A 72089-nucleotide genomic window follows, 5' to 3' on the forward strand; every position below is an offset into this window, starting at 1 on the left:
CTTTGAGTTCTTATTAGGTATGACTATTTGGTATAACATATTATTTGTTGTTAACTCTGTTAGTAAAAACTTACAATCAAAAAACATACACATTGATGTTGCTATAGATCAATTAAAAGGTTACATTTATTATTTTAAAGGATATAGAGAAAATGGATTTACATCCGCAATGAATTCATCTAAAAAAATTGCATTGGAAATGGAAATAGAACCTGTATTTTGTAAGAAACGTATAATTCATAGAAAGAAGCAATTTGATGAAAATGTTCACAATGAGACAACACGTTCTGCTAAAGAATCTTTTAGAATTGATTATTTCTTATATATAGTAGATAAAGCAATTAGTTCAATTGAGAATAGATTTGAACAATTTCAAATATATGAAGATATTTTTGGTTTTCTATTTAACTTCACAAAATTGAAGTCGCTAGATGATGATAGTATACAAAAATACTATCTTAAACTTGAAGATTTTCTCAAACATGATGTTTATTATGATATTGATGGTTTAGATTTATTTTCAAAGTTAAACATTTTAAAAGAAATTTTACAAATAAAAGATTATACTCCAATTGACATACTAAATTATATAAAAATATTAGATTCATTTCCAAATACATGCATTGCTTATAGGATTTTACTAACAATACCTATTACAGTAGCTTCTGTAGAAAGAAGTTTTTCAAAATTAAAATTAATAAAAACATATCTAAGATCGACAATGTACCAAAAAAGATTAAGTGGATTAGCTATATTATCAATTGAAAAAAAGATGTTAGAAGAACTTGAATACAAAAATTTAATTAGTCAATTTGTATCTCAAAAGGCAAGAAAAATAGATTTTAAATGAATTATATTATAATATAAAAACATTAAATAAATATTAATTTAATTAATATATAAGTATAAAAAATGTCACATTTTTAATTCTCACTTTAATCCCCAAAATGTCTAGAGCTGGGCTTGATTATACACATTTAGGCAACCTTACCTAGCCTTGCCTTGCCCACACGTAGGCTACCCATTACTCAATAACTAGTCCACGGTATAGCTCATGTAAGATTGCCATGTCTGATGTCTCACCTTACTGCACTTATTGACTATAGCACATACATGGCTTGCAGCCTGCCAAGCCATGGCACAAACCTATACCTTTTTAAAGCCACTATCACGTAGCTTTTAAGCTGTTTCGCGTAGGCATGCACCACAATATGTCTATGCTGGTTCAAATTCAGCTCGTTCCAGTAATTCACCAATCCACCATGACATGATATAACTCATTTGTTGTTCCACCAAAAGGCCTAATCGGGATATGAAAACTAAAGAAAAGTGAGATTTTCTTTTAGTAATAAAAGAACGAAATTTAATTTAAATTATATGATAAATGCTTGTCAATCATATTAAGGCTTTTTTTTTTTAATAAAAAAAAAAAAAAAGTATTATAATTTCTAATGGAATGATTTTAATTTTAATTTTTTAAATTAATTTTTAGTCCTAAAGTATGTGAATTTCCACTAGTTTTAGTTAATAGTAATTAGATATGGGAGTGAATTGAAAATATTTTAAAAAAAATTTGGTTATTTTAATTAAACTTTTTAAAATACTTTTGATTCACTATAATTATAGTTATAAAAGAATTACATAATTTACCAAAACTTTTAATAAAGGCAAGCCACTGGGCATAAGAAAAAAATTTGTTCATATAGCACAATTATGAGGCCTATTTGGTTGTGATGTTTACAACATATACTTTCATAACATTTTTTCATCCACACGTATTTCCACAATACTAAACAACGTTACTAGAACAACATTACCAAATAGGTCCATGGTTTTTATTACTTAATTTTTTATTTATTTAGTATATAACTTTATCAATTTAAAAAAAAAAAAAAATTAGAGTGCACAGTTGTGATATAATTATTTTGAATCAAATTTCTAATCATGATTTACAACTTTTCATTTCTCAAAATCCATGGAGTATTGCTAGTGCGGACTTCTTCCTTTTTGGAAAGCATGGATGGATGTGTGGCTAATGTCAACTTCTAGATGATACATGTCAATCATCTACAAATTGACATTAGCCAAACATCCATATGGTGAAAGAAAAAAAAAATAAAAATGATAGGCATGTGCCACAATACATAGGTGGTGATAGTGACACAGCTAACATCCTTAACCCCCTAGCTTCACAGATTGTGTAATGCAAATCTAGAGCTGCAATCATATAAATATATATATATATATATATATATGTATATAGAACAACGGTTAGGATTTTAGTGTTGCATGATTGTGATTTTTTAGAAAACTGCATGGCACATGACCTTCTTGAGATTTTGTCTACAAACAATTTTACTATTTTATTAGTTTTGATAAATTATGATACAATTAATTATTTAATCATGAATTAAAAAGAATAATGATGTAGCCTGAAACTCAAAGGTAGTATAAAGTAAAATAATAGACTGTCGATGGGGAAGCTCTCAATTTGGTGACAAAAGGGGAAAAAATAAAAAAACAAAGAGTTAGGTGGTGAGGTGAGGTGGGATGAGAGTAAAAAGTAAAGTGATATATATATCCTTCCTACTTCCTACTTCCTACTTCCTGGTCCTGCACAACTCCACGGGCCAACCTTCTAGAACACATCCACCTTCATGCCTCGTAGCGTAGGGATGCCATCCTTTTCTTTTTTTTGTGTGTGTATCAATATCAATCATGTCATCATTCATTAATATATATATAAATTAATTTGTGTGGGTTAGAAAATTATTTTAATTCATTAAAATAATAATAAATAAAAAAAAGAATAGAAAAGACAGAGAGAGAGACAGAGAGACAGAGAGAGAGCAGAGAACCAGGAATTTATGAGAAGAGACAGAGGGGTAGTTGTCTTTGCATACATCACCTCATCTACCAACCCAAACCGCTAATCATGTTATTTCCAACCCACACACACAATCATATATATATCCTTTCCCTTTTTTCTTTTTTTAAATATTCTTTTCTTTTATTTTACTATATTTAGTGTCTTGGTTAGGTTCAGATCCAACTTGGTTAACACTAGTCCAACCAGAAGAGGCTGGCCACAAGTTTCTTGATTCACAAATCTACACGTGAAATTTTCATCATCAATGTTACTCACACATCCAATTTTATATTTACTTTTTCTTTTTTTCTTTTTTTATTCAGTTGATAGATTATGACGAATATAACATTGGTTTACCAAAAAAAACTAATGTAACATTATTTTTATTAGGACTATTAATCTCTCATTAATATTATTTTTATTGTCTAATTACAATATGTCATGATCATGTTTTGAAATTTGTTTTTCATTAGATTGATAGAATTTTCACTGCCTCCCAATTTTTTTTCTTTAATGAGAAAAATATTCTCTTACATTCTTTTATATTTACTATTTTATATTAATATTCACAATTGATACAAAAATATCCACATTTTTGTACATGAAAGGATATGCAACAAAAACACAAAAGTATAGGAGTATTATTGCTCTTTTGGAATACCTCTCAATTTCAGTTAGCTTCCCTTTACTTGTTCTTTTAATAAATGGATAAATAAATAAATAAACTGATAGTCGCCTTTATTTCACTAAAACATAGAGTTACATAATAAATAAACTAATGAGATAAATTTTATATAAAAAATTTATTTATTATATTTAGGTTTGACTTAAATCATATTTATTGTTTTGTTGGTTTATAATTTTTTTTTTTTTGGTAATAAAATTGATAATAAAATCAATCCAACTAGTAGTGACTTAGGGTTGAGGCATACCCTATAAGTTATTCTAATTTATACTCCTATTAATAAACATTATTCCTCTTCCTAAATAATAGTCTGTTTGGATTGAGGGAGAGGGAGGAGGAGTAGAGTAGAGTAAATTTGACTCAAAATTAGTCTATTTTCAGCCAACTCTACTCTACTCTCCTCCACTCTCCCTCCTTCTCTTCCATCTAAACGGACCCTAAAAGTTAGTTCAAATAGTCTTGTAGCCTAATATATGAAATTAATTTTACATATGAGACAATGCTATTATGTGAAAAGTACTGTAGATATATGCCAAACAACAAAGCACTAGATGATCCAATAATTTTTTTTATTTATTTTTTTTTATTTTTTTTATTTCTAGAAGCTAGATGACGGCTCATTACAAAAAATGTAAATCAATAAATAAATTGTTCCCTTTCTTCACTTCCCTTAATACTTCGCATCCTCTGATAATTCTGGAAATTTATAATCCATATTTTTCTAGGTTCTTGAGGTGGGTTCCAATTGGAGGTTGATACGTTAAAGTTCATTTAAATTGAAGTCACAAGTGTTAAAAAACCATACCGGGCTCTTCCTTTGCCTTTTCTTTTTCTTTTTCCATTTTTTCTAAATGTATATTGAAAATTATATTAACATAATTAACCCTGTAAATCTTCACATAGAGCAGATTAAATTCTAAACATCAATCTTTGAAAAGAAAAGTAGCTCTAAGCACCTAATATTATAATAAAGATAAATAAAAGGCACCTAACTGCTAAATTATTTATGCATCATATAAATAATCTTAGGTTGCATCTCTCATCTTCATCCCAACGAACTGCCTTAATTAACAAATTATTATTTTTAAGGAAAATAGCAATTATTGTAACTATCATTAATTAGATAAGGTAATAGTATTTCTCAGAATATTCATAATTTGTATTATGTTGTTGAAAATTTATTTTAAATGACCTGATATTAGTCATATTACATAAGTTCTTAAAAATTAAATCTTAACTACAAACTGAGTTTTTTCTATTTCTTAAATTTCAAATGAGGTGTAACTCGAGTTTTCTCCATTTCAAATATAAAAGAGAATAATTATTTTCCAACTATATAGTATATAATGGGGTAGGCTCTCCCATCTACATCCTTAGTATGAGTATAATTTAATTAAACTAAATTTTGAATGTTTCTTCAACTCATTTTATGACAGCTCAAAACTCAAAAGTCTATATTTACATGTACTTGTAGTCACATTATCTATGAAATAGTCACCTCATACATTTAAATGATTTATAATTAATTAATGTGACTTAATATACATGAATGATCTTCTAAACCACCATGTAATGGATTGAACAAAATTCCTCCAATTTGGTTCAGAGAACTTTTTTATCTAATTCTATTTTATGATGTAATACAATTTTATAACTTACAATAATACTAAGAAATTTTACCAATTAAACTACATGATCCCTCAAATAAAGAATTTGGATACATGCATCATAATTTAACTTGTAGGGCGTAAATGATTTATGGGCCAAGCCGAGGAGGATTATGGCCCGAGGAGGATTATGGCCCAAGTTCAACAAAATAGCCTTTGGGTACTGCCGAGGGTAGTTCAGTCCTCGGCAGACCCAAAGTTCCCCCTCGTAAAGAAGGGTAAAAATGGTATAAAACTGAAACTCGGAAAAAAAGATCTAAAATATCCGGGGAAAGCTGCTGTTATTATCATTTAATGTTCTGAACCCGACAGGGCCGCATTCTTTGGCTTCTACAACCACCCCCAACGACTTTGGGGGATAGACTGATGGGACAAGTATCAGCCTTGGAAAGATCGACCCTACACGTGGATGAAGGATAAATGGATACAGGCGAGTATAAAAGGAAAACTAAGTAATCTGGGGAAGGGGCTGGGAAAAATGGCCAAGAAACGAGAGCCTCCCAGCCCACCTCCATGAGAAGTACTCTAGGGGTGACGATCATTTAACCTTGTATGAACCCCCTGAAAAACCCACCGCCTATCGATCAAGGCCTAGCCTTTCAAACCCACGCTCTACAAATGATATTGTTAGGGCCGTTTTACGTGCGAACCCGACACTGTTACGGTCCGCCACGAATCGTGACCCTACATAACTAATGTGATATAATATAATTTTTGATTACATAAAATGAACAAAAAAAAAAAAAAGAGAGTTTGAGATCGATTATTGATTAATTTATTAAAAATTTACAACATAGCCAATATTTTTGGAATTAAGGTGTTGTTATCGTTGTTGATAATTTAACTAAATTTAGAGAGAATACAAAATTTTCATAATAGCAATACATGATACTGGTGGCAAACTAACTCAGAGGGCTGTAAAGGAGTTGAATAATGTTGAATAGTGAATGTTCAAGTTTGGCTTGACAACAAAAGTAAAATGTTCAAGCTCTGAGCTTAAATGAAACCTACAAATAATGAATCAAGTCGAGATCGAGCTTAACATCAAGTTTTTGAGGATGATATCTAATGCAAGTATATTATCAAGCTTATTACTAAGCCTATAATTGAGTTTATGCTCAACCTATTTTGTATCAAGTCTTAATGTTTATGAACTTGTTTATGAACAATTTTGTTTTACTTGAGCTTGCGTACAAACTAAAGCTCAAATTTAGCTTGTTTATAAATAGGCAAATAACAAAGTTTTTTTAATGAAGCCAAACGTAAATTATTTATGATCATCTCAGTAAGAGCATCCACAATAGCGGTGCTAAAAAGCTATTTTTAGCACCACTATATATAAAAAAGAGTGTTGCAGCAATGAAGGTATAGGTAAATTTTTTACCTACCTTGCTATAGTGCACAACTATATATGGCTATGCACTGTAGTTTGTAGCTGAGATCTAAAAAAAAATTACTTTTTTATTCTCTATCCGTTTAAAATATTATTTGTTTTGTTTTTTTCCCCAACCCGTGACTCTCCAACCCATGCTCACTCTCAACTCCCTCTGAACTCTCCAACCCGCGACTCTTCATCGTTGATCTTCATTTTCATCGCCCATGTCGCTGTCCCATGCCGCCGACTCATCTTGCCCAGTCCTCCATCTCACTGCTCACCCAACACTGACAAGCCTAGTCCTCCATCTCATCGTCGATCCAAGCTCCACCAGCACTATCTTCATCGAACTTAAGAGCGCTGCGAGAGGCTGGGTTTCGTGGTGTGGCTGGATTTCATGGGTTTCTCTGGGTTTTGTGGTGGTAGTTTGGTTAGGTTTCATGGTGGCTGGGTTTCGTGGGTCAGTGGTGGTGTGGCTGTGTTGGTGGTGATTTGTGTGGTGGTTTTTGGCTAATTTGGATTTTTGGCAGTGGTTGTGGGTGGTTGTTCTTGGCTTGCTAGTTGTTGTTGGGTGGTTGTGGGTGGTTGTTCTTGGTTGGCAGTGATTGTGGATTATGCCAGATCAGTTTGTGGTTTTTTTTTTTGGGAGTGAGATGTATTATTTTATTGTAGTAGATATATTATTTTATTGTGATATTTATATTATTTTATTGTGTTAAAAGCTAAAATAGATTCACTGATGTTGGATGTTTTGTAAAATTAGTAGATAAAATAAATAAAGTAACTTTTTGTTAACTAAAAAAATAATTTCACCGCTGTGGATGATCTAACTTATATTGATGGCCCTTTGTCAAATTGTCCATTATTTATTCCTTGCTCTTCATTGTACTATCATCTCTCACTTTATGATGTGATTCCTCATTCCTCACAGGAAGCGAGAGGCCTCAACACATCCTGATCTGGTACACGTATATTTATTATGAGTAATTCTTGTGCCACACCAAAAGGCACAATATTGGCCACAACTCGCCATGTGATGAGTTGTGGTTGGTAAAGAAGTGTCTAGACCCATCATCACCCTTCCACCAACTATAACTTGTCATATGGGTGAGTTGTGACTAATGTTGTGCCTTTTGGTGTGGCACAAGAATTTTTCATTTATTATGCCACCATCACCATTGACAAGAGATTCAAACAATTGGCAGGCACGTGCTTGACAATCAAGTATATATGCTACATTAATTTCCACTTAAATAAATAATATAATTCCACAAACCTGATTTTAATAGTCTTAAATTGGTTTTGTTCGGAAAGACTTTTGACTTCATTCATACGCTAATGCCTAACGAATAAAACATTAAAAACTGAATTTGGATGAACTTTGTCATGGATGAATTAATTCATTGGTTACTTCACTTCTCCATTCTTTGCTCTTAGTCACTCTTGAGAGAAGCTAATCTTTTTTTAAAGAGAGTCACTAGCAGCAGTGACATTGTGAAAATTGGGCTAAACTATAGGGGAGAACTTAAATCTCATTTTTATTGCATGTTAAAAACCAAGCTAATTATGAAGAAAGGTGTGTGAAGGATTTAAGAGTATTGCGCGCTATACCCAAAAACTTGCATTTTAAGTTTAAACAAAATCAATGGGTATTTAGCATGTATTTGCCGAGCAATGATTTGGCGTTTTGCGTTTTTGGTTAGGTCTCATGAAACTATTTACGATCTAGCCAAACTTGTGAAAAACGCGCATAAGCAATAAATCTTGGATCCCACGTCACTATTCATAATTTAAAAATTATTTTGTTATAGTGTTTTCAGTAATAAGTTTTCAGTTTTTAACAAAATAAACGGTATTCAAATAGACCCTTAATTTTATCAAGCTAAACTATAAGTAATTTACAGTATAGCTACACTGTAAATAATATTAGCTTACTATAGGGGAGAACTTTAAAACTTATTTTTATCGCATGATTAAAAATAAGCAAATAATTAAGTGTATTGTTAATTTGTTATAACCTAAAAAAAGATCTAAACTAAAAATAAACTTGCATTTTATGTTTAAACAAATCAATGGATAATTAATTCTATCAATTAGCATGTAAAGGATTTCTTTTTCTCTCACTCCAAGGCCAAAATATATAATAATAATAATAATAAAATAAATAAATAAATAAAAAGGATAAACTAAGAATTAAATGAAAACCCAAGAGCAAGAAAGTCGGAAGAAAAAGGATTAGAAATTTTTTGAGAAGTTTTTTTATATCTTACAGCTATTTTGTTCTCTTCTCCACCCCCCAAAACCCACAAAAAGAAGGGTAAAACAAAATCTAACAACTATTTGAGATGTTTCTTTACCACCATAAGATTACATGTGAGCATAGGTAGAGAAAGTGAGACTAGTTCTAACTTGTAAACTTCAAGAAGAGTTCACGGGTCTATTGTATCTGTAGAGATTGTCAGCTGTTAAGGCTGTTCCCATGGCTTTGCTGCAGCTACATGCTTGGCCATCCTGAAACCCTAAATGGCAACACAAACATACACCACTTTGATTAACATTCCCATACCACTGGTACGAAACCTGTTGTTGTTGCTTCAACTCGTTTATGTTGACAGAAGAGATTTGAGACTGATAGGGCAGTCCAATGGAGAGTTCAAGGTTGAGTTCAGGAAAAACTTCCTCTGTGGTCACCCCACTGCTACTATTTGACTCTTCAGCAGACTCTGTTGCAACCTTCACGTTGATGTTGGAGCCAATATTGGTTGTTGTTGCAATATTATTCTTGAGCTCAGGCACTTGCATCAATGGTGTCACATAATTTTGCACTTCAAAGAGAGAATTACTACTCTTACTATTGTTATTGTTGTTGATGTTGTTGGTACAGTTTGCTTTGTTGTTGCTAGTGTTGATGGTGGTAGTTGTAGTGTTAATGGTGGTGTTGGTGGTGGTAGCATTGAGTGAACGGTGAGTTTGAGGATCAATTCCACGGCTGTAAAGCTTTCTCTTGATGTGTGTGTTCCAATAGTTCTTTATCTCATTATCAGTTCTTCCTGGTAAGCGTGCGGCAATAAGAGACCATCTGAGAGATCACAAAAAGTAAAAAAAAAAAAAAAATTAGAAAAATTGAAAATTTATCAAAACCCACATCAGATTTTGCTCATTTTGAAAGAAGGGTTTGAATCAAAATTAAATAAAAGGGAGAAAATGTTTTTTTTGTATTAAGTAAAATTAAAAATCAGTATTTGTTTTGAACCAAGTAAAAGAACCAAAATGAGATAAAAAGTGGGAATAATTAATAAGTATTGCTTACTTGTTTCCAAGTAAGCTGTGAAGGTTGATGATGAGTTCATCTTCTTCTTCAGTGAAGTTTCCTCTCTTGAGATCAGGCCTAAGGTAGTTTATCCACCTCAGTCTACAGCTCTTGCCACATCTGAGCAAACCTACATAAGATACAAATCAGCAAAATCCTTAAAACACAATCTTTGTCTCTCTCTCTCTCTCTCTCTCTCTCTCTCATCTAATACCAAAACCAAAACCAAAAACAAAACAAAACTCTTTTTCTTTTTCTTTTTTGGGTGAATGAAATTACCAGCAGCTTTGGGAAGAGATCTCCAACAGCCTTCACCATGAAGTTTGATGTAGTTGATAAGGCGCTCATCTTCTTCTTTAGTCCATGCTCCTTTGTTGGTGTGCTCTTTCTCACAACAAGGAGATCTGCCCATGGTGGTTGTTGTTGTTGTTGTTGGTTTTTAATTTGAGAGAGAGAGATTTGTGGAGAATGGAATGGAAGCAAGAAAAGGAATTGGGGGGACAAGGGAGAGAAAGAAGGGAATATAAATGGAAGGTGGTGGAGAGAAGAAGGTGCAATTGACTCGGGAACCTTTTTCTTTTAAGAAGGGATACGAGGGTATTTGACCGAGTTGGTGAGAAAGACGAGTGGTTACAATTAAGTTAGTGCTGGATTTGGTAGGTAGCTCTACTTTTAATGTAGTCGGAGTTATTTGCCTTTTCTACTTCCTCCACTTTTGCACTTGCACACCTTTTATTTTCTTCTATTTTTGTTTCTCCTCCCACTAGAGCACCTACGGTAGTAGAGGCAAAGTTTTAGTTTTTTAACCCCACAAAAAGTCGCTCTATCTATTTTAACTTACCATTTCATTACACACCCAATATCAATAGATTTATTTTTTTAGTTACTTCATTTAAATATTAATTTTAATTCATCCTCATTTCTCTCTCTTCTCTGATACAGAGCAAACAAACTGCAAACCCACAAAACATCAAACCAACAAAGAGCAACCCATCACACTTACAACCCACGTCGTGACCCATCAACCCAACCACCACAACCCATGCCGTGACCCACCAACCACACCCATGGCAATCACACCAACACATCACAGAAACCCATGGATCAACAACCCATGGATCAACAACCCACCACTACTGACCCACATGCCACAACCCACCGACCCACATTCACGAAACCCACTGACCCATAGGCCACGATCTAATTAGACTACACCCACGACAATCACATCAACAACCCACCACCATCGACCCATAGGCCATAACCCACCAACCCACATCCACGAAAACCACCGACTCACAGGCCACAACCCAATCGAACCACACCCACGAAATTGAACACGCCATCACCGATCTTAACCCATCAACCCACCATGCCATTGCCAATCTTAACCCATTGACCCACCACGCTGATCTCACCATGCTCACCGATCTCATTACACTTGCTGGTCAGAGGAGAAGAAGAGAGAGGGCTGAGACTTTGAGTTAGAGGAAAAGAAGAGAGTAAAGATAGAGAAGGAAGAGAGAGAGAGAGAGAGAGAAAGAGAATATTTTAATGGGAAGAGAGAGAAGTTAAATAATATATATATATATATATATATATTTTTTTTTTTTTAACTTTGGAACTACATTGCATAGCTATAGATGGCTGTGCATTGTAGCTGAAGAGGTAAAAATTTTACCTATAGCTTCACTGTTGCAGAATGGTTTTTAGTATTTAAGGTGCTAAAAATACCAATATGGTTTTTTAGCACCACTGTTGTGGATGCTCTTATTCCTTTTTTATTTATTTTAATTTAATCCTTGTAACTCATTTTGAAAGTGGGCAAATGTATGGTCTAAATTTTTTAGGGAAAAAGAAGGATAAAAGTAATGAGCTAAAGTAGTAGTAGCCAATAATTTTTTAAACAAGTAGAAAAGCATTTGGGCACAAGCCAACCCAAAATTTTAGTAGAAAACCCAATTTAAGCAATGCGTTCATGTATCATCCAACATATACGATTCATATGATATGATATGATTCATAAGATATATACCTGTATATCGTAGAATTCACAGATACTTTTGATACGCTTTTATGATATAGAGTTTTTTGTACACAATATAATACATATATTATGTATCGCGTATCGTATGATATTGATAATTATGACTTATCATATACTTGGTTCTTCTAAAAAAACAAAAAAAGCATATACTTGTAAAATTTTATGTTTTGGTAGTTTATTTACTTGAAATATAATGTTGTTTTAAATTGTACTCTTTAGCTATAGATTTTGATAAGGGTGTAAATTGGTTAAGACAATTTGAAAACACATAACAATTTTCTTTCAAGGTTTTTTTAAGGGTTTTTTTTTTCTTTGATAGTTGGTGGAGGAGGAATTTGAATCCTATACATCTCTATTGGAAATACCAAAAATTACCAGTTGAGTTATAAAAATCTTAGCAAAAACACGTAAAAATTTGATTAATACAAAGTGGGTCATTGTAGGATATACACTTTTTTTTTGTATGTAGTATGTACCATACTTATCATATGTTAATGGAAGGTAGGTATGATGCATTCAAGAAAAATGGTGTCCTTGAATTCTCCAAACAATGTGATATATAATACTTATTTTAAATTTGGAATAGTATTCAATAAATATAGACACAAATTTTTTCACAATTTTTTATCATTGTGAATTTGATATGTTGTAATTGATGTATAATAAAAGTGGTGTAAATGATAGGTCTATGTGTAAGGGATGTTGCTCCAATCACAACTTACCATCTTAGTAATATTTGTGAAAATGTTAAAAAATTTATGTATCAACATTTCTTAATACTATTTAGGTGACTTCATGTGTCATACTAATTATATGATCTATAATTAGGTCTGTAAAGTTGTTATATGATTAAATGGGTGGTACTCTTGTATCCAAAAAAATGGGTGGTACTCTTCCCTACTTGTAAATAGTAAATACGATTATCAAACTTCTTGTATGACAACAAAAATATTTTACAACTTACCTTATTTTTTTTTGGCTTGAAAATTTACCACTAACCTACTATTTATATTCTCAATATTTGATAAGAACAAAAAATATATCTTGAAAATTATATGGCCCTAACTCAAGAACACGGCCAGTACAAACAATTTGGAGGTGTAAGACGCTATCTTCAAATGGGCCTTTTACGTTTTCACTTAAATAATATTTAATTATTATTTTATATCATAATTTTAAAAAAAATTACTCTTTTTATTTTTTTAATATGACTTTATTTTGGAGAGAGTACTAAAGCTATAATAAATTTTACTACAAAAATCTTACAAACTAATATAGTAACAAATGTGATTTGTGACACTTCAAGAAGATACAAAACACGTATTTGAATGAATAATGTTAGGGATGTTATAAATTTTATACAATATGAGACTTACAAAGATGTATAACCAATCATAAAAAGTAATTTAAAAATGTATTTAATAGGTTTTTGAAGTCTACTAATCATATTCTTTGTCACATCAAATTATACAAGTTATGTAATAAAATTTATAAATTCTAACATTTTCCTTAAAAAAAAAAAGAATTCTAACATCTTTCTAATTAAATTACTTGTGATTACCCAATAGTGACACATCTATTTGTAAGATTTATATATGTATTTAAATTTGTCTTATTTCTAACGTTATTCAATACTTGGGTATTCTTAAAAGTGGAAGAAAAATGTAAACTAAGTTTTTATATATCTACACTATATATATAGCAAAATGTAAGTACAGTACTTAGATATTGTTATTTAAGTTCACCTCTTAAAATTCAGCCATGTAGCAGTATTTAACTAAGAATACATTCCATTTCATAAGAAAAAAAACCACATGACTGAATTTTAAAAGGGAAATCTAAGGAATATCACTTAAGTACTGTACCTAAATTTTCTCATATATATATTACCATAGCAAATGCTCAAAATATATTTTAAAAATTGATGCTAAAAATTTAATATAACTAAATCCTTGGATATGCAATCAACCTTCATAATTCAATAGTTTCTTAATTAAAAAAGAAAAAAAAAATCATAGTCATTATGTGCCCTGCATATTCTAAAAGACACAATTTTTGTTAATTTGGCTTCACTTCCTTTGAAAAAAAACTGATGGGATTGAGAAGCCAGAGAGAATAAGGAGAAGATAGAAAAGAAAGGGCAAGATTAATAATTAAATACAAAACTTGGGGAAATGGTACCCCCATGATAAAATAAGATTGTTAAGGACCTACATGAGCAAAAACAGTAGTGCATACTCGTATCGTATGGTCGTATTAATTCTTACTCTTGTCCTCTTTATTCTTTTCCCCAACTTTATTTTATTTATTAATTTTAAATATACGGTCTTCCTCCTTTCCACTGTCTTTCTTTCTCTACCTATATCTATATTATTATTTATGTCCATTTCACAATTAAAAAAAAGTATTCTAGAAGATCACCTACCCTTACTCCACTTACTCTTGTCAATTCAAGATGATAAAAGTAACTAACTTCCCCTACCATCCATGATTGAGATTAACAGTGCCCAGCTACAATAGCTCTATCATTTTCCATTTTCAACTTCCTCTAATCCTTATCTTTTTTATTAACACACTGCCTCCACTCCATAACTTCCTTTTCTTATTTTCTGACTTGTGCTTTTAAAAACTACTATTAATTTGCAAAAAAAAAAAGAAAAAAAAAAAGAAATATGTTTATATTTTCCTTAATTTTTTTTTTTATTCATCTTAAATGGGAAATGAAATAGATTCAAACCCAGATCATTTCCGTTCAAAGCAACAAAAAATTCTAATTGACCTAAAAATAATGAAATAATTATAAGTTGGCCTTAACTTTCGACAATCACATCCACTCATCCAATCTTGCCTATGGTCATATTTTTTCACGCGTGACATAAATCCTACCTACTAGTGATGTTAAATGGAAAAAAGAAAAATATTTCTAGAACATATAGGATTACTACTACTAGTGATTGAAAATTGATTGATTAAAAAAAGTTTATTTGTCATTTTCACTATTCAACCAACCTGCCCACATAATCCAGCTTTCCATATAGAGAGAGAGAGAGAGAGAGAGAGAGTGTGTGTCATTTTTAGCCGGCCATGTTAATTTTATGGGCAAGGTTGGTAAGGCACATCTTCCTAACTTAACTTTTTGTTGCTTCTAGAAGGGTTTGAAGAAAATAAGAGAGAAAAATAAGGGCAAAGAACAAAGAAGAAAGGGAAGAATCTTTTAGGTTGGTAACCCACTTCCATGTCTCCATGGTTTTCCCACCTCATGGATGGAACAAACAAGGTGGGTCATTCTTTTTTGTGGTCCTCTCGTGCTATTCTCATTTTGAGAGATATATATATATATATATATATATATATATATATATATTTCTAGTTTCTATGTATTAATTTTTTGAGTTAATATTCTTAGAATAGGATTATAATTGACTTCAAAGTTCAAACATCAGTCCAATATTTTGTCTCAATTGAGAGCTCTCCAATTTTGGGGTCCCCATATCATTTCAGATTTGGCACACCAGAAAAGGGAAGGACTATCTAACTGTTCAGGTTCTTGGCATATATCCTTAAATAATTAAATGATCATGGGACAAATTATTGACACAATTTTTAAGGATTTGGTTTGCCTCTAATACTCCCATATAATTTAGCCAACTTGTAGGGACAGAGTCATGCTAGGACCCTTTGGCCTCCTTGAGTTGTTTATATATATATATATATATATGATAGGTATAATTCTTGAAACCTAAGTAATAACTGACTATCCTGTAGTAGCTGACGACTTTGCTTATATTCTCGTGATTGACCCCAAAAGGTTGATGATCCATATTGGGGATGACGGGAGCAACTGAAGGTCATCAATGCATGAGTTAAAGACGACTAGAATGATGTTTCATGGAAGGATAAGTTGATGGGATGAAGTTGACGGGTCCAACATGTCTCTTGCGTGGTTCGCACGCATAGGTGTATAAGGAAAGATCTTGCACCCCATACTTAACCCTACTCAAAAAGACTCCTACAAGGAAAGGATTCCATAAGATACGCGAAATAAAGAGTTTCTCTCTTACAGGGAAACATCTTTTTAATCAAGGCACGAATGTCAGCCCTACACTATTATAAAAGCCCCAAAGACCCTCACAAATCAAGGTACGCATAATTTACCCAAATTCTGGCACTCTAGAGTTGTGAAAAGTTCTAATTTGATATTAGGAGGGTATTTGGTCAGCACCACACCAATGCTCTTTGTTAGGTCTTCTCTTTTTGTTGTGCAGGCATGGTTGCGAGTGCGCAAGGATTGTGTGGCTCATTGATGATTTTTTCGGCATTATCAATATATATATATATATATATATATTGCAGATATATTAAGGCTCAATTTGAATTGGGTTCAAGGAAAATAATACTTAACCTTCCTTTCGTCCAAAATGTTGACTCTCCTTAACTCCAAATCATGGCTTTGTCCTCGGCGATATGAACAAAATACGCGTACTAATTAACCACGTGTTGTATTAATATCATGTCTATTGTCTATTGCATTAGTGCATTAGACACAAGCCTTACTTTTTTTTAAAAAAAAATTTATTTAATTGGCCAAACAAATATCACTTTTTGCTACCTCATTCAAGGCAAGTGGGAATGACCAAATTGTTGACCCCAAATTCACGAAAATATTTTTGCTATGCTTGGTTTACATAATACTTTTCAAATAAATGAGACAAATTAGCTCAAAAAGATTTAGAGAGTATTTGGCAAACCACAAAATCATAACAAACATGATTTGTATAACTACTTGTAAAACTCATTATTTGGCTAACGGTTTAAAATAAGGGAACACTCTCTTAATTGGTTGGCGCAGTTGCATCTAAAATTAGAGTAGCTAGAAAGAACCAAATCCGTACTTGATTCCACAAACACTGAAGATCTTGGTTAAATCTTCTTTTCTTTTTCTTGAGATAAAGATGATTAAATTGGTTAAGGGAACAAAGAAACACATAACGGGGGTATAGACTTTTACGACGGAACTAAATTCAGAATCAAATCGAACAATCTGTTAATTGCAAGTGTTTTTTTTTTTTTTTTTTGGGCCGAGTATTTGATAAACAGTCATGGCAACGTAAGAAAAGATTTTGGGTAAAAATACTATTTTAGTTCTTAAATTTCACCAAAATTTTGTTTGATCTAAACTCTCAAATCTCTATGCTAATAAGTTTGCACCAATAATCATACGAAATTAAAATGAGGAAGGTGTCTGGATTTCCCTTGGAGTAATTTAACTAGCTAGTTAGCAACAAGGCCCAACCCTAGGTCAGCTTTGGGTCTAATGGAAATACCCAACCCAGTTTGCTCTGAACTATTTGGAGCTTGACTAGCCCAATAATTTGATTCTGCATCCACCTATACGGCCACACTTAATGCGGCCTTTCTTTTATTTATTTATTTTCGTTCATTTGTCCAAAAATGTTGGTTTAGCTCACATTGCTACAAATACAAAGATTAACTCCATAATTCACAAATCAGAATTTAGATAGATTTGTTTCTCAAAAAAAGAAAAAAAGAATTTATATAGATTTCTTATAGAAAAAGAAAAAGAAAAAGAATTTAGATAAATAAGAAATGGTAAAAAGTAAAGTGGTGGGAAGGAGAGAGAGATGAAAGGAAAAGAGAGAAGTGTAGTGTAACTGTTTTCTTTCATAACATTTTTATAACACTCACAACAAATTTTATGTGGCAAGTTATTATATGTAGTTACCATTAGGTAAGAAAGTAATTTTAATAGTGGATTCAAATTAAAAGCTTGAAACAATTTGCCACCTAGGAATTTTTTTTTTCAATGGGTTGTGGAGAAAATTTGTTATTGCAAATATTTTGGTGTTTGATAAACTTTGCATTTTAATTTTAAATTTATCAATTAAGTTTTTACTAATTATTATTAAACTTTGATAAAGAGAATATTATAAAAATTTAGAAAATTCCATTACTAATATAAGAAAAAAAAATTAGGGGGAGAGTCTTATTTTCTTCTAACCTCAAGGGAGAGGAGTGTTTTATTTATTTATTTTTTTAATGGTTTAGAAAGAAGTGTCATTTCTCCAAATTTCGATGGAAGAGAGTGTAATTACCTCTTTTTATTTTTATTTTTATTTTTTGTAATCAGCATTTACTTATTGTACTGACTGAAACCACCATTGATGTAATTGCAATTTCTATCCCTAGTGCCATGACGATTTGATTTAAGAACACCAACTAGGTTGGTGTGGTCCAAAAACCTCCCCAAAATTAGTTGAATTGAATAGCGTACACCCCAAGAATGACTAGAAGGAATTGAAACAAGCTCGAATTTAAAATTGAACAAAGGATATATCATATGAGTAAAGCTTAGCTCCAATGCTCAAGTGTATTGGAGCTGGCACGATGCGAACACGTATCCGTATTGCATCTGCTCCAATGCACTAGAATATTGGAGGTAAGTTGTGTCCTTAAGGCCTGGCCTCATTTGTTTTTCCATAATGATCTCGTTGAACATAGATCATAGTAATTTGGCATCTTTTAATTGCTTAAATTGCAGACCAAATTTGATTAACATGAATTTAAACTGGTATCTTGGGTTGGTGATTTGTTTCTACTTTGTAGGGAATAAAGAAGATTTGTGAAGGAGAGGATGTGAGAAACTAGAGTAGTTACAAAGGAGCTCAGGACTAAAAGGATTTTGAAGTTAGGAACTGTAGTAATTTTGATAAACAAGTGATTCTTCTTCAGAGACGGGTAGAGAAGTTTGGAGTAACATTGGATGAGATATGTGTGAAGGAGATACGGGAGATGGCAGAAGCAAGCTTGTCAATTAAAACAAGTTGTAGAGTTGATGATAGCTTTGTTTCAAGTGGCAAATGCAATGTAAGGATGATCTGTCTTTCACTAATTGGTGTCATCAATCCATATTTTGATACCCAATGATGCTGCTATTCAATTATTAACTTCTCAAAGAAGAAGCTGCGTTCTCTTTTTGTACATTTTTTAAGCAACCAGCAAAGCATTTTCATTTTCAATTCGCATAATCCTCCTTTTGGTTGATATAATCATATAATTAAGCAAAAGCATATAAAACAGAACTTTAAGCTCAATTAAGGGAAAGAGTGATTCTCAAACCCATGTTTGCTTTATTGTCATCATCATTATTATTTTTTCTAAAATATTTTGAACATTGAATCCCATTTTTTAATTGGTAATATTAATTTGCAAAGACTGCAGGTGGACATTCTAAGATGGAAAATGGAGGGGCTGCCAAAGGGGATTTTGTTAAACAGAATGGAAGAGGAGTATAGATCAATGCTCTCTTCAACAAACAGTTCCTCATCCTCTTCGAAGCATATTGAAATTCATAATTCATCTTCTTCCTCAATCCTCAATAAGACAACCTGATCAGGCACATCCTTCTTCTTTCTTTACTATGTTTCGTTTTCCATTGCTTAGATAAAATTTGTTCTCAAGGAGTATAGATAAAATTTGTTCTTAAATGTTTTATATATGTTATATGAATATTTTTAATAACTTTGACATAAGTGGTTTGCATATTGGCTTGTACTGCATAGCTTAAACTTCCTCTAACTAGAGCTAGTTCCATTCTAATTATTTAGATTTGTCATGTCTTTTCATTGTTACCCATGTTGAAACACTCCCTTAAGGTTTCCCTTTACATTTCTTGATGAGCACATATGTCCTCTTTCTTTCATCATTCAAGATTTTATTGGGACCTTTGGATGTCTATTAATGTCTGCAGTTACTACTGTACTAGGCATTGCAGCCTCAACTAAAGGGAGGGGATTATTTGTACAATAGGTCGGTTTCTTTTAATTGCATCAGACCTCCAAATGCTCCATGCATGTCTTTTAGTTAATTTTCATGACAAAGTGATAGGGAAAGAATTCCTGCTTAAAGTTGGAAATATTCTTCTAAAGGATACAAGTGCTCAGGACGTTGTAAGGCTATAGTGCAAAGAATTGTAGAGCAAGTTCGAGTTGATACAGAGCAATGGTCGCAGATGCTAGGGCAAGTAAGGGTGGAGATGGAAGAATTGCAGGCTTCTCAAGACTTTTGGGAGGATTGAGCCATCAATTCCGATCATCGAATTCAATCCATACACTCTGCTGTAAGATTTCGTATAACCAAATTTGAGCCAATTCGTCCTATGTTTAATTTGTCTAGTTTTCTATCTCAATAATCTTTATGCAAAAGGCTCTTTTCTTTGTTTCTGTGTCCCAACAATGTAGTTCATTGGGAAAAATAACTTAAGATATCACTGCAGATAGCAAGTCATTCCTTATCACCAGATTAAAATAGTTTTTAAGATACCAGACTATCACCAGGTCCAAGAATGGAGACAAAAGGCTCTATCATCTGAAACCAAAGCAAATGAGCTACAAGCACAAATGTCCATGCTCCATGGGGAACTTGAGGATGAGGAAGGAACAAAACTCAGTAGTTATAAGGACCAAAAGTTCACAAGGAATTACCCAGGATGCACAAAATGAGATGGAGAAGCGAGTACTAGTTTGTTGCTTGAAGGAAAATCATTTAATCAATGATAATGCAAGTAAGGAGGTCTTAAGGGTTGGAAGAAGAAAAGTACGCACATCAAATGGTGGATTCATGGCTCCAAAACGATCACCTTTTCATGATATTGGCAACTCATTGCTGTTGATGAGGCAAAATAGCAAAGCTATTTTCCCTCTGCATTCCCCCCTTGCTTCCAGTACAGAGAACATTTTGAGAGAGTGATTCTCAGCAACTAGCATTCAGCTAGGGGCTTCTCTTCTTGTCTGACTATATTAACTGTTGCAATTTATATGGATATAGTTAGCTTATAAGATTTTACTAGTAAACCCGAGATCATATCATTTGAAAGAAGAAAAACTATTACCAATTCACTAGTTTGGGTTCAAGTTCAAGATATCAACTCTAAGCAAAAATGCACATGCTTCCTCCCAAGTAGAGGTGTAATAAATTTTTGCAACAAAAGCATTTATTTACATCAAGCCATTACATGTAAACGATACATGTGACCATCTTCACAATCCGCAAAATTTGTATAAAGGACTGACAATTTTATTAGCTAAATCTATGTTCTTTTATATGGACACAAGTGATAATGATAATAACTTGGCATTAGTGAAATTCGGGAATTTGACTTCTATTAACTATTTTAAATTAGTCCTTCAACTTTCAAAATCAAGTCAATTTTATCGTTACATTTGATCTTCATTTAAATTTTAATAAAATTAACGGATGTTGCAAATGAAGCATATGTTATGTGAAAGGTGTGAAATTTTCAAAATTAAATCAAGCCAAGTATTTTCACCCCAAAAAAAAAAAAAAAAAAATCAATTCAACTATTATTTTTTTATTAAAATTAAATGGAGAGAAAACCCAAGGATGATATGACTTAATTTTAAAAGTTAAGAGACTAAATTGACACAATTAATTGTTGAAGGACCAAATTAAACTTTTATCCGATTAATAATTGTAGGACTAAATTAGCAATTTAACCTAAATTTTTCTAGTATCCCTTACATCACTAGACAAAAACCATTGCAACATTTAAAATCTAACTTCTTTCACAAACAATTTACATGATATGGATGATACATGATAAAAGTGGTACTAGTGACAAGCATTTTTTTTTTTTTTTAAATTGTAACCATCACAACTTATCACCTAAATAACTTCTGCAACAATGTGCACTTAAAACATTAGCATCAGGCGTACTAAACAAATGCTATTTTAACACATCAAAAAGTTACTTTATCTATTATAACATATCACTTTACAATATACCCTACATCGCATTTTCTATTATTTTACCACTTTAGTTAAATATTATTTTTTTATTCTTTCTTCTTTTTAATTATTTATTTTTGGTTCCCAAGAGCAATCGTCACACAAGAGAGAGAAAATTTGAATAATGCTCAACTAGTCAACGAAAATTATAGAAGAGAGAGAAAATATATGAATAAAAAAATTTAAAATATTAATAGCATACTTATCCATACGATACTACCATTGGAACGTTCTTATAGCAAATGCCAAATCTTTTTGGCATTTGGAACACCTCATATTAGGGGTGTCCAACCCAACCCGGAACCCGACCAACCCGAGCAACCCCCCCGAACTCGAACCGGTAACCGTCCGAATCGACCACTCCGACGGTCGGTGACGGGTTTTTGACCCCAAGACCCGACGCCGGCAGGTCGAGTGGTGGGTTTTCTTCTCCAAAACCCGAGCCACCCGACCCGACCGACGTTATATACAAATCTGGCAATATCCGGCGACATTTAAGGAGATCCAAGCGAGATTTGGTGAGATCCGGCGACATTCGAGGAGATCCAAGCGAGATCTCGACCATATTTGGTGAGATCCGACGAGATTCGAGGAGATCCAGGCTGATTTTGGCGATTTTTGGGGCAGATCTACTGGGTTTTTGCAGATTCCGGCGAATTTTTTGAAGATTCCGACGACGTTTGCAGGATCCGGCGACTCTCAACACCGACCGAACCGACCCGAACACCACCCGAACCCAAAACCGACCCGACCGAGTGACGCCGGCGGTCGGTTTCGGATCCCTCCGCCTTCCACCCGTCGCAGGCGGGTCGGGTCTAGGTTGGGTCCAAAACCGACCCGACCCGACCCGTGGACAACCCTACCTTATATAGCATGTTTTTTAGTATTTGGTGTGCAAAATACCAAATTTTTGGAATTTGGCACACCTAATGCTAGTGCTTAAAGAATTAATATTATTAGTTAATTACAAATATCCACCCCAACCTATAGGGGTATTTGTAATGTATACCCTCCCAACATCTAAATTAGTATAGAAATGAATAGTTTATTGAGTAACTATCCACTATAAACTATAAAAGTAAAAGAAAGTGCACTATAAACAATTTAAATAACAGGGTTAGGGATAACAAAAATTTCCGTCACAAGTTTTCTCTGCCTTGAAAAGGTGATAGGGTGCAACACAAAAAAGACTCTTCCAAGTAGGAGCCTTTCTCTCTCGGTCTGACACGAGACTTTCCTCCCTTCACTAGGGTCTTCCTTGGCCAGTAACAGATCCATTCTATGTGCAGTAGCCATTATCCTCACCACCATGGACGAAACAGTCCTAAATGACCTCCAAAAGATCAAGCTAACCAAAGAAGAAGGAGAAGAAATCTGCATTACAAGCGCTAATCAAAGCAACCTCCTTGAAGAATGTTCTTTAAGCCTTTTTGGAAAGCTACTTTCAAATCGTCACCAGAATGACCGTGCCCTCAAGAACACTCTTAGAATGGCATGGAAGTTAGGATCTAATCTATGAATAGTAGATGTAGGCAACGGTATTTTGTAGTTCAAATTTAGTTCTCGATTTCAGATGGAATGGGTCGAAAAGAGTGGCCCGTGGAACTTCGAAAACAATCTCCTCCTATTATGTGGCTGGAAAGCAGGTCTATCCTCAACAAACATTATTTTCACTCACTCCCCTTTTTGGGTCCAAGTCTGGGGCCTTCCTTTTGAGTTCATGTCTGAGGAGGTAGGCAAAGATATAGGAGGCACAATAGATAATTTTCTTGAGGTGGATAAATGATCCTGGCAGTCCGATCAAGCAAAGTATATGCACATTAGAGTTAATGTTCAACTGGACAAACCTCTTCGTAGAGGGGGCTTTGTGTCTAGTCTAGAGAGTGGAAAACATTGGGTTTATTTTAAGTATGAGAGGATTCCAACACTTTGCTTCAAGTGTGGAAGGATTGGGCATGACGTTAAGCACTGCTCAGATGTGGTGGTCGGGCATGAGACAGAAACCTAATATGGTGATTGGATGAGAGCAGGGTGGGACTCAAAAGGGGGATCGAGCAGATCTCGGACCACCAGCAGCAAAGGTAGAGCTGCGACGGAGGTGGGCACTGATGCTATTGGAAAACGTGCCTCTACGAACACCCCAGGCATACCTGAGTCTGACAGCCTTGGGGAAACAAACGACCCTGATGCAAACCCAACTTTGGGGACTGCCCAAGGGGTTACCTCAGCAAAAAACCTGACCACTTTGCTCTTACAGACAGTGGATAATCAGGATGGATGGGACAAGGCCGAGAATTTGAATTTGAAGCGTATTGAGAAAGAAAAAGGGATTTCACGTGACAAAGGTGTAAGAATGATTTTTCAAAGCACTCAGGATCCCAAAAATTATAAGATGGATGAGTGCTCTATTGTGGGCCAAGTGCAGGAGTCAAAAGGAAAAGCCCATGAAGTAACAAGCCCACTAAGACAAAAATTGGAACGCAAGTGCAAAGTTGATGCCACTTCTTCTGTGCATGGCCTAACTAAAGGCACCCGACCAAAGAAAAAGCAAAGTTTGAAGCAAATAGCTAGACAAGTGGCCCATCACCAATCTCAGGCCCTGGACACAGAAATGCTTAACTCAGACGTAGGAGTGGGTTCCAAAAGACCAAGTACGTTTGAACTATTAGAGGCTGAAGAAAATAGAGCATAAAAATGACTATTCACTGCTCCCTACCCCCCTCACTCTTCTTCCCTTGATAATATATCGGCAGTGGTTGCCATGCAGCACCGCCGGGAGCAATGATTGCCCTTGGATGTAGAATCAAACAAGAAAAGAAGATCTATGTCTCACCTGAACTGCCTTTTTGTTCCTAGCAAAGCTCAGAGTGGTGGTCTTGCTATGATTTGGACAAAGGATACTTCCCTTGACGTCATGACATACAACCCACATCATATTGATGCCATTGTCACTAAGCTTGGTTCCGGGTTTAAATGGAGAGTCACCGGTTTTTATGGTCATTCGGATATGCACCACAAACATGAATCATGGAAGCTTTTAACCTCCCTCCACCATCAATACCAGCTCCCTTGGCTCTGCCTGGGGGATTTTAAAGAAATAGTCTCAATGAGGGAGAAACAGGGAGGAGCACAAAGGTCCCAAAATCAAATGGATGGCTTCAGAAATGTGATTAATCTATGCAACTTTATGGACATGGGCTACAATGGTTCTGACTTCACATGGTGTAACATGAGAGAGGGGGCTGACAGGATTTATATGTGTCTTGATAGGGCGCTTGCAACGGATGATTGGAGAAGCCATTTCCAAAATACAAGAGTCCACCACCTCATCGACTCCATCTCTGATCACTGTGCCTTGCTTATTTCTAATAAGGTGGTGGTGCAGCCTCAACAGAGACGTCGTTTCCACTTTGAGGCGATGTGGACACACAAAGAGGAATGTAAGGAAGTTATTCGAGATGCTTGGAATGCCTGTCTTGACACAAGCACTCCAGAGGGGCTTGCCCTTAGCCTTAGGAAGTGTGCAGTGAACCTATCAAGCTAGAGTTTTTCAGTCTTTGGTCATATACCTAAACAGATACAAGCAAAAGGACAGCCCTCCAATCCCTCGTCCTCCATGATTTTGATGGCAGTCATGGGGTTGAAATTAATAGTTTGAGGAAGGATATAAATGACCTTCTTGATAGTGAGGAGATTTACTAGAACCAAAGGTCAAGAGTTCAATGGCTAAAGGAAGGGGATCGCAACACAAAATTCTTCCACTTTAGAGCATCTGAAAGGAAGAAGAAAAATACTATATTAGGACTCTGGGATGATAATGGAACTTGGTATGATACAAATGATACTATTGCTGAAGTTGCTGTTCGATATTTTAGAAATATATATACATCATCACAGCCAGCTAGCTTTGATGATGTTACAGCAGCAATACCAACTCGAGTTACCGATGAAATGAACAGAGGGCTGATCAAGGAGTTCTCCAAAGATGAAATTCTCATAGCCCTCAAGCAAATGCACCCAACTAAGGCTCCTGGACCCGATGGTATGTCAGCAATTTTCTTTCATAAATATTGGGATATAGTAGGCAATAGTGTCACTAACATGGTCCTAAATGTGCTTAATTCTAATATGCCTATTGTTGAGCTTAATAAAACTAATATTGCTCTTATCCCAAAGAAAAAATCTCCAACTCAAATGGCTGACTTCAGACCGATCAGCTTAAGTAACGTTGCCTATAAAATCATTGCTAAAGTCCTTTCCAATAGGCTCAAGATTGTTCTTCCTCAGATTATTACTGAAAATCAGAGTGCTTTCCTTACTGAGTGCCTCATTATTGACAACATTTTGGTGGCTTATGAAATAATGCATTACCTCAACAACAAGCGAGAGGGGAAGGGGAGTTTTATGGCTATAAAATTGGATATGAGCAAAGCTTTTGACCGTGTCGAATGGGGGTTCATTGAAGCGGTAATGGAAAAGCTTGGGTTTCATGAGAGGTGGATCAGCCTAATCATGCACTGTATTACTACGGTCACATACTCGGTTCTCATTAATGGCAAGGCCTACGACTGTATCAGTCCCACTAGGGGCCTAAGGTAGGGGGACTCTCTCTCCCCCTACCTTTTTATTCTCTGTGCTGAGGGTCTCTCCTCTCTCATTAATCAGGCCACTCGAAATAGGGAGTTAAATGGTATTTCTATCAGTCGAGGGTGTCCCCCAGTGAGCCACTTGTTCATTGCCAATGATAGTTTGCTCTTTTGCCGTGCAAACAGCCAAAAATGCCACAAGCTCATTGAGATTCTTGCCATGTATGAAGCCGCATCGGGTCAAAAAATAAACATGGATAAATCATCCATGTTTTTCAGCCACAGTGCAACTCAAGAAACAAAGGGGGTGGTCCTTGACATTCTCGGCCTAATGCAAGACTCTAGGCACTCCAAGTACCTTGCTCTCCCATCCATCATTGGAAAGTCTAAGAATGAGGTCTTTGCGGAAGTAAAAGAGAAGGTGGGACGAAAGCTTTTGGGGTGGAAGGAAAAATTGCTCTCTATGGGTGGTAAAGAAATTCTTATCAAAGCAGTTGCTCAAGCTATGCCCACATACACTATGAGTTGTTTTCTTCTTCCAAAAGGCCTATGTGATGATCTTGAAAGCATGGAACATAACTTTTGGTGGGGGCAGCGGCAACAAGAGAAAAAATTGCTTGGGTTGCTTGGAAAAAAATGTGCAAGTCCAAAGCTCAAGGGGGTATGGACTTCCGAAACCTTCATGCTTTCAATTTGGCCATGCTAGCTAAGCAAGCATGGATACTTCTCACTAGGCCGGACTCTCTGATTTCAAAAATATACAAGGCAAGATATTTCCCCTTTTCAGATGTTCTCAATGCCCAATTGGGCTGCAACCCCTCTTATGCTTGGCGGAGTATCCATAGTAGCCTTGAAGTAATTAGGAAGGCACAAGGTGGCGTGTTGGAAATGGCAAAACAATCCACATTTGGGAGGACAAATGACTTCCTATGCCCACTACTTATAAGGCAATCAGCCTGCCCTACTGCATTGATGACTTCCCCATGGTTTCTGCCCTTATAGATCATGATACAAAGCGTTGGAAAGCTGGCCTTGTTAAGAAAACTTTCCTCCCTTTTGAAGCGGACACCATCCTCAACATTCCCCTTAGCTATTCCCTCCCGGATGACAAGCTTATATGGTTGGGAAACAAGAGGGGAGAATTCACGGTTAGGAGTGCAGATTATGTGGCCCTCCCGTTGGTTGAGACAAGCAATGAGGGTGAATCATCAGCTGGTGACCCCCGGTCTCTACTATGGAAGAAGGTGTGGCATCTCAACCTTCCTAAAAAGATTAGAATTTTTGCTTGGCGGGCATATATGAATGCCCTTCCTACGATGCAGAACCTAAGGGTAAGGGGGTCAATACAGAGGGTAGTTGTCCTTTATGTGGCCAAGATTCTGAAAACACCATGCACGCCCTTTTTAGTTATGACTGTTCTAAGCTGGTTTGGAATTTCTAGGTTGGCAGACCTGCTATTTTGGATGGTGGGGCTTTGGATGTAATTGAGGTGGCTCTCCAAGTAATTAGAAATGGCACTCAAAAGGACTTAGAGACGCTTTTTGTCACTGCTTGGTACATCTGGTTCAACCGTAATCAGGTGGTGCATGAATCCTTCTCCAATCCTCCTGGTTAGATATGGGACTCGGCCATGAGGCTTGCTAATGATTTTAAGGGTGTTTTATCTCCACATAGCAACCAGCAAGGTAGCCGTGCCTCTCATTGGTCTCTCCCCCCGCCGGGATTCCATAAAGTGAACGTGGATGGTGCCACCTGCCCAGATGGCTCAAGCTCCTATATTGGAGTCATTATTCGTGACTCAACCGGGCATGTTACAGTGGCTTTGAGCAAACCTCTGCCAGCCCATTATTCCCCTGAAATTGTTGAAGCCCTCGCTTTGGAAAATGGTGTTATCCTGGCGCATGAAATGAATATTTCTTGGGTAATTTTTGAATTGGACTCCATTGCGACGGTGCAATCTGTGGTTGCAATGGAATCCGGTGGTCTGCTTGGCCATATTATAGTGGAATCCGTAGCTCTCTGCTCCATTTTTGTAGCTGGAGTCTTCATCACCTGAATCGGGATCACAACAGAGTAGCCCACGAGCTCGCCCAACTGGCCAAATCGGTTAGTTTTGCTCAAATCTGGAAAGGAACTTCTCCCCTGTTGCCACATTCTATTCTTTTCCCAAACCCCACATAGGATATGTATTTTTGAGCCTTTGCTGCTCTCCTCTGTTGTAATGCCTTTTAGTGCTTTTTTATTTGATTGAATGAAGTTTCTCATTTCTATTCAAAAAAAAAAAAAAAAAAAAAAAAAAAAAGAAGGTGATAGGGTGGAAACGGGTTTTATTCACTATGGTCCGCCTTGAATAGGATTTTCTTAAAAAATAACTATAAATCCGGAACAATATTATTAGTTAGGCAACATTTCAAACTATTTTCGTTTATAACAATTCGAGTATAACAGACTTGATTTTGACATTTGAAAATGCACTTGGAAATGGAGTGTGAGAAACTCGAGTTTGAAAATCAAGTGTCTCACACTCGATTTTTAAGTGCATTTTCAAATGGCAAAATCGAGTCCGTTAGACTCGAATTGCTAGAAACGAAAATAGTTTGAAACGTTGTCTACTAATAAAATAGTTTGAGGGATTTGGTTATTTTTTTAAAAAATTCACCTCGAATATGTATATATATGATTTCATTTAATACACATTTAAATTTTTTATATAGTATATAATTAAATTATTTTTATACATATCCCATTTATATTATTTTTAAGCCACTCTTCATTTCTGGCTTTAAGATCTAACTCCCCCACTTATAATTTCAGCCTCTGCCTACATCTCTGTTCATACCCAGCCGTAATATCACCGGAAATTACAGCCGGTAAGTTGATTGGTGTTGAAAAATGTGGTTATTTTTGTTGCGGTGTTGAGTGAATTTGTTGCTGGTGTATAAGATTGGGGTAAAAACCTTTTGTTACATATGCCTTGAACTTGTTTGTGAAAATGTCTGTGAAGTAGTTTAGCCAAATACTTATAATATGCTTGCTAACACAAAGTCTTGTTTATGTATACGAGGTTTTAGGCAAGTGTAACACAAACACAAAGTAAGTTTCATAATTTGATAAAGCTCATTACCACTGTATATGAATATGATGCTTTAGAGGCTTGGCCAGGATAGCTTACTGAAGCAAGCTTTATAGGTTGCCAAATGAGCTGCCTTTACTCTTGTATCAATTGTGCCACACCCTATTCTATGAACAAGCCTTGTATCAGCATCTTTAAGCAATCATTCTGCAAAAAATAAGAGAGAGCGCGAGAGAAAGAAATGGAGCAGGCAGCAAAAGTTATAACCTTCGTTTTCCCAATTAGTCTGTCAATCTTGAGCCTTTAAGTATTTGGCTTGGCTCAACTTTGTTTGTAATCACACACACAAAGAGATAATACTAACCTGGGCTTGTTGGCAATTTTTGAACAAATAGGAGCAGATAGTTCTCATTTAAATAACTAGGCAGAACATGGGGTTATGTTTAAGACTTTTGAGACCAAAACTTTGGTTTTGATTCAACAATAAACCAAGAAATACCTTCTTCAGCAGACTCCGTTGACATTTCTAGTTTGATAAGAATTATATAATAGAAACCATTTGTAGAGGAATTGGTTGCAGAAGACCATTAAAATGGGCTAAATGAGTTAATATGATTGTAATCACAAATGAATTAACCTTAGTTTTTATTGTCAATTTTTTAACTCAGACTCAACCATAGCTGTTTCTAGAACCTTTGCAAGCAATATCATTTGAGGTTTTCTCACTCTTTCTACCTAGTGGGTGGGTTTGGGGTGGCACTGGGATGGGGTGGAGATAAGAGCTAGTTGTGCATGTAAATAACTTTGGGGCTCCTCAATGTCAGTCACTAACAAAACTAACATTAGGTTTAATTGAGATGTCGGCTCTTCTAATAATTTTTAAAATTGACAGGAATGCCTCCAAAACTGAAAATGTCACCTCTTCACTCACACTTGTCTGTGTCTCTCTCCCTAATGCCCTCACACAGACCTCATCATTTTCTCTCTCTATATTTCATCTTATTCATGAAGCCAAACCTTACCTCCTACCTTCAAACCAATATTCCCCGTTTCTTCTAGGACCAATCATAGCTTTCTGTTCCCGGTAACCCCCTCATCAAGTGGCCCTCACTGCCCCACCACCCACTCTGCCCTCCATCACAACCAATCAACAATCCAAACCCTAACCAAAACCTTGACCCCAACGTTTCACAAAATGACTTCTCCACCATTTCTAACCTCCTTACAGATCCCAATATCTCTCCTGGTCCAGCCCTTGAGGCTGCCTTGGACCAGACCAGAGTTGAACCGGACCCAACTTTGTTGCAGGCATTGTTTGACCGTTTTGATTCGTCTCCCAAGTTACTGCTCTTTGTTTGGGCTGAGAAGCATCCTGGGTTTCAATCTCCTGCAACGCTCTTCAACTCAATGATCAATGTACTTGCAAAATCCAGTCACTGGTTCTTGAATCTTGATTGAGTTGCTTTGGTTTCAGGGGACACATTTGCTATCATCATCAGTGTATATATATCTCCTTTACTGCAAAATTTAAAAGATTGAACTTGCTATTTATTTGGTTTGGTTGACTTATTTGAATTGGTCATTTACTTTGAGCTAAGCATTGAATTTACATTTTTTAGAATCAACCCATTTGTATTGTATCTGATCAATTGTGGATATGTAAATATTCATGTTCTTTAACCTATTTTTGATATGATGGTATGTATGCATGATCGATTTATGATTTGATGGTATGTATCCTTGTATAGGTATGCCTCAATCTAAGAAGCATGGACACTCCAAACCCGGCGTGTTCCTCTCGAACACTCCGAGGACGCTGATGCTCTTCCATGCGTGTCCTTAGTGTGTTGGGATGATTAATTTATAAAAATTCCTTTGATTTTTAGAAATGTTTTTAAATATTTTGATAGTTGTTATTTTTTTTAAACTTAAAATAAATGTAAAAATTATGTTTATAAATAATAAATTAAATGTAGTTTATATATTAACTAATTAATTAATTGTTTTATCCCCACCATGTCATGTCCTAATTTTTTCAAGAATTGCAGTATTGCTGTGTCCATGTCTATGCCTTTTGGGTCTCAATCCGCTATTTGCGCATATGTATTCACAAGTAATATAAATGAGGATACCAAAATCTGCATTAAATTTGATTTGAAATTTTTGGAATTTTTGTGTTATTGAAGTGGGGATATTGTCATATTGATTCTGCATTTAAGTAAGGCTTTTGGTTGTTATATTTGATATATGGAACTGAAGTTATAGATCTTAGATTTGTGATCCCAATGTTATGGTACACTTTTGTAGGTATGACCCAACCTGCAATACGGGCATTTGAATTTGCATGTAATTTAGACCCAATTTGTAAATCAGGTTAAAAAATGAGCTTGTTTGAATTTTGTTGGATTCCCTTTGTAAGGAAGGACCATGTAAAGGGTAGCTTCAGAATATTTAGATCAGAAAAGGAAGTTGGACCCAAGTTGGGTTTCATCAATAAGGGTTTATAATATATTGCAGAAGGCTGGGATGGAATTCTCATCTATTGGGCATTTGGCTAGGGACACATTAGCTCATGTTAGCTCCTTGAGCAGTTTTTCTTTACCTCATGTGGTAAGGCAATGTAATGCAGTTGCGCATGCTTTGGCCAGAAGAGCAAGGTTATCTTTTCATTTTTTTGCTTGGATGGAGTCTGTTCTGTCTGTCATTAACGCTTTTGTATGTGCTGATTTTTCAAGTCGTTGATTACTAAAACAAGTAGACAATCTTTTCCCTAAAAAAAAAAAAAAAAAAAAAACAGACAGAGAGGCTTTGGGAGGCGTGAAAATGGATGATGTGAAACCAAGTGTTGTGACATATGGTATACTTGTGGAAGGGTACTGTTGGATGCGTTGTGCTGAAAGGGCAATTGAAGTGGTGCATGAGATGAGGAAGAGAAGGAATTGAGCCAAATGCAATTGTGTATAATCCAATAATTGATGCATTGGGGGAATCCCAAAGGTTTAAGGAGGCAATGCGGATGTTGGAGCGGTTTTTAGTTCTAGAATTAGGCCCCACTATCTCAACATACAATTCTTTGGTTGCAAGGCAGGAGATCTTGCAGTAGCTAGTAAGATCCTTAAGATGATGATAGGTAGGGGCTTTGTTCCGACTCGTACAACCTATAACTATTTCTTTAGGTACTACTCTAAACATGTGATGATTGAGGAAGGGATGACCTTTATACCAAGATGATTGAATCTGGGTACACACTAGATTGACTTACTTACCATCTTTTGATGGGAAAAAATTGGCTTTTGCCCCTTTCAAAAAAACAATTTAGCATTTTGTCATCTTTCTCAAATTAATTAGGAAAATGCCCCTCTTTTGAAACTCGATTTTCTCAAAATCGAGTTAAGCTCTATAGTGACATTTTTAAGAATTCTATAGTGACGTTTTAAGGACCTATAGTGGCGTTTTGTAATCCGATTTCCATGAAGTCGAATTATAGGTAAAAAAAAGAAAAAAAATTGCATGTAACTCAACTTCATGGAGATCGGATTACGAAATGTCACTATAGGTTCCTTAAAACCCCATTATAGGGCTCCAGAATTTGTTTTTTTTTTTTTGTTTTTTTTTTTTTTTTATAACTCGATTTTGAGAAAATTGAGTTTCAAAAGAGGGGCATTTCCCTAATTAGTTTGGGAAAGGGGACAAAATGCTAGATTTTATTTTTGAAAGGGGCATTTGCCCATTTTCTCCTCTTTTGATGAAAATGTTGTGGGAGGAGGAGAGACTTGACTTGGTAGTTCAGGTTAGCAAGAAATGAGAGCTAGGGGATGTGGTATGGACTTAGCTACAAGTACTATGTTGGTTCATTTGCTTTGCAAAATGCATAGATTGAAGAGGCTTTTGCAGAATTTGAGGACATGATTTGGAGGGGCATAATTCCTCAGTATCTTACATTTAAGAGAATGAATGATGCATTAAAGAAAGAAGGAATGATTGAAATGGCACATATACAACGGGGCATGATGTCTTCTGTCCCTCATTCAATGAAGTTGCCGAATACATATAGCAGAGATAGAGATGCAAGGACAACATCTATAATGCGAAAAGCCAAAGGAATGTCTGATTTGTTAAAAACTGGACAAAATGGGTTTTTGCCCTTTTCGGGCAAATTAATTAGCTTTATATCCCCTTTCCCAAATTAAGTAAGGAAATGCCTCTCTTTTAAAACTCGATTTATGATAAATCGAGTTAGAAAAAAAAAAATTTTCTGAAGTCCTATAGTGGCGTTTTAATGAGCCTATAGTGACGTTTTTTAACTCGATTTCAATGAAATCGAGTTATAGGAAATTTTTTTACCTATAACTTGATTTCATTGAAGTCAAGTTAAAAAACGTCACTATAGGTCTTAAAAAACGTCACTATAGGCTTCTTAAAACTCCACTATAGGGCGTAACTCAATTTATCATAAATCGAGTTTTAAAAGATGGGCATTTCCCTACTTAGTTTGGGAAATGGGGTATAAAGCTAATTAATTTGCCCAAAAAGGGCAAAAGCCCATTTTGTCCGTTAAAAGCTTGTAAAGATCCTAGGGAATTTGTTAAGTGTCATAATTCATCTGAAAATGCTGTATCAATTGTAAACCGGTTGGTATAGGGTATTAAGAAAAAGGCCGAAGAGACATGAATTTACAAGACTACAACTACTTAAAAGTAAAAGCTAGTATGAGTAAACTCGTTAATTGCTTATGCAATGAGTTGAGTTTAGATAGCTAATTTTCATTTATATTAGATGGTAGAAATCAACCAATCACATTCAAACTTTCATTTACCATAATTTGACATTAATCTTATAGATATATTGTAGTAAAATTTATAGTAACTCAAGCATTTTACCTTTTTTTTTTTTGGGGTAAACCATGAATTGTGCATAAAACTAAGAATTCACAAGTCTATTACAATGCATATTAGCTTTATCAAAAGCCAAAATACTTTTCACCTCAGGCGGCGGGTTACAGAAGACAACAAAAGATAATTAGGAGCTAGCTCTTAATTTCGCCAACGCATCCGCACATTAGTTGGCTTCGCGGTAGGTGTGAATTACCCGCTTATTTGGGATCTCCTTCAAGAGGTTCCTGCAGTTAGTTAGGAGAGGTTCCATCAATAAATTAGCAGAGTCATTATTCATGAGGGTTACAACACTTAAAGCATCAAGTTCTATAATAAGATTATTTAGTCCAAGCTCCCTAGCCAAAATCAACCCATCCCTTAGAGCCCACAACTTGGCAATGAAGCTGTTGGTATGGCTGAGTCCTGTCCTCTTCCACTACATATCACTAATTATCACTCTCACAGAATTGTACCATTTATTATTCTATTTTATCTACTCATTATATTATTTTATTGTTTTAGTGAAAACACCACGCTAGCGATCAACATGTGATCCGCATGAATTTCGAACTAAACTACTTTGAAGGACCCATGTCTAATCCTCAATGTATCAAAACAAAAGCACATGTATGATTATCACCCAAAAAAGAATCAAAACCCCATTTTCGTTTCACCTAATAAGAATGCAAGAGAAGAATATAAATCTTTTGTACTATTTTTTGTGTTCCATTTTATACTTTATAAAAAAAGTAAAAAAAATATATGATAAGTTTTGATTGGTAGAACATAAAGTGGAATATAATAAGTGGTATAAAAAATTTGTATTATCAAGGAAGATAAAAAAAACATAACTAGAAGAAAAATTAATGGGTCATGCAACTCTGATGCCAACTGTGTGACGCTTTCCACATATCTAACATGTCTCCTAGTCGACCTCCCACCAAAAACTTTCAAAATGAGTCATCCAATCCCATGGACAACTATGCAGTGACAAAGGTAGGAGTCCAAATCTTTTGTCTCATCTATTGTGCTCCACTCCATACTCTACCAATAAAACTTGGACAGCTGGCCTCTCCCATTAAGTGAGATAACCCTTGATGTTTAACCTTAACGTTAACGTTGACATTTAACTTTAATGTTAACATTGACGTTAACTTGAACTCTTGATTTTTGTCTCTTGCACATCTTTTGTTTTTTATTTTGTTTCTTCCCTCTGTTGTCTCATCGTATTCCTTACTATCTCCCAAAGTTTTATTGTCCACTGCTATAGAGATTCCTTTTGTGCTATAGCTCCATATTTGTTTTCAACTTTTGAGAGGCTCCTGTTGAAACAAGCAACCTTCAATGCCTTTTAAGTATTGCTCAGGGTCCGTTTGGTTGTGTTGTTTAAACAATAGTTTTCATTGTTTAAATAATACAACATGTATTTCCACAAAACTTTTTCACCCACACATATTTCCACAACACTTAAACAACGTGAAAGCTCGAATTTGTGTGAAAACACAAGAGCTTGCTTAGACCCCTAATAAAAAGTTACGGCTTGGTTGTTTTTACTCTAACTTAAACTAAGTGCAAAATAAGAGTAAATGCGAGCGAACGAATGATAAAACAACTCTAAGCCATATTCAACAAATATCAACAATAAAATGAAAGCTAAAAGAGTAGGGAAGAAGGATGCAAACACAAGATAACACCAAGAGGTGTTATCGAAGAGGAAACCGAAGAACTCGAACGAAAAACCTCTCCGTTGCGCTCCAAGCAGTAAATCGATCCACTAGAGAATAAGTTGGAGTACATGAATAACAAAAGACCCTCCAAGCCTAGTCTACCCTATGTACTTAAGCCCTCTAAATTTCTGCTACCAATTGACTTGATGAAACCTTGTCTTCTCTAGCTTTCCAGATCATGCAATTCAGCCTGATTGCATCTGCCAAACGATTGGCTTCTTCCAATGCTTCCCAGCAGCACCAAAACCTCACTTTACACTCAAATTGAGAGTGGTAAGTGTTTGGGCTATCAACCTCTCAAGGATATGGATATGGAGAGGTAGGAGTAGAGGAAAATCACAAAGGATTGTGGGTATGACAATCTCTAACTCTCAAGGGTAATATCTAAGGTTTTCTCTCTGAAAAGAACTCCTTACAATATGTGGGGAATGAGGGTATATATAGTGTGGGTGGAGACATGGTGGAGCAAATATGCCAAAATAGCAAAACAGAATGTTTCGCGGGTATTTCGCAGGAAGTTGTAAAGTTGTTATTTACAATTACTTTGTGTTGGCTTTAATTCTGTGTCAAATTTGATTGTAATTATGTTCAATCATGTTTACCTTGTATTTTATGTGGGATTTTATTTGTAGGTTGTGTGTGAGAGAGAGTGTAAAAACTCAAGCTCTCATTGAAGACCAAGTGGATTTCGTGAGAAGATTCATGAGAAGCTATCCCGCGAAGTAAGCCACGTGCAAAGCACATGATTGGAATGCAAAGAGTCATGACAGCTGGTTCTTGCAAGTAATTCGCGGGTAAGGTCTTCCCGTAAAATACCCGCAAAACATTTCGTTTTGCTATTTTGGCATATTTGCTCCACCATGTCTTCACTCACACTATATATATCCTCATTACTCACATATTGTAAGGAGTGCTTTTCAGAGAGAAAACCCTAGATATTACCCTTGAGAGTTAAAGATTGTCATACCCATAATCATCTATACAATCCTTTGTGGTTTTCCTCTACTCCTACCTCTCCATATCCATATCGTTGAGAGGTTGATAGCCCAAACACTTACCACATCCAATTTCAGTGTAAAGTGAGGTTTTGGTGCTATTAGGAGGCATTGGAAGAAGCCAATCGTTTGGTGGATGCAATCAGGCTGAATTGCGTGATCCGGAAAGCTAGAGAAGACAAGGCTTCGTTAAGTCAGTTGGTAGCAGGAGCTTGGAGGGCTGAAGTACATAGGGTAGACTAGGTTTGGAGTGTCTTTTGTTATTAGTGTATTCCAACTTATTCTCTAGTGGATCGATTTATCGCTTGGAGGGTAGCGGAGAGGTTTTTCGTTAAGTTCTTCGGTTTCCTTTTCGATAACACGTCTCAGTGTTATCTTGTATTTGCATCCTTCTTCCTTACTCTTTTAGCTTTCATTTTATTGTTGATATTTGTTGAATATGGTTTAGAGTAGTTTTATTATTTGTTCGCTCGCATTTACTCTTATTCCGCACTTAGTTTAAGTTAGAGTAAAAACAACCAAGCTGTAACTTTTAATTGGAGGTCTAAACAAGCTCTTGTTTTTTTACACAAATTCGAGTTTTCACAATGTTACTAGAACAACATTACCAAATGAGCCCTCAATCACACAGTAAGTTCTCTCTTTTTGGTTCAATGTAAATAATTTTTTTTTTAATTTATTTTAGGATTTATAAGAACTTTCTTATATACACTTGTGCGAGTGTGTGTCTAAAGTGTGTGTGTATATATTTTGTTTATTAAAAAAATAAATATGTTGTTTTTGTTTTGTATTAAGGTCATGAGTGATAGCAATTATCATACTAAGACTGATAATCAATCGGTTCGAAAATTGAATTTTGAAGATGAGGATTCACCTGTGACAGTTGAATAACTAGAACCTATATCAATAGATAGCAATGATAAAATTGCTAATGTAGAAGAAGAAGTGATTTCAAAATTAGGAATTGAGTTTGAGACTGAGCAAGATGCGTATGATTTCTATAACAGTCATGTGTGTGTAGTTGGATTTGGTATTAGGCGAAGTAAGGGCCACAAGGGTGATAAAGATGGTTCACGTAAATGGTTAGATAGAGTTTTTTTATTGCTTTTGCGAGTGTATACAAGGGAATGACAAAAGAGATGATAATATGAAATGCCATCATCCAGAAACAAGATGTGGTTGCTTGGCAGAGATGAAAATTAGTTGTGATGTAGTGAAAAATATTGCTTGGCACACACAAAGGCTTTTCCTTGTAAGTGTATATTCCTTAGATCTCAAAGGTCCATTAATCCAACCCAAGCTATTGAGGTTGAATTAGCAGATAGTTCTGGAATTGCACCAAGAGAAAGTGTAGGACTAATGGCCAAAAGTGTAGGTGGACTTGACAATCTTGGCTTCATTCTTGAGGATTATAATAACTAGTCGCTAATCCGTGCTATGCACGGGAACCTACCTATTTGTGTGGTAAACTAAAATGATTTTATAAAATTTTAAATTGATTAAGAAACTACATTATTGCATGAATTGCTCTTGTATAACTTCAATTTGTGATACAATTTGATAAAGAAGTCATTGTTTGAACGTGCAATGACTTACGAAAAATATTAAAGAATAGTTCATGACTATAAACCTATAACTATTGAAAAGAATCAAAAGATTAAGAGCTTAAAAATTATAAAAATATATATGTGTGTGTGTGACTACACAACAGAGAAATAAAAGAGAAAAATTTGTTACACTCAAAATAATAATTCATGGTTATAATCATTGAAATTTTCCAGATAGTTTTAGATGTTACAAAAATATAACTCAAAAAGTCAGATGTTAAAACTTCCAAAAGGCCAAAAAATATTAAGGAATCATAAGATTTACATCCTATAAATTATTGAAACAAAATTATAAATATTTATATATATATATATATATTATGATTTTATAATAGAGAAATATAAAAGAAAAATTGATTACCTTCAAAAGAATAATTCATGGTATAGTTGTTGAAACCTGCTAAACATGTTCAAATATTGCAAAAACTAACACAAAAATTTAGATGTGAAAACTTCCAAAATGCCAAAAATATATGACTATTCAAAAGAGAAAAATAAGAGGAAGAAAAAAGTACATGAACCTATAAAGTAATAAGTTTTAAATTTTAATGGGTCTAAACTTTAAACAATGAAAAAAAATCATAGGTTAGGTTGTGTTCCTAGCAACCCTGAAAGAAAAAGTAAAGGGAAAAAAAAAAAACCATGAAATACCATCAAGCAATAAGTTTTAATGGGTTTAAACTACAAGCAATGAACAAAAATAATCATAAACAATCAAAGGTGCAGGGTTTGGTTACCAAGATCAGATGGTTGTGAAACACAACCTTTCAACATTGATTTAGGGTTATGCAGAAGGCAACATAAATGACAGAAAATTGTTTTTACATTGTCTGCTATGCCAACCATCTAAATATATTAATTCTAGAAAATATTAAATAAAATAATTCCTAGAATTATATGAGATAATTAAGATGAACATCAAGCCCTTGCGTGGATGTTATTTGTGGACGGCTTTCCATCACTGCAATTCATAGACTTTGTTGTTAATAAGACAATCGAGTTCAAAACTGAAAGCGATTAGGTGGCCTTTGTACTACAGGATTTGTTCTCGTTGAAGAATCAACTTGCTTCCTACTATGGCTTCAATTTGATATGTGTGTTTTTTTTTTTTTTTGTGAAAATTTGAGTGAGTATGAAGGGTTTCGACCTTGGTAGAAGTTTATATTTGTGAAAATTTTTGTTATAGAATTTTAGTTGAAATAGAATTTTCAAGCTTTTGAAACATATATCTAATAGAGTTTTATTTAAACTAAACTATTGTAATACTTGATAAGATATAAAACCGAAAATAAAAAGAATCTAAAAAAAAAGAAAAAAAGAAAGAAAATAGTGATGACATGGAAAATTGTGGGAGCTCTGAAGGCTTCGGTTATATATATATATATATATATATATAGATTATTTGCATACAAGACGAACAGATGAGATGAAAAGTGGGGATATAGGAGGCCTACTTGAATATCTTCAAATAATGCAATCTAAAGACCTTAATTTTTCTTATGCAATTCAAGTTGACTTTGATGATCTAAATACAAATTTTTTTCTGGGTAGATGATAGAATGAAGTTGGATTATGAATATTTTGGGGCTGTAGTGTGCTTTGATACAACTTACCAAAAAAAAAAAAAAATAAATAAAGAAGGTAGGTCGTTTGCATTATTTGTTGGTGTAAATCATCATAAAAAAAAACTATCATCTTTGGTGTTGCATTGTTATATGATGAAACATTTGAGACTTTCATGTGGTTGTTTGATTCTTCTCGGAAGGCAATTTTTGTTTAGAAACCACAGACTATCCTCACATACCAAGATGTTGCAACGGCAAAGGCATTAGTTTTACAATGGCCAGAAACACATCATCATTTATGTGTTTGGCATATGTACCAGAATGTAGCTAAGCAACTCAATGAAGTGTTTGGAAGGTATAGTACTTTTATAGCAGATTTTATTAGTTATGTATATGACCATGACTATGAAGTGGAGGACTAATGGCCAAAAGGGTGGGTGGACTTGACAATCTTGGCTTCATTCCTGAGGATTATAATAATTATTTGCATACAAGTCGAATAGATGAGATGAAAAGCGAGGATACAAGAGGCCTACTTGAATATCTTCAAAGAATGCAATCTGAAGACCTTAATTTTTCTTATGCAATTCAAGTTGTAGAATGAAGTTGGATTATGAATATTTTGGGGATGTAGTGTGCTTTGATACAACTTACAAAAAAATAAAGAAGGTAGGCCGTTTGCATTGTTTGTTGGTGTAAATCATCATAAACAAACTATCATGTTTGGTGTTGCATTGTTATATGATTAAACATTTAGGACTTTCATGTGGTTGTTTGATTCTTTTCAGAAGGCAATGTTTGGTAAGAAACCACAGACTATCCTCACAGACTAAGATGCTGCAATGGCAAAGGCGTTAGCTTCACAATGGCAAGAAACACATGCAACTAAGCAACTTAATGAAGTGTTTGGATAGTATAGAACTTTTGCAACAAATTTTAGTAGTTGTGTATATGACCATGACTATGAAGATGATTTTTTTAGATGCATGGGATAATATGCTTGATAAATATGATCTAAAGAATAACGATTGGTTGCAAAGACAATTTGAGTTAAGGGAGAATTGGGCTTTGGTTTATGGGAGGAAAACGTTTTTGTGCTGATATGTCTACTACTTAAAGAAGTGGGAGTATGAACAGTCAAACTAAAAGGTATATAACTTATATAATTATGAATTGTTACATTTTTTTCGTCACTTTCAAAGGTTGGTTGATGATAGATGTTTTGAAGAGTTGAGAGCAAATTTTAAAGCAACTCAAAGTAGACCATCATTAGAATATCCAATAGAAATATTGAAGCATGCAGCAAGTGTTTATACTCCTACAGTATTTAAATTGTTTAATTGTGGATTATGGCTCACCTGGGATTGTGATTTGCATAAGGATGGTGAGGTTGGATTTGTGGTAAAATATAAAGTTATTTCTCCCCGTAAATCTCACCAACACATTGTTCAGTTTGATTCATTGGCTTCTACAGTAATGTGTAGTTGTAATAAATTTTAATTTGTTGGAATTTTATGTGCTCATGCCTTAAAAGTGTTATCTCTTGAAAATTGTAAAAGGATGCCAAATCAGTATATTTTAAAAATGTGGACAAAAGATGCAAAGGATGGTTTTGCAATAAATAATTATATGCGTGCAGGACCACATGACGAAAATGTAGATGTGGGAAGTTATAAAGTGTTGCTTAAATTATATTCTAATTTGGTAGCAAGAGTTGCATTGACTGATGAGTCTTTTCATATTTCTTTGGATGCTCATGAAAGTACTTTGAACAAATTAGAGGCAAATTTGAAAAATTTATCAATTGAAGAATCTACTATTGGGGGCAACCGTTTCAAATCAAAGGCTCAACAAGCTAATGACAATGTGCAGCCTACTAACTGTGAAGGAAATAAAATTAAAGGAATTAAGCTTAAAGGGAGACAAGCATGTGTAGGGAAATCTCGTAGAAGAAAGGGTGCATTAGAGAAAGCTACAAGAAAGAGGAAATGTCAAACTAAAGTTGATGGTGAGCTGAGAATTGAACAACTCCAAACTCGTCCATAAGAGTTGTCCAGGTCAAGGAGATAAGAATAAGCATCCTTTGTAGGACGATCGTCTATGGGCATAAGGGTCGTCCATGAGGCAAGCTCCTGGACGACCCCCGACACTTGGAAAATTCCATAGAGATTTGTCAACAAGAGCTAGTAAATTGAATCACATGTTATTATTTCAAGGCACGAGTAAGATCCTGGTTCATCGTTATAACTTCCTACGTAACTTCCAACAACAATTATAGAAAAAAGATAAAATATTCTCACTCCTATAGTGGTTGAGGAAGTTAACCTTGAACCCTCTGACCTCCTCAAATATAGGGGAAGTTACAAGACAAGTAACTGCTTCAAGAACACACTATATAAACACTCATTCACATCAAATGAAAGGTAAGTTTTAGACAACTCCCAAAAAGTTGGAATTCCAGAATTTAAGAGAGAAACTAACTTAAGCATCGGAGGGTTCTTGGCCAGTTAGCCTCGGTCTCCTTTGATCATTTTTTTTTTCTTTTTAGGCCTTTCAAGTAGTTAATAAATCACTAAAGCCTGGAACATTCAATCTACTGATTTTCTGTGCATCATTAGTTGGCGCCGTTTGTGGGGAAGATTATTTTTGTGTTTTGCAGTTTATCTTTCTCCGACAAAAGGTTGCATGGTTTGAACAAGATCAAGGGTCACTAGTCCAGCTCACTAGGAGAGTAGGGATGCCTCTAGTAATCCCCACCATGATCGACAGTCAGTGCCTGTTACGTAACCGCTTTCCATCCAACATGTACAGTCCATGGTAGTCGCCATGACAGAATTAACCCGTCAGAATCAAGAGTTGACTAGGAAGATTAGTCTAAGGAGGCAACACCATGAAAGATACGTGGAAGGACAAGCCCAAAGTCAAGAAAATAGAGGAGGAAATGCTGAGCCCGAAAACTAGTCAAAGGGTACCGCTTCATGAAAGGTGCCACACTTGCAGAGGGAGATGGACCAGATGAGAAAGGTCATGGACGAGATGAGGGAGAACATGAGAAGGGTGAATTCTGTAGATGATTTAGTTCATCGAACAAACTCCCTTTTCATGGCTTCCATCAACAATCACCCTTTGCCTCCTAAGTTCAAGATGCCTTCCTTGGACTTGTATGATAGAACGAGCGACCCTTTTGATCATATTGCTACTTTCAAGACTACAATGCACCTTCAAGGTGTTCTAGACGAGATTATGTGTAGGGCCTTCCTTATTACCCTTTAAAGGGCCTACACGAGTATGGTTCAACAAGATACCTCCGAATACTGTGAGTTCTTTCGGAGAATTGAGTAAGTTGTTTATCAACAATTTTATTGGAGGACAAAGGCATAAACGTTCCTTGTCTAACTTGCTAACCATAGAGTAAAGGGGAAATGAAAGCTTGAGGTCCTTCATTACTCGTTTCAACAGGGAAGCCCTGACAGTGGACGAGATGGACGACAAGTTGTTATTGGCGGCCTTCCATAATGGAGTTAACTTTGATTTATTCATCCATAAGCTTTATGAGCAAAAGTCTCAAACTATGGCTGTACTCATCCATTTGGCCCAAAACTTCATGAATGCAAAAGACGCAATTATAGCTAAGAAGAGGAAGAGAGCTGAGCGAATGGAAGCAGATCTCCCGCGCCATCCTGAGTAAAATTCTTGTCCAAGAAGGCATGGACGGGAGAGAAGAAAGATTGAGACAACAAGAAGGCAAGCTCTTTGGCACGGAGTCAGCAATATATGCCCTTGAACATGCCGCTTGAACAAGTGTTTATGCAAATCAAGGATGATCCTTCCTTGAAGTGGCCAGAAAAAATGAAGGGAGATCCTAACAAACGCAATAGGAACAAGTATCACTGCTTCCACAGAGACCATGGTCATGACATGGACGAGTGTTTTGATTTGAAGCAATAGATAGAAAATCTCATCAGGCAAGGAAAATTGAGAAATTTCCTTGGACGAGATTACAAAGACGAGAAGTTGAAGGGAAAGCTAGAAAAGCTGTCACGGCTCCCACTTGGAGAAATAAGAGTCATAATAGGAAGGACCTCGACAGGACAATCTTCCAAGTCAAGGAAGACATAACTGAAGGTAGTGCGAAACGTCCAACTTTCAGGACGATCCCCAAGGACGAGTGAAATGGACAAAATCATCCTAGACATTGTCACTATCACCCACATGACAATGCGATTGTCATTACTTTGCTTATTGCTAATTATACAACCAGAAAAGTGTTGGTGGACAATAGGAGTTTGGCGGACATCTTATATTACCCTACTTTCTAGCAAATGTGGCTCAGTCGAGATTAACTTCATCCAGTGAATTCACCCTTAGTAGGTTTTAGAGGGATAAAAGTGCAGCCCATGGGTACCATAACATTATCTGTGGTGGTAGGAGCATATTCACAACAGATAACCAAAGAAGTAAACTTTCTTGTCATGGACTGTTCATCGTCATACAACACTATCATTGGAAGACTGACTTTAAACAGTTGGAAGGCAATAACATCTACTTACCATTTGTTTGTGAAGTTCCCAACATAGTACGGGATAGGGCAAGTGCAAGGAGATCAGTTAGCAGCAAGAGAGTGTTATTTGGCCATTTTGGCTATGGACGAGCACATTCAGACAATGAGCATTGAGGAGAGAAGAGTTGTTGCAAAGCCCACCAAAGTGCTAGAAGACATTCCTTTGGACGAGAATAACCCTGAGAAGTATACAAGGGTTGGAGAAAGTATATAAAGGAAGACAAAGCATGACCTTGTCCAATTCTTAAAGAAGAGCATTGATGTATTTGCATGGAGTCATGAAGACATGCTAGGTATCGACCCTAGTGTCATCACCCATTGTCTAAACGTATATCCTTCCTCCAAGCCCGTGCGTCAAAAGAAAAGAGTGTTTGCTCTTGAATGAGATAATGCCAGCAAAGAAGAAGTTCAAAAGCTAATTACAACAAAATTTATATGGGAAGTTTATTACCTGGATTGGTTGGCTAATGTGGTGATGGTCAAGAAGGCTAATGGCAAATGGAGGATGTGCGTGGACTTCACTGATCTGAACAAGGCTTGCCCCAAGGATAGCTATCCATTGCTGCGGGTCATAAGTGGCTAAGTTTCATGGATGCCTTCTTAGGTTATAACTAGATAAGGATGGACGAGACGGATCAAGAGAAGACATCCTTTGTCACCAGTTAAGGCCTATTTTGTTACAAGGTAATGCCCTTCAAGTTGAAGAATGCAGGGACAACTTATCAAAGGCTGGTGAACCATAGTTTCATCCACAGATTGGGCAAAATGTGGAAGTTTATGTAGATAATATGTTGGCAAAAAGTTTGGATGAGGAAAAGCATCTGGACGACCTCTAAGAGACTTTTGATAGGCTTCAACAGTATAACATAAAGTTAAATCCGAGCAAGTGTGCTTTTGGAGTCTCATTTGGTAAGTTTCTCGAGTTCATGGTTTCTCATAAGGGAATTGAGGCAAACCCCGATAAAATCCAAGCAATACTGAATATGGAGTCACCAAGTAATATCAAGGAAGTCTAATCCCTTACTGGACTAGTAGCAGCCCTTAACAGGTTTGTCTCTAAAGTTACTGACAAGTGCTTGCCATTTTTTAAGGTTCTTAAGAAGGCATTTGAATGGATGGACGAGTGTCAAAAGGCCTTTCAAGACCTCAAGGCCTACCTCATAGCAACTCCTCTGCTGAGCCCGTCTATACTAGGTGAGGAATTATATTTGTATTTGGCAATGTCCTCGTATGCAGTAAGCTCAGCATTGATTAGAGAAAAAGGGAAAATACAAAAGCCAGTTTATTACACAAGCCGAGTGCTAAGAGGGGCAGAAGGATGATATCCAATAATGGAAAAGCTAGCATTTGCTTTGGTCACGACTTCTAGAAGTTAAGGCATTACTTTCAAGCTCATGTCATAAATGTCTTGATAGACTATCCACTAAAGAAGGATATGAACAAATTGGAAGCCACAGGATGACTAATCCAATGGGCCATAGAACTCAGCGAGTTTGATGTTAGGTATCAACCAAAGAACGCGACAAAAGCTCAAGTATTGGCAGATTTCATTGCAGAGTTCACTCCTAACCAAGGTGAGCAAGATGGGGTGGATGAAACTTAAAGGCGGGTCGTCAATGTGGATGGCTCGTTCATATTATGTGCCGGAGGAATTAGAGTTATACTCAAATCCCCGGAAGGAGATAAGTTGAAATATGCAGCCCGTCTATAATACCAAACCACCAATAATGAAGCAGAATATGAAGATCTCCTTAAAGGATTGGAATTGGCTAAGTCGTTAAGGGCGGAGTCAGTAGTTGTCCAAGGGGATTCACAGTTGATTATCAATAAGGTGAATGGAATGTGTGAAGATAAGGAAGATCGGATGAAGAAGTATCTAAGCAGGGTGAAGCAGCTTGTCAAAAAATTTAAAGAAGCCAGTTTTTTTCAGTTCCTGAGGGAGGAAAACATGGAAGCAGAGGTTTTGGCAAAAGCAGCTTTAGCAAGAAGGGCCAAGGACAAGTATGATAAAGTCCAATACATGTCGAGCATAGATCTTCCAGAGATATAACAGGTTGAAGGTGAAGAAAATTGGATGACTCCAATATTAATTTATCTCAAAGATGGTAGACTTCTAGAGGACAAGGATGAGGCCAGAAGATTGAGGATCAAAGCTACCAAGTATGTCCTCATAGACGAAGTACTATATAAAAGGGGCTTCTCTCAGCCTTACTAAGGTGCTTAGCTCCAGATGAATCAAACTATGTGTTGAGGGATGTTCATGAAGGAGCATGTGGAAACCACTTAGGAGCAAGAGCATTAGTCCATAAAGTCGTCCATGTAGGTTACTACTGGCCAACTATTCAAGTAGATGCAAAGGGTTACATTAAGGTGTGTGGCCAATGTCAATGCTTTAACAACATCCCTAGGCAGCCATCGGAGTATCTCACCTCGATGATAGCCCCATGGCCCTTTGCACAATGGGGATTGGATATCTTAAGTCCCTTCGTACTTGGAACCAGGCAGATGAAGTTTTTAGTAGTAGGGATTGATTACTTCACTAAGTTGGTGGAAGTAAAACCCCTAACAAAGATCACACAGCAGAATATCAAGAACTTCGTCTGGAAAAACATTATATGCAGGTTTGGGGTGCCTAGGGTATTAATATCAGACAATGGACGACAATTTGATAACACGCTTTTTAGGGACTTCTGCGAGCACTTTGGAATCAAGAATCATTATTCCTTACTCTCCCATCCACAGGCAAATGATCAAGCAGAAGTGGCAAATTGATCCTTGTTGAAAATCATCAAGACTCGGCTTGAGGGGGCAAAGGAAGTATGGCCAGACGAGCTACCAGGAGTTTTATGGGCTTATAGGATGACTGTGAGGACCCTCACAGGGGAAACTCCCTTCAAGCTAGCTTATAGAAGTGAAGTAGTGATACCTACAGAAGTGCACATGGCGAACCACAGGGTGATGAAGTATTAGGACGAGGATAATGAGCAGTAACTTCTCCTTAACCTTGATCTGATAGACGAAGTAAGGATGAACGCAGAGCAAAGGACTGTGAGGTATAAAAACCTCATGGCTCGACAATATGATGTAATGGTCAAACCCAGGCACTTCAACATTGGAGATCTCGTCCTAAAATGGGTTTCCTTGACAACAAGAAATCCAACCCATGGGAAACTGGGACCTAATTGGGAAGGACCCTACAGGGTTATTAATTGCAAAAGACAAGGGTCATATTACTTGGAAGCCCTGAACGGGAGAAAGCTGGAGCACCCCTAGAATGTCGAGCATTTAAGAAGATATTATCAGTAAGGAGTTAGCCTGGACGAGCATCATGGACGAAATCATTCTAGACATTGTCACTCTGGACAAAATAAAGTTTGTTGCTTTCTGTTACATGTGTTTGCTTTTTGTTATATGTGCTCTTTATTAGCACTATGTGCTGTATTTTAATCCCTTAAACTATGCGCTATGGACGAAGTCCTAGATGATCTATATGCATTCTTAATTCCTTAAGGCACTGACTTCTAAAGCATGTGCCATGCTTGTGGACAATGTTTATGTTACATATATACAGTTTGGATTTCCAATATATGTGATGTATGAATTTCTAATTATCATGATTTCATCCACAAGAAGGCTAATGGCCTAAGACGAGTAAAATCTCTAGACGTAGGGAGGTAATGTCTTGAGCTTTCCTTAAAAAGGGATAAAGCAAATAAAGGCACATTCGTCTAAACAATGGATGAGGTAAAGCCTAAATCATATTCGTCCAACTAATGGACGTGGAAATGCACACACGTAAGAATATTCAAAGTCCATGGATAAGTATGACCAGCCAAAACAATCCAATCTTTGGATGAGTAAAAAGCAAGAGACGTCTTGCCTAAAAGGTGAGTCCCATGGACAAAAATAGAGCCTACCATTAAGTCTTTGGACGATTAAAGCTGGCAAAACCAATGCCTTTCATAAGGAGAGTTATACTTGCAAAAATTTAAAGAATGGTGAAGATGTTAAATGTGAAGAAATTCTTGTCATGGACAAGACAAATGCCTTCATGAGTGGATGGACCACACTTGAAACCAATATAATAAATGATATGAATAAAAAAAAAGGGTTCATCCATACAATAACGTACTCAACAGTAAATAAAGAAGCGATGGAAATGAACATTCATTCATAAAAGTTTAGAAAAGGGTGGATGACTACCGTTCAAAAACCCTTATAAAGTAAAGCCTAATAGGCAACTGTTTGGAAGCTCATCCTAAATATGATGGACGAGTAAAATGTACTTAGATAAATTTCAAACGGTCCAAAACAATGGACCTTATAAAAAAAACCAAAACAACAAAACAGAGAAAGAGAAACTAAGATGCTAAAATTCAACATTTTCATTGAGGAGGGTCATCTCCAACGTTTGAGTCGTCTTGGGCAAGCTGATTGGTGGCATCTTCTTCAAAGTTAATATCTTTAGAGCTTGTCTGGAGGAGAAAGCTTGTAGCAGCACCAAGGTTGAGCTTAATGGAGCTAAAGTCCATTTCAGGGAAGTTTTCCATAGCGTCCATGTGAAAATCTTCAAAGATTGCTGCATAGTTGGTGTCCAACAAATCAATAAATTTTTTAGAGGCTTTGAACTCCACTACCATGTCCTCTTTTGCCTTGTTAAGAAGGATACTCAGCTCGTCATTCCTCTTTTGAAGTTGGTCAAGACGAGTATCCTTCTCTACAATGTCAGCTCTAAGCTCTTCAACTAGGTTTTGCAGCTCCTTGGCCTCGTCTTTAGCCGTGGTTACCACCTCAGTCCACCCCTTGCTGTCATTTTTGACCTCCTGGATCCTTGTCTCAAGTAAGATCCTCGTCTTGTCCATCTCTGTGGCCTGCCTGGATGCAGCAATGAACTTTGACATTGCCTACACAAGTGATTAAAAAACTCTGTTAGAAAATGTATATATATACATATCACTATGACAGGACGAGATAAAAGTAATTACCTTGAAAAGATCATGAACAACAGAGTGTTCAAATTCTTTCAAGGACATGTCATAGCACATGGCCACGTCCTCATTAGTCACAGCCTTCTCGAACCTCTCCCAAGCCAAATCCTCGTTTTCAAGAAGGTTCATAGGAACCCTCTGAGAAGGTTGAGATGAGGCAGGCACAGTAGTTTTGGACGGAGGAACTGTAGTAGGCTTAGACGAATCTATATCATGGATTTGAATAGGCGGCTATTGAGAGATAGGAAGAGTAGGAAGGCCAGGCTTGATGACCTTGGGCTTGGATGACTTGTGCTTAGCCCCTTTCTCCTTACAACGACTTGAAGATTTTCCAAGTCAATTGCTTTAGATAAATTTTTTCTTTTATCACCAACGGCTGGACGAGGCTGAGATTAGACCTCCTGCCTGATTGCCTTGTCCACCACTTCCTTGCCTTTGTTTTCTTTCACGGTTGCCATCCTTGGAAGAAAAACGTTAGTCACTCAAGAAGTGATATTAAAATAAACTCTTAAAAAAAACAAAAAGAGAGAGAGAAAAAGGAGAAAGAGAGGGAAAAGAAGACTCATGTCTACGGACAGTAAGCTCGTGAGCTAGAGCTTTTGTAGACGGCTTAGGATCAAGTCCCCAGGTGGCAAGACGCTAAAGGCTTACTAAAGAATGAAAAGCCCTGTCAGTATAGACGAGCCTTTTAGACACATTCAAGATAGAACCTGCTCAAAGATGGTCGTTTAACACCTGGAAAAAAAAAAAAAGAATTGTTAGACAATTACAAACAAAAATAAAGTATATAATAAAAATAATAAAATGATAACAATAATAAACATACCTTTAGGAAGTATATAATAGAAATAATAAAATGATAACAATAATAAATATACTTTCAGGACGAAGGTTCCCTAACTCTCCAGTATAGGGGACAAATGAATCCCTGCCAACCTCAATAGGGTGTCCAGCCCAAAAACCAGAGATGAAGAAAAACTCCGTCTTCCAATTCCTATATGAGGTGACAAGGGATTTTATTAGCCTATAATCTTTCCCTTTGGCTGTGAATTGGTAAAAGCCAAGGGATTTATTAATTTCTAAGGGCTTGTAGCAATAAAGGAATTCGTCCACAGTAAGAGGACAATCCCCTTCAAATACCTCCCTCCACAAAACTTGCATAGAGATGACTAGCCTCTATGCGTTAGGATTAAACTGACATATCCCTAAACCTAACTTGGTGAGTAACTCCTTAAACCCCCTAAAAGGTAAGCCTCATAAATACCTACACCAAAACAGGGTTGACAACACCACTCCCCACGTACAGCTAACCTAGGGTTTAGGTCATCAGGAATTTGGTACCAACTCCTAAGGGATGCTAACTTCTTTTCATTCGTTTTAGAGTGGACCCCTACAACACAGCTATACACTATCTCAACCTCATCTTGAAGAGTGGACGAGGGAGCACTTGAGGTACTACCCTAGACCCGATGCTGCCCTCATCCTAATTTGTTCCTAAAGGACCTCTAATGGAACCCCAGGGACATCGGATGTGTATTCCTTGTCTGTAGTTTCCCCCCATTACTACTAGTACTACTACCATTACTACTAGAACTGTAACTAGTTGTATCATGGTACTTGTCTATGGCCTTATCAATATTATTGCTAGACGAGGAAACAACAATTTCAGACATTTTGAAGAAAACTTAAAACCTAAAGACGAGGATGAAGAGAATACCTAGATCTAGATGAAGGGAGACTATAGACGTGGAAAAACTTCTAGACGAGGCGCTAGATGACAAATGTCAAGGAAGAAAATTTCAGAAATGTAAAGGGTAGGAGAGGAATTCTACTATTTATAGGCAATGGAATTTGGCACCCGAAACGACATGATCAACCAAAAAATAACAAGTGGCATACTCCTCGAAAAAGTGAATCGACGCGACCAGTCACCAATGAGATCATGACATGTGGCACACCTAATCGCTGACACAAGGACACACGTCCAAAGAATAGCATTAGGCTATACAATACTCTAGACGACTCTTGGACAAAGGGGCAACTGATGGTGAGCTGAGAATTGAACAACTCTAAACTCATCCATAAGTGTCATCTAGGTCAAGGAGATAAGAATGAACATCCTTTGTAGGACGATCATCTATGGGCATAAGGGTTGTCCATGAGGCAAGCTCTTGGACGACCCCCGACACTTGGAAAATTCCATAGAGATTTGTCTACTAGAACCGGTAAATTGAACCACATGTTATTATTTCAAGGCACGAGTAAGATCCTGATTCATCGCTATAACTTCCTACGTAACTTCCAACGACAGTTATAGAAAAAAGATAAAATATTCTAACTCCTATAGCAGTTAAGGAAGTTAACCTTGAACCCTCTAACCTCCTCAAATATAGGGGAAGTTACAAGACAAGTAACTGTTTCAAGAGCACACTATATAAACATTCATTCACATCAAATGAAAGGTGAGTTTTAGACAACTCCCAAAAAGTTGGAACTCTAGAATTTAAGAGAGAAACTAACTTAAGCATCGGAGAGTTCTTGGTTGGTTAGCCCCGGTCTCCTTTGATCATTTGTTTTTCTTTTCAAGCCTTCCAAGCAGTTATTAGATCACTGAAGTTCGGAACATTCAGTATACTGATTTTCTGTGCATCATCGAAAGCATCCTCTCATATTCAACAACTCACACCAGAATGAAATGTGTTCTGTGTTTTGGTACTTTGTGTTTACAATTTGTTAAACAATAGTATGTACTAATTCTTTAAATTCTTTATATGATTTTTATTTCAACAATATGATAGCAGCCACCTTATGATGGTGCCTTTAACTCAAGGAATCAAGCAGGTTTGACGTCTTCTTCAATTTATTTAACAATCTATACACACACACACACACACACACACACACATATATATATATATTGTGTAACAAAGTACTAATTTATGAAATTATTTATATAATTTTTTTCCTTCTTAGCCACCTTATGATGGTGCCTTTAGCTCAGGGAATCAAGCACCTCAACATACAGTGGTAAACTTTTAAAATTTGATTATGATTTATTTATTTATTGTTATATTACTCTTACATTTTGTAGTATCAGCTCATAAATGGTTCATTATATTGTTTGTTATTTATTTCATTGTGAAATTTATGAGGAAAATAGCATGGCAAATATAAATACACCTGGCTTTATTGATACGTTGAACTTGATACAGGTAATTAAATGAAAGTTTATTTATTGATTTATTTTTTTCTTTGATTTTTACTTGTTTCATTGTGAAATGTATTAGGAAGATAGCATGGAAAATTTAAATGCACCTGGCTTTATTGATATGTTGAACTTGATACAGGTAATTAGATGAAAGTTGATTTAATTATTAATTTTTTGCTTTGATTATATTGATTTCTGATTTGTTATACATTGATACGTAGACACAATTACCCAAAATGGGAAATCAAAGAAATTATGAAGATGTTGAATAACCCAAAATGGGAGATCAAAGAAATTATGAAGATGTTGAATAACAAGATAGAAGTGAAGATAGAGGTGTGATTGCTTGTAGGACTATATTAGCCACACTCCAAGTCCATAGAGATCATGCATTGAGATATTAGATAGAGAGATGTTAACTTAATTTTGCAAATTTCTTTTCTTTTACTGTGTCTTTCCAGATGTGTCTTTTAGTAAGATCTTGTTAGCAAAAAGGCTCTTTGAACTTCTGTATCTGGTGGAGGAGCAACGTTTTTTGTTTGTCTTTAGTTTGGGACTGTGAGTTATTATTAGGAAGCTGTTGTTTTGTCTGCAGGCCTAAAACTTCTTCTTTATTTAAAAATTATCTTTCTTGCTCTGCTACACTGCATATATCATTAGTAAAGTTGTTGTGGCCAAGGTTGTCAAAATCTGGATCTTATGTAGGATCGTTAAAGGTAGGTGGGATCATAGATCATAGGATTGGATCGTAAATCATAATATCCTACATATTTTCAGATTTAAAGCAAAAAACACATTAATAATGACTTTGTATATTGAATAATCACGTAAATTATAAATTCATCCATGAAAAAACTAAGATTTGCATCATATGATATAATTTGCATGTCATACATTGCTAAGTTTATACTAACAAAACAAATATATTTAAGTTTTGATCCAATGTATCTAAAAAGTTCAAAATGTTTAATTGGCAACCAAATACCAAAATATCTATCAAAACATATGGAAAATATTTTCCAAGTTCTAAGTTTTAAGTTTGAAATCCAAAATAAGTTATCAAATGGAAACTTGCTAACTCCAATATGAAATCCAAAAGCAAGATGAATATTAAGGTGAAGTGGACATTTAATTATTCTTATTCTAAGGTTCTTATAACCACCATCCTAAATTCCTAATCATTGTCATTCATTTCATCATTTATATAGACATTATATATTTGTATACTAAAGCTGCAAAAGACACCTAGATACAATTTCACATTCAGCTATTCAATTATACCACTCAGCAACAATTAGAGCATGCTCCAAAAAACCAGTTAATCAATATACAAATACAAGCATAATTGATAAAATTATATATATAAAAAATATTTTAGTAATATTAGAACACAAATTAGTATATTGATCAAACAAATTTAACAACATTATAAATTAAAAAGCAGCAAAGCCAACATCAAATTCTTCATTTAGAAATGATGAAGCATTCCTTCATTTTGATTACAAGTGAACTAGAAACTAGAAAACATTTGCTTAGGTTAACATAATTTCATAAAAATAAAATAAAAAGTCATACCATCACAACATGAAAAAACCCTTAAAGCTTCATAAAAACATAAAAATTTTCCAAAAAAATAAAAACCAAAAAATTATGTTTTTGGTAGGATCAGTAGGATCTCATACGATCCTATGATCCTACACGATCTTACGTGTGATCCTACCATTTTTACGATTCTAGTGTGATCCTAAACATTTTTGTGAGGTGGGATCATAAAATCGTGTAATCTTACGACCCAGATCGTGATTTTGACAACCATGGTTGTGGCATTTGCCTATTTTTGTTCATGGAGTTCTATTTTAATTGTAGTGACAAAGTTCTTGACTCTAGTAATGTGGGATGCAGAAGTGTCAAGAATTATGAGGGTTCCTTGAATCCATAAGCAGAAAGGATCTGGAATCCATTAGAAAATAGAAAGACAAAAGTCTGAATTTTATTGATTGAATAATTGTTAAAAAAACTTGTATAGACTTAGGGGTCTATTTAAGGGCTCCATAAAACTTGACAGACAAGAAAATATATTCTAAAATAACTCATAATTGATATCTAACCATAATAGGAACCAAATTTGACCTAAAAAATATTAAAAGCACCTAAAAACAATGAAATAATTGCCCTAAACCTAAAATAACGAAAATTACATAAAAATACCAAAAATAACAAATTACATAAATTAATTTGAAGATTTTGTCTTACATCAGACCCCCTCCACTTGAAACAAACTCGTCCTTAAGTTGATGGTTGAAATCTAAAATCTTCCATGCCAAGAGAATAAATACTTTGAATTCTTCATCTTCTTTGTATTCTTACCAAACTTGAAAGTCATCAATTGGGCAACTTGAACTTCTTGTCCTTTGATCTTCATGCAATTGAAAATATTCACCAAATAAGAGTCAATGATCATATCAAATCTTTACACCCCAATAAAATCAGTATACTTTGTTTCAGTGCTTCCCACCAAAATAATAGGAGCTTGAACATTGCAATCATCTAACTTGACTTCATTGAGATCGTTGACAACTTCCTCTATAGTTTCTTTTTTAATGGTCTCTACTATCTTGACCTCAAGGTCTTTCTCTATAATAGGGTCTTCATTAATCTCTTCCACAATCTTGATTTCAGGTTCTTCTTCTATAACAAGGCGTTCATTAATTTCCTTTGAAATCTCTATATTTTCTTCTTTGATTTCTACATATTCTTCAAGAACAATATTTTCTTCAACATGCAATTCTTCCTTTAATGGAAAAATATTTAGCTCTTCAAAATAATTCAAGTATGAATTTCTTGGCCAATAATAATCTTGTATTGTATACGACAAGATTTCTTCACAAGCCAAAGGATAAAATTTGATAGAAAGCATCTTTTTCATCCTTAGCCATGAACAAATTTTTTCTTTACCTTGTTGGATTCTATCAAATTGCATTTGTTCCCACCAACGTAAGGCTACTTACTAAGTTTATACAAAGCAAGTCCAACTTTTCTCTCATAATAAATATTCTCAAAGTCAAATAAATCTTCTAGATCAAGTAACCAATCAAGAAAATTTTCTTTATAAAAATAACCATTTAAACTTGCAATTCTTTTATAAGGCCTATATGAAATTTGCTTACCAATAGGTTGCTCGTGAGTCATGTTTTTGCGACAGTTATCCCTATTGTTCCATGCTCCTACGACGGCAATCTTAGCAAAGATATTTGTGAGTGCTAGCTGTTCGTTACATAATACCTGCTAAATTTTCTGTCACCGGAATTGCTACTGTCTCATATGTCAGCCACCAGACCAAGATAAGTTAAGGCTCTAATGCCAACTGATGCGAGATGCGGAAGTGTCAAGAAGCAGAACATGTTTACTTCTAGAAAACAAGAAACAAAACACGTTTGCTTTTAAAAATAACCTTGAATCCACAAGGAGAAAGGGCCTGGAATCCACCAGAAAATAGAAAGACAAAAGTCTGAATTTTATTGATTGAATAATTGTTAAAAAAACGTGTATAGACTTAGGGGCCTATTTAAGGGCTTTGTAAAACTTGATAGATAAAAAAATATAGCCTAAAATAACTCATAATTGATACCTAACCATAACAAGAATCAAATTTGACCTAAAAAGCATTAAAAGCACCTAAAAACAAGGAAATAATTTCCCTAAACCTAAAATAACGAAAATTACATAAAAATACCAAAAATAAAAAATTTCATAGATTAATTTGAAAATTCTATCCTATATCATCTAGAGTCAATTGAAAGTCATAATCCATATAGAGAAAATATTGGTTGATTTTGAATTTCATATATGGGGTCCTATTAGCCTAGCATGACAGTCACAGATTCTATATTAACTAGCCTTATGTTAGCCAAACAAGCTTGGCATTTGATTCATAATACTCATTCTTCGTTCTATCAGGTGTATAAATTAAATTATTTTCCAAATTGTTCCTTTATGGATGCGGAGATTGGCAGCAATCTTTCATATGTGTGTAAGAGTCTTCTCACGGCTAGAGATCTTATTAAGGAAGGTTCAAAATTACAGGTTGGGGATGGAAGATATATTAAGGTTTCAACTGATAAATGGTTGACACATAACCCAATTTTTTTGTGACAGGTTCAGCCCAATCTGTTGGTGAAGGACTTGATTCATGATGCCACTGGACAATGTGATAGGGACCAGGTGTTTGATCTTTTTGCTCATAAGACATGCATGGAAATTATGCTGCCCATTTGCTTTGGAAATTTCCTTTTGCACAAAATGTTTGGGCCCTTTAATTCCCAAGAAAAGTTTCAAAAATGTTCAAATGTTGCTCAAGATATCTTCATACTATTTAGGTGGTTGATGGACAAACTTACTCAACAAGAGTTGGAAAGATGGGCGGTGATGACTTGGGTAATTTGGAATGCTTGAAATAAATATTATTTTGAACATATCCAAACTCACCCCAAGTCCATTCTTAATGGAGCACTAGGTTCTCTACAGGAGTATCAATGTTTGATAGCAGCTCAATCAAGCAATTGATTGTGATCTGATTGGTTTTTGTATATCTGTTACTTTTCTGCATAGTGTTGTTTTCTGCATAATTGTTTGTTTCTGCAGAAGTCGTTTGTTTTCCTGTATAATGTTTTCGTTTCTGCAGAATAGGTCCGGTTTCTGTGTACAGGATTCTTATGTACTGTTTCTCATATTTATCTAATAAAATTTCTAACTTTCATCTAAAAAAAAATATCCCTAGCCTTAATTGAAGCATATTAGTGATATTACCCATAGAGTAATTTCACCAATTTATGGGCTTAAAACCCCATCATCTATTGAGACATATTTGACCTTATCTCAATTGAAGCACAAAACCAAAACATATCAGTCCAAGCATTCTTAGTAGATATCCATCAACTAAGTCAATCCTTATCAAATAGAGTTTGATAAAAAAATAAAATCCTGAAATTTAAATAAAATGTTGTCCATATATTTAAATCAAATTGTAATCTCTACAATAATATATATACAAGAGAGCTTCTGTGGAGGAGCTTCCCATCCCTAAACTCTTTCAAGAATTTCAACAAACATGTAAAATACAAAATCTAGCAACTCTAATTATTTACTGACTACAACCTTTACATCGTTCAAAAATGTTTTTCTTTCCACATGTTTCCTAATGGAACAAAAATCAAAAACCATTATCACCATAGACAAGTCACTTTGTTTCTTTTCGCACTTTACTCCCACATTAAACCCTCAAAACATTCGGTAACAAAAAAGCCCAGAAGATTTTCTTTCCACAAACCAATAGAAGCAGAATTGGTTTTTGAAAAAACAATTGAAAGATTCAAAGAGAGAGACGGATGTGTCTGTAACTGGTGTGAAGTGACGATGAAGATGAACACTTGAGATTAAGACCACATAGAGAAGAGAAAAAAAGAAAAAAAGAAACCAAAAGCAAAATCCAGAGAGAAGAAACAAAAGCTGCGGAAGAGGGGGAAAAAAAATCTCATTTTAACGTTAACGTCAAGGGTTACTCAATTAATGGGAGAGGCTAGCTGTTCAGGTTTTATTGGTGGAGTATAGAGTGGAGCACAATAGATGAGACAGAAGATTTGGACTCGCCACATATGAGATCTCTTGTGCAAGATATCATCCCACCAACCCATGTTCTCCAATCAAGGGCACAAATGCTAATCTACCATCACTTATCAATTAATTATGAAAAGTTGAGAAGAAAGTGGGAAGACATACAGTCAACCCATACTCCATATAATTAAACCCTAATTAAGCTTTCTCCATTACAAGGTATGAGGCAAAAATCCTAACACAGCAGCATTTTGAGCTTTATAATTGGGTTTCTAGGATCCCTAACTTAAGTATTAGAGAAACATAGAACAACATAACGTCAGTTCCCTCCAATTATCTGTTTCATTCTTGCAGATCTTTCAACGCTCTCGTTTGGATGATTGACATACTGATTTTTTGTGCTTCATAAAAAATGATTAAATATTTAGAGAAAAGTAGAGTAACAAAAAGAAAAGTTACTAAACCAAGAAGACAACAGGAGGATCTTGCTCCTGAGAGATGCTAGAAAGACGTAGTTAATTGTTCTCTTGAAAGCAAATACTAGAAGTAGCACAACGGTAAACAGCTAAATGCTATTTCCTTTTAGGGCAAGATCAAATACTACATGAGACAAACATAGAAAGCAACAAACATGATGAGCCTCCCCCAAAAATGGAAGAGATTCCTTATTCAGATCTAATCGCAAGTAGCTACTTCTAAAACTATAATAAAATGGCCATCGTTCGTGTCGAATGCATTGTCCAGTAGCTAGAATTAACATAACTTAGTGCAAAAGCAGCGGTGACGGAATCCTCTGCAACGGCCACCCGAGAAACCTTCATTCCTGCATACCAGAGCACAGTTGTGATCCATGGCGCACGCACCCTTAAACCCATGGCTCTGGGACTCACAAACCCTTGCCTCAGTGCGCATCACCATCTCTTCTGCATAAAAATAAAAAACAAGTTTTAAGTAGTCTTCTTGAGCAAAAAGTAACCTTGGAAATCTTTGACGGCATTAATTTATATGTTATTTTCACGTCCACTTATATATATAAAATGTAGGCATTCTCATATCAGCTGTAAATATATATTTATGTAAAATAGTGGACGTAAATGATTGTCAAAAAATAAATAGCGTTTTTGTGAATGGCAAATGATAAATGAGAAAAGAAATTATAATAGTGTTCATGTGCTAGAAAATATAAAATAGAGAGAGAGAGAGAGAGAGAGAGAGAGAGTGCATATATATATGGCTTACGAGAAGAGAAGAGAACAAGCAACAAAAACAACAGCCCAAAGGTTTTTCTCTCCATGATGTATTTTTCTTTTAGCGTTGCTCTCTTTCTTCACTATTGAAACTTCCTACACTTACAGTACAAACCAAGCTGGGTTCCTTCCTTAATATATAGAGAAGGATAAAAACCGATCGAGATCTTATATATTAAAGAATATTAATTCATGGTCGGTGACCTGGAGCTTTGTTACACGTGCAAGTGCAACAAGTGGCCCAAACGCTTGTCTACACTGATCATATATTTGTCATGGAAATTGCGAATATGTGAAAAAAGAGAAGAAGAGGGTTTTGATGCACATCCGAGGGTATAGTCATGGAAATGGAATTCGAGGGAAGCTATGTAAGAAAAGAAAAAAAAAATAGTAAAAAATAAATAAAGCTCATATAGCTATTTGGCAATAGAGATTGATACCATTTTTATTAACGACAATGACAAAAAACTAAGAAAATTATTGTATATGAAAGAATGTATAGTATACACATTATTAAATTAAAATTAATCCTTTTATGGTTTATAGAGACTAAAATATGCATGATCACTTTATGCGGTACAGGTGAGACTATGAAACTCTTCACGTGCAGCAAGTGGTCCACGCACGCTTGTCTACACCCATATCTGTGTCATGAAAATTGCGAATTTGTGAAAAGCTTCGTGTTTTGGTGCACAGTCATGGGAATTCGAGGAAAACCATGTTGGGAAAAGAAACGTGGGAATCCAATATATATGTTTAGAAAAATTATTGTTTTACGCTTTTTAATTTACACTCTCACTCTGTAATCTGTATCCATAATAAATAATATTCTTTCATATGAGATATACACGATTTTCAAAAATGTCCATATTTAACAAATAATTGATACATAAAATATATACTGTGTGACAGTGAGAATCAAAACCTAAGAAGAAAAAAAAGCTCAGTGCTCAAATACTTACCCTTTGTTTGGTTAGGAGGGATTTGGGAAGAAAAGAAAAAAAAAAAATGGAAGGAAAGGAAATAAATTCTTTTGTTTGGTTAGGAGGGACTGCTGTGAAGAAAAGGAAAATGAAGGAAACAAATTCCTCCATGGCTCACTATATTCTTTCCTCCCAAATTGAGAGGAAAAGGAGAGAGTACTTATGGTGAGACCCACCAATATAAGGTGTGTTTCCCTCCAATTTTCTCTTACAAACCAAACAAGGAAAAAAAAAAAATTTATCCTTTCTCTTCCCTCTCCTCTCCCCTCTCTTCCCCCCTTTCCCTTCCCTTCCCTCCCCTCACCCCTTTGTTTTCCCAAACACAGTGTTAGTGTAGAGATTGCACACAACTTCAAGGAGAAATTCTATAGAAACAAAAAATTAAAGGGAAAAATTAATGGATACCATAAGAACATTGATTTATGAAGTATTTTTAGAAACTCTTTATGGGAAAATAAAAAAGTATTTGATTTTTTAATTGTTTTTTATATTATATAATAAAGCAATATTAAAATTTTACTAAATTATCGATTAACAAATGTACTAAGGGCACCCCCGATAATCAGATCAAAATTTTAATACCAATTAATGTGACAAATTGTTAGTGGATAGATAAAAAAAAGTAATATTAGTAATGGATCCAAATGAAAATTAGCAAAAAAAAAGTCTTGCACTATAAAAAACGAGAATTCATTCAATCAGGCTGTGGCGTAAAACCAGTGTTTTACGCCAGCCAATAGACTCTTGCCATGTGGACAATATTAAGTTCTCACTTAAATCCCTCTCCAAACAGACTCCAAATAGAGAACGAAGAAAGAAAACCACAGCCCTCAGACAAAAGCTCACCACCACAGTCCTCTTCCATCTTTGCTTGCCCAAACCCACCACACCACACATCGAAGCTCACCGCCACAGAGTTTTATGGAGCTGTGTGTGAGAACGAATTAAGAAAACCCACAACCCTTAGACAAAAGCTTCCTCCCTCTTCCATCTTTGCTTGCCCAAACCTCCACCATACCACACACCGAAGCTCACTGCCACAGAGGTTGCTGAAGCTGTGCGTGGAGCTTGGAAACATACCAAAGCTACCGTGAGCCATGATCCAAAGGTTTGTTTTTCATGATTTTCCTTTTTCCCCAATTTGGATTTTGAATTATTGATGGGTTTTTTGGGTTTATGGGTTTCTTTGGAGCCTCATGAATTATTTATGGTATCAATGTGATTTCTTGATTATTAATTTCTGAAGATAAAGCTATTCTGGCAAGAAGCAAAGCAATATGACGAGGTTATTATATCCAAATATGATGTAGAACCTTGTTTCACATTGGCTTTCAAAGTTCTCTGATAGCTTTTTGTCTCTGTTCAAGCAAATCTTTCAATCGTTTAATGGGTCATTTATATTTTCTTTTTCTTTTAATTGTTTTTGGTTAAGTTAAAAAAACTTTCTAATATGTTAACACATTTTATCCTTTCTATGAATTCCTTAAACTAGTTTATGGTCTTTTTGTGTGTGTGGTGAGGGGTTAGAATTGAAACTCCAAATTGATAACTTTAGAGGACATATGTTGATAAGGAAGAGTCAGTTGGAGTGTGAATTTAGAAGATAATATGAATAAAGCTTATATGCTTGGTTGGGGGTACTCAAATGCCATCACAATTGTAACAACTAATCTTCTTTTAAATGCTTTTGTGTTTGTCATGGCAAAGGCATGCTCTCTCTATCTTTTCTTCACTTACCAATGAATGGAAATTATAGTGTTTTATTAATGGGAACTTTTGTATGAATGTTGGCACCAAAATTCATAGCCTGTTAATGTACTCATATTGCAGACTATCCACTAAAACAAATGTTCTGCAGATACAGAACATTGATAAAAATGAAGTGTAATAGCTGATTTGATACTTAGGAAAGTATTATCTACCAATGAAAATTTTTCAGGGAAAATTTTGACCATAGTTTCTATTATCTGCTAATGAATACCATGTATATGTTTGCTCGAATATCTTTATGCAGCCCTATTTATTATGTATGGCTCTGCTATGACAACTTAATGCTCAAATCCATGGCATAAGGTGTAGGAGATGAGGAGATGACTGTCATTTAACATAGATTATGCACAATTTTGCTTGACTAAATTGAATCTGATTTTTTTTTTTTTTTTTTTGGGTTGGTAGTTACCTAACCCAGTTTTAGAAGATTCAAAAGAATGTTACTTATTGTATGATAGGATTGCTGAATTGTTTCCTTATATATTTCTTTCAATTTTTCAATTTGTGTTTTTTTTTTTTTTTTTTTTGTTTTTTTTTAAAAGAAAAAACCTTGACTTACCTTGACTGAATTGTTTCCCTTTTTTTTTTTCCTTGGATTTGTATTTCTTTCAATTTTGCTTCTTACAGGTGCCTTTTCAACAAGTTTACTTACTGTGGTTATCGAATTCTCCACTGTCAACTTTAGCCTCTAGGACACAGCTGGTATCATTTATGTTCGTTCGAGTACAACAATAAATGATTTTGTATATCAATATGAGCTAGCTTTGAATGCACGTTATCTTAAAGAGAAAGAACAAGATGTAAAGAAAAAAAATTCAGTGCCAATTTTTGAAAACATGTTATAAGCTGGAAGTAGAGGCAGCAAAAGTTTATACAAGTATTATCAAATCAAGTTTATCAAATCTTCTAATTACTTTACGAGACCCTCCACATGTTCCATCAAAGGGAAGGCCTAAAACTTTGAGACAAAAGCATCCAAAAGAAAAACAATTGATGAAGAAGAGAAAATGTAGCATTTGCAAAGAAACGGGACATGTGAGAACCAATTGTCCAACACATAAACATTCCGGGTAATTACATGACCTTATTAAGTTCTAGTATTAATTTAGTATTTAAATTTTTGGTTTATAAAATTACTTCTTGTAGGGATGTTGCAAATACAAGCTTGACACCACATTGAGAGTCAGTGCATCAACAACAAAGTCAAACTGAGGTTATTTAATTACAATATATTCAGTTTCAAGATAATACATACATTTGCTGATATTTTCAAAAATAAACCTTTACTTTTTTAAATTAGGAGTCTTCGATGGCAAGGTTGAACCCGTTAGTCATAGCAAATACATTGTGCTCCACAAGTTTTGTACATGTATATGATGTATTTGATTTTTTTACTTAGTATAAATTGTTCTGTAATAGATGTTTTTGTTATTTATTCATTTTTTTATTTGTCAATCATCTTTAGGACTCTTTGCCAACTGTGACATATCCTTCTACATCATCATCTACTATGCATATACATCACAACCAATCATCATTTATGATATGACCACTTAGCATTTAATTAGAATATATTGAATTTTTTTAACTATGTCCATTCTAATTTTATTTTTTGTATTTTTTGTACATTCTTTTATGTAGGATCCATTACAACAATTCCAAGAAAGTTGATATACAAACAAGTTTTGTGTTTAAGAGAATGGATTGGGAAGCAAATATTTTTTGGTTATATAATGTTTAAATTGTGGTGGATAGACATATATAGAACCATCTTCTTTTTTGTATTCCCAACGTAGGGTTCTCTTTTTTGTATATTGAACTATGACAGGTTTTATTCTAGATGGATGTATTCTCAATTAGAAATTTCCCAAAAGAATTGTGACAAATTTTATTTCAAGATGTATGGTCAATCATATGATCTTTTATGAATTAAATTGTGACAGGTTTTATTTCAGGTGAATGTATTCTCAATTAGAAACTTTTCTATAAAAAAGAATTAATTGTGATAGGTTTTATTTCAGATGTCTTTGTAATCTTATAATTCTCTTTTTGTATTCTAAATCATGACAGGTTTTATTCTAAATTAAATTGTGACAGGTTTTATTTCAATTTTTATTCTAAATTGAGTTGTTATTATGTCAAATTTTAGTTTGTATGGCACAAAAGTATTAGTTGGCTTGTATTATTTGAAATTCATGACTTTTCTATGAATTTAAACAAGTATCCATGTAATTTTGATTCTATAAAAGAATTGTTAAAATGTCTTTTATTTTGCTTATATTAACAAATTTCGGTTACAATAAGTGCACAGTTAGTGATATAAAGTCTAGTAAGTGCACATTTAGTGATACATATTTAACAATTGAATGATCTCATGTTGAATTTCTTTTGCAACTTTTGTATAAGTGATAAGAGGTTCTTATGAATTTAACAAGTAAGATTTTTGGTAGTAACTTTTGTAAGCTCTAAGGTCTCTTTGTAATTAAGTCTAGTTGTGGTCTAGATTGGTGCTAGTCCTTTTGTTTTTCCTTGCTTCTGAATCTACTGTATTGGCTGGTTTTGTACTGTTTCTTTACTGCTGAATGAATTTCAGTCATATCTCAAAAAAAAAAAAAAAAAAAAAAACTTTTGTTATTTCCATTCATGATTTGCATTGAGATTTTTCTTTTTATGATCTTTTGCTTCAAAACAAGCTATGAACTTGAAATGTATCCTAATTCCATATATTCAAATGTACAAAGTATACTCAAAACACTAGTACACCATTACCAAACCAATTGATATATAAATAATCATTAGAGCATTTGTCCACAACCTATGTCAAAAATTACAAAACATGATTCTAAATTAGAAAAAATGTCAAAGAAGTTATGAGAATCAAAAAACTAGACCACAAGAAGAGATGATAAGAGCACCTTCTGTAAGCCTTATTATTTGACATGTGATACAAACTTTTTTTTTTTTTTTTTTTTTTGAGGTTAAATGGCAAATTTTTTTTTCAAAACAAAGCAAACTATACACTAAGAGCAAACTTGCTCAGTGCAATATAAGACACCTTCGACTGAAAGGCTTTTGAAACAATATCAAATCTCTAGCATACAAGACATGTTCTAGAGCATATACAATATCTTCCTAGTCTACCATATATTTGTCTATCTATACAGAATTAAGAAGGAAAGGGGGCATTCCTCCACCCAAATTCCTTAGAATTCCTCTTGAGAGCTTCCTTTGCTATTACATGAGCTGCTTGATTACGTAAAGAATTTGTAAAACTAAAAAAATTTCTGAATTGTGATGCTCTCCACTGGATGTCTTCAATCAATGTTCCAAAAGGGGCAAAGACATTTCTTTGGATTTTGTAGAGCTAGGAATAGATCAGTAGTCACCTTCAAGCATGAGATCATACAAACTCAAGTCAGCAACAAACTATATTAGTAAACTTATTATTTGACAAGTGATACAAACTGTATTAGTAACAAGAAAATCTATATAAAAGCGACATACATTTTTTTTTTTTTTTGGATAAGTATATACAAGCAGCATACATAGACTCCCTCTAAATAATTACAAGCTAAAATTCAAATTATTAACAAAGTCTACAAAGGAAGGGATACAAACACCAAAAAATCTAGTTGAATACTTATACAATTACAACAAAAATAAATATTTCTCAAGAATTGATAACTCAAAGCCATTATATATGTGTGGTTACTTATCTGTATCGTTATTGTCCATATAAGCAAAGGGGTATCCTAATAAGAAACAATTAAATATGAAAGCTCATTCAAGTTGCAACTATGATCCTGATGATTACCAAACTCACATTAGGCATTCAAATGAGCCAATGTTCTGAAATTTGGAACTTACTCTCGGTTAATGCCAAAGCCAAGAGACCTATACACACACCAACTACAAGCAGGTCACTTTCAGTTCAATCACTACACATTCGACCATAGCCAATATCCCAATTTTAAAACCCAAGCAAAATCAGCAAGCTTTATACTTAACAATAAAACTTAGTCATCAAATAGATCAAAATTGAAACAAAATGAGATCCAAGGGTTTAGTAAATAAAAATAAAATTTAAAGAAAAAAAAATAACAGAGGGACCCTTAACACCAACTATAGTTACCACAAATCTATGGCAAAGAAGAGAAACAAATTAAATTAAATAAAAGCATAATATTTCGTGCTATAAATGAAAAAAAAAATGATGATCTTGGCAAAGACAACAAGAAAAACCATAAATTTGATATCACAATTTCCTATAGAAACATGGGCAATGTCCCTAATTATATACATCCTATATGCTTGGGTAACTATTTTTTTGGTATCAACAAAGTTCTATTACTTATCCAAAAATGGCAGAATACTAATATTAATACCATAAACAAATAAGGGAAAAATACATAAACCCCATGTGGTTTCTACGTAAAACACAGAACCCCATTTCCATTCCTTTCTTCTTTTTTCCTTTCCATTACTTAAATCCATTCTACTCCATTATGGTTTAACAAAAACCAAGCAAACCCAATCAACAAAACCCCCCAATCATTCTGTGCATCTAGCAACAAAAACACCAACAACCTAACCAACAAAAACCCTGGCAAATCCAATAAATAGACATTAGAGAGATTGTTGCTCAAAGCATTATTAGTCAGCTTGATGTCCAATCCAAAAGTTTTGTATTTGTTTTACCAATATATTGGACACCTTACATCATTGTAGAAAATAAAGCATTCACATAATGGGAAAGAAAAAGGGGGGAAAGAGTGACTGAGAGTCAATTACAATGCTTAACCACAAGACAGAAAATCAAAAATCCCTAGCATAAACATTGCAGCAATGAAATCAGATTGTCGCCCAAAAATATTGCCAAGAGCTTTTATTTAGCAAACATTAAACAGTCTAAAAACAAGAACTTAAGTTTTTTAAAAACCAACACTTGCCAAAAAACTCACCATGGGGGGAAGGTCAGAACTTAAGTTTTCAAACACCAATATTTGCCTAAACAGTCATTAGACATGATTACCTATTGTGAGCCAACATTTTTTAACATACTAAAATCATATAACAGCACTACATAATACAATTATTACTGTTAGGACACAAAGAAGAGTGAACTGTGTAGTCATACAATAGCACTACATAACAAAATTGTGGCTCTTAAAACACAAAGAAGTGGATGGGATAGCCAACAGGAAAATGAACCTCCTAACCAATGTTATGGAAATGAAACTATACCCTGGTTCATAAAAGCTTCTCAAAATCACACCTAGCAATAACAATTCAAAGACTAATAATTCAGAACATAGAAAGTAATCCCAGTTCATAGATTCAAAGAATAAAACCCTCAGCTTCTTCTTTTTTTAAGGAACAAGCCTCAAGCTATTAGTAATGAGCAATATTAGCACAAAACTAGCAATACCCAAAACCCTTAAACTTCAATTCCAAAACCCAAAATCCCAAACACAACTATACTAAACCTAAATTCAAACCAACAAACCCAAATTGATATATTACTCATTGAAATGAAAATGAAGTGAGAAGTGAGAAGGTATCTTCCTCTTGGGGACAGCCATAAGCTCCATAGATCCACCAAAGGAGAAACTTGGGAACTCAAATCCGTATCCTACGTTGCCTTTTGGAACATCTATAGATGTTGAAGCAACTTGCTTTCCAGATGAGTTTGAAACCAAAATACAGAAGAAGAAAAAAAACCATAAATAATTCATGAGGCTCCAAAAAAACCCATAAACCCAGAAAAATCCATCAATAATTTGAAATCCAAATTGGGGACAAGGGAAAATCATGTAAAACAACCTTTGGATCGTGGCTCACAGTGGCTCCGGTATGTTTCCAAGCTCCACGCACAGCTCCGACGACCTCTGTGGCGGTGAGCTTCGGTGTGTGGTGTGGTGGAGGTTTGGGCAAGCAAAGATGGAAGAGGGAGGAAGCTTTTGTCTGAGGGCTATGGGTTTTCTTAATTCATTCTCACACACAACTCGGGTGAACTCTATGGCGATGAGCTCTGGTGTGTGGTGTGGTGGAGGTTTGGGCAAGCAAAGATGGAAAAGGGCTATGGTGGTGAGCTTTTGTCTGAGGGCTGTTGTTTTTTTCCTTTGTTCTCTATTTGGAGAGGGATTTAAGTGAGAACTTAATATTGTCCACATGGCAGGAGTCTATTGGCTGGTGTAAAACACTGGTTTTACGCTATAGCCTGACTGAATGTATTCTCAGAACAATAATAAGTAACAAATACTACTTTGTTGTGGAGTACATGAAATCAAATTAGTGAAGATAAGACACAAACCCTAACTCGTGAAATACTTGGATGAATGATATCAGATTCTACTAAAAAGAATAACTGATAGTTGTTAGGATTAATATAGAGAGAGCAGAGAGTCAAAGAGAAACAATACCTCACAAAGCCAGGAGAGCTAAAGAATAGGCAATGGCAATGGTATAGAAAAATGGGAAGAGGTGAGGTTATGGGTTGGGTTAGGATTAATTTTAAGAAAATGAATACCCCTTATTTGGTTGGAATTTTTTGAAGAATGGGGACCAAACTAAAACCAACTTGATTTCTTGAAAAATTAGGCCAAATTGGTTTTTTAATTTTTGCTAAAACCAACTTGATAGGTCTGGTTTTTTAATTTTCGCTACCTTGGCTAAATGTGGGATACTTCATTGTTGTTTTTAGTTTTTACTGCTAGACCTTTATGGCTTCCGCTGATATGTACAACCAAACATACTAGTTTATGTGGGTTTCAATTAGGTCAATTGGTAAAGTATCTGATGGTTGTATAAGAGATCTGGGGTTCAATCCTCGCCTACACTAAAAACTGATTGGTGTCTTGGTCTGATGATAAAGAGCTATCATCAGAAGTGGACGCCATAAGTTGAAACTTTCTCTAAAAAAAAAAAAAAAAAAAAAAATACTAGTTTATTTCCTACTAAAAAAAAAATACTAGTTTATTATTATTATTATTATTTAATATGGAACATTCATTATTCTATTTATCTCACCATTCAATATACATTATTTTGTTTTAAATTATCATCAAACCCATGCTATTATAATCTTCACTTTACTACTAAATAAAAATAAAAATTCATTTATTATTCATACTCTCTTTCTCGGACTTTGGGCTTTGTTTCTTATAGTTTTAGAAGTATACTAAGGGTCTGTTTGGATACTGTTGAAAACTGAAAACTGAAAATACTGTTGCAAAATAATTTTTAAATGTATGAATAATACCATAGAACCTATTTTTAATGAAAAAGTTACTGAAAAAAGAGGTTTGTGGGTCCCGTGAACAATGCACAGGACCCACTGGTGTGACATAAAGTTTGAAAAAAGAAGAGAAAACGTAGTCGCACAAACCTCAGTATCCAAATGGATACTAAAAGCAATTGGTTTTCTTTGAATCAATGTCAAGTTTCTGGGCGTAATTCCTAAAAACAAAGAGTAATGCTAGGGATATATATAGGGAAATGCTAACGAGGCAATTATTAATAATCCATTTAAAGAAAGTTTTTATGAGAAAAAAAAAAAAAGTAATTAATGTTTTGACAGCTTTTTCCATTTCTCATAAAAGTGATGTCAAAACTTTCCTAAAATGGATTGTTAACCATTACCCTTAGGGCACTTGTTAGCATGAATTGTGGCATAAAGTTGTGCATTTTTCTGTGTCCATAGCATTTCCAAGTTTAGAAAAGTCATCCTTCTCGCGAATAACAAGTACAACGTGAAAAAAAAGGTGCCAACATATATAGTAATAGTTAGTGATACTTTTATTTATTTATTTATTTTTATTATTATTATTATTTTGCAATATGAGTCGTAAAATGAGAACTACTTTCTATTTTACAAATAGAGGCATGTTGTAAAGTTTTGATTTACAACTATATTTTATGTTAGCTTTATTTCATGACAAAAAGTGTTGTAATTGCTTTAATGTTATTCCTTGTATTTTGTGGGATTTTATTGTATTGGGTTTAGTATTAAGTTGGTGAAGAATTGAGCATGTATTGGAAGAACAAGTGGATTTCACGAGAAGATCTCGAGAAGCTAACCCGCAAAAGAGCCACATGAGAAGCACATGATTGGAAGTTGAAAAGTTGTGCCAGGCTGTCAGTTTTGTGAGTGTCTCATGGGTAAGGCCTGCCCGCGAAGTACTCGCGAAACTCTCTGCCTAGAGGATTTTTAAGTGTAATTTTCTTACCCTTCACTCATACTATATATACCATAATTAGCAATAAAAGTATTAAGGAGGTCATTCAGAGAAAAAAACCCTAGATAGCTTCTATACAACACACACACACATACACACACACCTATCTTTTAGAAAGAGAGGTACTCATCCTTAGTAAGAAATCATTCTAGTCTCTTGAGAGGAGATTTTTAATTGTAGAGAGTGTTTTTGAGCTTGGGAAGCTTTGGGGATTTTCCAAAAGAAGCCGGTGAGGCTTGGCGAATGCAATTGGGCATATTGCGGGATCTGGAAAACTAGAGAAGACATGACTCCGTGAAGTCCGTTGGTAGCAGGAGCTTAAAGGGTTCAAGTACATTGGGTAGACTAAGTTTGGAGGGTCTTTCTTTATTCATGTACTCCAACTTTATTCTCTAGTGGATCGATTACCACTTGAAGGGCAGCGGAGAGATTTTTCGCCGAGTTCTTCAGTTTCCTTTTTGATAACACGTCTTAGTGTTATCTTGTGGTTGAATTTCTTCTTCCCTTACTCTTGTTCTTTACTTTTATTGTTTGTTATTTATGTTTATGCACTAGAGTAGTTATCGGTTTATTGCACTTCATTTGCTCTTGTTCCGTACTTAGATAAGTTAGAATAAAAGCAATCTAGCCGTATTTTTTAATTGGGGGTTTAAACAAGCTCTTGTGTTTTCACACACATTCGAGCTTTCACATGTGCATAGGCACTTGAATAGGCTTTCATATTAGGTTAAGTGCTGTAATTTGTATTTCAGAATAGGTTAAGTTTTGTAATATGTATCTGCTTGAATGGCAAAACTATAGAGAAACGGTAAGTCTAGAGACATAAAAATTTCACTACTAATTAATTAGATAGCAGGCTGTTATTGGTAGGTAAAATAATGACATCAGTGATAGACCAGATGAGATTCAATAAAATATTATCAATTCAACTATTATGAAAAATATTGTCTGTACTTTGTAACATTACACATAGAGAAAAGGAAGAAGTAATTCTTTGAGGGTGAAAGATTTCAAAGAGGAAAGCCTATCAAATAAAATTTGGATCTTTTATATATATTGAAGAGGGTAAAAAAGTAGTCGACGGGCCCGTTTAAATAAACTTGACGATGCTAGACCAGTGGTCCAATAGTGGACAAATCTAGGATGAAAGGATGAAAGGTGGACGGATCTCACTATGGACGAAGCTCATCATGGACGGATCTCAGGGTGGATGGATCTCAAGGCCACGTGGCATGGTTTAAGTAACCACCAAGTAGCCCTAGATGGAAATAACTTGCATC

General features: G+C 34.9%; 2 protein-coding genes, 1 non-coding gene and 2 pseudogenes across 3 annotated transcripts; 4 read left to right on the forward strand and 1 right to left on the reverse strand.

Annotated features, from left to right (window-relative positions):
* Positions 1-8816: 8816 nt before the first annotated feature.
* Positions 8817-10568, reverse strand: LOC115962584 (myb-related protein 308-like). Its single transcript, XM_031081442.1, has 3 exons — positions 10186-10568; positions 9907-10036; positions 8817-9675 (listed from the first exon to the last, which is right to left on the reverse strand). Exons 1-3 carry the CDS (start codon positions 10316-10318, stop codon positions 9015-9017), a joined length of 924 nt encoding a protein of 307 aa, XP_030937302.1. The 5' UTR covers positions 10319-10568; the 3' UTR covers positions 8817-9014.
* Positions 10434-20719, forward strand: LOC115964719 (annotated as a pseudogene).
* A 3883-nt stretch (positions 20720-24602) lies between these two features.
* LOC115964720 lies at positions 24603-27979 on the forward strand. Its single transcript, XM_031083979.1, has 5 exons — positions 24603-25304; positions 25481-26245; positions 26444-27025; positions 27312-27695; positions 27806-27979. Exons 1-5 carry the CDS (start codon positions 24603-24605, stop codon positions 27977-27979), a joined length of 2607 nt encoding a protein of 868 aa, XP_030939839.1.
* A 15-nt stretch (positions 27980-27994) lies between these two features.
* On the forward strand, positions 27995-34108 carry LOC115964721 (annotated as a pseudogene).
* Positions 34109-62073: 27965 nt separating this feature from the next.
* On the forward strand, positions 62074-62152 carry LOC115966151. The gene has a single exon (XR_004086339.1). It is a non-coding gene; the product is annotated as a small nucleolar RNA R160 (small nucleolar RNA).
* Positions 62153-72089: the final 9937 nt, after the last annotated feature.

This window comes from Quercus lobata, chromosome 10 (genome assembly GCF_001633185.2).
Source record: "Quercus lobata isolate SW786 chromosome 10, ValleyOak3.0 Primary Assembly, whole genome shotgun sequence".
Taxonomy (NCBI): Eukaryota; Viridiplantae; Streptophyta; class Magnoliopsida; order Fagales; family Fagaceae; genus Quercus; species Quercus lobata.

Excerpts from the sequence above, each read along its gene's own strand:
- LOC115962584 (XM_031081442.1), bottom strand. The coding sequence starts at position 10,318 with ATGGGCAGATCTCCTTGTTGTGAGAAAGAGCACACCAACAAAGGAGCA. Across the intron at positions 10,037-10,185 it reads ATCTCTTCCCAAAGCTGCTG|GTTTGCTCAGATGTGGCAAG; the intron begins GTAATTTCATTC and ends TATCTTATGTAG. Across the intron at positions 9,676-9,906 it reads CACAGCTTACTTGGAAACAA|ATGGTCTCTTATTGCCGCAC; the intron begins GTAAGCAATACT and ends GTGATCTCTCAG.
- LOC115964720 (XM_031083979.1), top strand. The coding sequence starts at position 24,603 with ATGTCTCACCTGAACTGCCTTTTTGTTCCTAGCAAAGCTCAGAGTGGT. Across the intron at positions 25,305-25,480 it reads TTAGCCTTAGGAAGTGTGCA|AACCAAAGGTCAAGAGTTCA; the intron begins GTGAACCTATCA and ends GAGATTTACTAG. Across the intron at positions 26,246-26,443 it reads AATGGGGGTTCATTGAAGCG|GCCACTCGAAATAGGGAGTT; the intron begins GTAATGGAAAAG and ends CTCATTAATCAG.